At 31.3% G+C, this 72,089-nt stretch overlaps 6 protein-coding genes across 6 annotated transcripts; 3 read left to right on the top strand and 3 right to left on the bottom strand.

Annotated features, from left to right (window-relative positions):
• Nucleotides 1-11,735: 11,735 nt before the first annotated feature.
• LOC125814533 (uncharacterized) lies at nucleotides 11,736-14,470 on the bottom strand. Its single transcript, XM_049493987.1, has 4 exons — nucleotides 13,957-14,470; nucleotides 12,879-13,316; nucleotides 12,262-12,565; nucleotides 11,736-11,888 (listed from the first exon to the last, which is right to left on the bottom strand). The coding sequence occupies exons 1-4, from the start codon at nucleotides 14,353-14,355 to the stop codon at nucleotides 11,752-11,754; spliced, it is 1,278 nt and encodes a 425-aa protein (XP_049349944.1). The 5' UTR covers nucleotides 14,356-14,470; the 3' UTR covers nucleotides 11,736-11,751.
• Nucleotides 14,471-18,780: 4,310 nt separating this feature from the next.
• Nucleotides 18,781-23,532, top strand: LOC125814604 (uncharacterized). The gene is made up of 9 exons (XM_049494068.1): nucleotides 18,781-18,858; nucleotides 19,404-19,548; nucleotides 19,665-19,751; nucleotides 20,028-20,155; nucleotides 21,537-21,633; nucleotides 21,730-21,807; nucleotides 21,900-22,125; nucleotides 22,700-22,920; nucleotides 23,123-23,532. The coding sequence occupies exons 2-9, from the start codon at nucleotides 19,447-19,449 to the stop codon at nucleotides 23,144-23,146; spliced, it is 963 nt and encodes a 320-aa protein (XP_049350025.1). The 5' UTR covers nucleotides 18,781-18,858; nucleotides 19,404-19,446; the 3' UTR covers nucleotides 23,147-23,532.
• Nucleotides 23,533-32,191: 8,659 nt separating this feature from the next.
• LOC125814606 (cellulose synthase-like protein G2) lies at nucleotides 32,192-41,299 on the top strand. The gene is made up of 6 exons (XM_049494071.1): nucleotides 32,192-32,836; nucleotides 37,277-37,426; nucleotides 38,434-38,559; nucleotides 39,345-39,785; nucleotides 39,969-40,316; nucleotides 40,711-41,299. The coding sequence occupies exons 1-6, from the start codon at nucleotides 32,264-32,266 to the stop codon at nucleotides 41,257-41,259; spliced, it is 2,187 nt and encodes a 728-aa protein (XP_049350028.1). The 5' UTR covers nucleotides 32,192-32,263; the 3' UTR covers nucleotides 41,260-41,299.
• Nucleotides 41,300-47,151: 5,852 nt separating this feature from the next.
• On the bottom strand, nucleotides 47,152-48,951 carry LOC125814609 (glucan endo-1,3-beta-glucosidase 13). The gene is made up of 2 exons (XM_049494073.1): nucleotides 47,514-48,951; nucleotides 47,152-47,384 (listed from the first exon to the last, which is right to left on the bottom strand). The coding sequence occupies exons 1-2, from the start codon at nucleotides 48,919-48,921 to the stop codon at nucleotides 47,350-47,352; spliced, it is 1,443 nt and encodes a 480-aa protein (XP_049350030.1). The 5' UTR covers nucleotides 48,922-48,951; the 3' UTR covers nucleotides 47,152-47,349.
• Nucleotides 48,952-60,158: 11,207 nt separating this feature from the next.
• LOC125814634 (uncharacterized) lies at nucleotides 60,159-60,765 on the top strand. Its single transcript, XM_049494105.1, has 2 exons — nucleotides 60,159-60,594; nucleotides 60,677-60,765. Exons 1-2 carry the CDS (start codon nucleotides 60,159-60,161, stop codon nucleotides 60,763-60,765), a joined length of 525 nt encoding a protein of 174 aa, XP_049350062.1.
• Nucleotides 60,766-65,593: 4,828 nt separating this feature from the next.
• On the bottom strand, nucleotides 65,594-67,587 carry LOC125814538 (polyubiquitin-like). Its single transcript, XM_049493993.1, has 2 exons — nucleotides 67,467-67,587; nucleotides 65,594-66,508 (listed from the first exon to the last, which is right to left on the bottom strand). Exons 1-2 carry the CDS (start codon nucleotides 67,521-67,523, stop codon nucleotides 65,594-65,596), a joined length of 972 nt encoding a protein of 323 aa, XP_049349950.1. The 5' UTR covers nucleotides 67,524-67,587.
• Nucleotides 67,588-72,089: the final 4,502 nt, after the last annotated feature.

Genomic DNA, 72,089 nt, shown 5'->3' with positions numbered 1-72,089 from the left:
GTGGAACATGAAAAATATGCAATAAATAAGGAAACAAATGATAACTAAACATGGTAATCCACTAAACAAATAATGAAATAACCAGATAAAGTAAACCCCACATAAATCAAATGAAACACATAAAGGTTAGAACCTAATATCCCCAGCAAAGTCGTCATTCTGTCGCGCTCCATTTTTCGCAAAATGGGTTTTGGTGCACGACCTAACAACTCTTTTTGGCTTTTGGATTGGATTGAAGAGTCGCCACCTAACGAATTAAGGCGCGTCAGGGCACCTATCTAACCTAATTAAATCTAACTTCAGGTTAACGAACCAGAGATCAGGGTAAGGGTTCAAGTTACCTCGAAGGGAAGGTGTTAGGCATCCCTCGAGGTCCACAAATGTGGGTCCCGGTCGTATCTCATGCAATTTATGTAGGGGTTACAAGTAGCAATTAAGGTCATCTCATTTATTTATTTAATCAATTAAGCATGTCAAACTAAGTGATAACATAATACTAAATAATTAAGGCCACTTTAGTTATTTTAATTAATTAGTTAAGCATGCAGAACTAAGTGATGTAACAAACAATAAATAAACATTTAAACAATTAATAAAGAGAGGAGCGAGGAGACAGAAGTTGCACAATTAGATAGGCGAATCAATTTTTTATTTTTTTTTATTAAACTACCCCAAATAATTATAATTATTATAAACATATAAAAGGGAGAAGGGAAGGGAGACTCTGAAGGACATTACGGATCAACACTCGACTTTATTTCGATGGGCTTCTCGTAGGAATAGACAAAACCAAGGTTTGTCATTAAGACCGAGTCGATGTCATCATCTCCGTAGGGCCTAAACTACCCACCACCACATGTTTTTCTCTTCTAAAAAGGTGCCTAGCGTCCCCGCTTAAGGTCCAAGAGGCATTGGACGGCTAACAGGAAGGTTTTAGACCAAAATAAAGATTTCTAATAGGCCCACCTAGACACCAAGTCAAACAATTTGGACGAACATTTAGCACATAGAGTCTTATATTGGCCTCTCAATTTTAATATTCACGCTGACAAACACAAGTCATGTGAAAGGATTAATGCTAAGTTTGTGAGCATACAAACGGGCATTAACAAAATAATTATTTAGTAAAGTAGGAGCAGAAAATTGTTACCAGTGCAGAAAAGACCCCTTTTTTAGACTGAATTTTAAAGATGGCAAAAAAATATTACAGAATGCAGATTTTAGGGTTCAACTGATTTTTTAAGGGGGGTAGAAACTAATGACATAACAGATTTTTAATTAATTTGATTTTAAAATAGTAGATAAGTGACCAGACATGCCGGAGCATTTAAAACAGTAGCAGATTTAATCAGGGCATAGGATTTGAATCGAATTTTAACATGCTTGATCTATTTGACTGGCAAGAAAATAATTTGTTACAGGAATCATTTAACAATGAGCAGAAAGTATACAAAATATTTATTTCAATTATTTAACATGCTGAAACTGATTATAACAGGCTAATTTAATTAATTTGATTAATGTAATTTTTGAACAAAGAATAAAACCAGATTTACAACCTATAGGCATGATCTCTACACCCAAATGACATATTTAAAGATATGTAACTCCTATGGACATGGTATCTAAGTGATTAAAATGTCACACATTTTCCATACTTTTTATAGGCAGGATTACTAATCAATTTGCATGTTAGAAAATATTTAACCATAAGCCTTAATATATGAGAAATAAGTTAACAAGACTTTAATATGCAACACATATAGACGTGATTTATTTTGTAGATAATGTATTAGATTATTTATTAAAACGCTGATTTTTGTAACCCAAAATATGCCCTTAAATGAGTTACCAAAATTAGTTATTACATCCTAAACAAAATCTCAAAACAAACTAACACGCTAAAAGTTTATTAAGAGAACAATGAGTCAGAATTTATGCAACATTAGATCGTATATGCATGGAATCTAATTTTTTATTTCTAAACAAATATTTACTACACTTTCTCTCATAGGGAGCACTTATTACACCCATTGATGTTACATGAGACAAAATACAAGTCAATGGTTGATTTTAGACGATTCTGATATATTTGCATGCTTCAAGTAATTTACACATAGGTAGATTTATAGCAATCACGCATAATAAAATGAAATAAATAAGTAAAACAGTTAGCACATAATTCCCCTCCCCCCTTAGGCAATTGCATACATCATTTAAACATCGTAAGCACAGTAATAAGAAATTATACGATGAATCACAGAGGATTGAACAGATGGAGTATTAATAACTATAGAAAACTATACCGGAGACAGATCTGTTGAGATCTGTCTTCAAACCGGCTCGGATCTCAAACTTCGTCAGAGAAGAGAGGAGCAGATGTGGTGCTTGTTGTTGTTCGGTCCTCGCGGTGGCTCTCTAGTCGAAGTTGCTGCTGTTTGTTATTTTCACCGGCGTCGCTGGCCTCACATGGTTGTTGGTGTTGGAGAAAAGAGGAGAAGAGGGGCTCGCCGATCGGAGCGATTATTGCTGCTTCGACGGTCTACTCAGCGGCTGCTTGTTGTTGTTGTTCTCCCCGACTGCTCACTTGAAAAAGAGAAGAGCAGATAGGGGAGAACAGAAGCCGGAGGGGAGAGAGGAAGCTCTCGCCGGCGATGGATGATTTCGTCGGAGGAGCAATGTCAGAAGAGAGAGGGGCGGCGACTGCTGATTTTTGGAGGAGGAAAATGAACAATGATTTAGTGTTTTAATTCTTTTGATATAAAATAGGAAGGTTAAAGATATTCTATTTGAACCGTATGATTAGTTTAGATGAGCGGCTATGATTTAACTTAAATGATGGGCGGATGAGATTAAAAGGTGAAATCTTAAAATCAAATTAGATTGAGAATTGAAATGACCCAATTTGTAATAAAATTAGCTAGAATTGAAATGAAATGATGGCTATAATTGAAATAAAATGAAATTGAGGTGGCTAAAATTGAAAGAAACTAGAATAGAATAGGCTAACATTTAAATGATTTTGGGCAATTTAAAGAAATGCTATCCAATTTAAATACTACAAAATACTATAGTTCAAATTACTTAAATTTAAAAAAATATTTGAATTATTTCGAGTTATACTAATAATTTTAAAATATTTTAATAGTATCTACAATAATTTTTATAAAGTATGCATACTAAATATATAATATTTTAGGCAAAATAGATTAAAATTTTAAATTCAACATATTTTTAAAAATACATGTTTAATCGAATAGCATTTCCAAAATTGCTAAATGTCGGTCAAAATTGGGTGTCAACAGTAGGTATTAGTTCAAAGTCTTTGAACACGTACACAACACAGTCTGGATTCCAAAACTGAATCAATACTCTAATCACGTGTTTGTTCGGGTTAACCCTGAATAACATAGTGAGGCACCCCAACCTTTTAGCAATTGCTAGTTTTTCACTTGGAGTGAAATTTTCCCACCAGGTCTTCAATTTGCGCGGAAAACTCTCGACCATCCTAATTTTGGCCTATTGGGGACTGAATCCATCCTAAAAAAAACAAAAAAAAAAACAAGAATGAACACATAATTTCTAAACTCACTGTGTCAAAATTAAGCTTGGATCCGTTTATCATTATCACGTTACACAAAATATGTTTGTTGGTCATTGGGTTATGAAATCCGTCCACATAAAAGTGAATTTCTTAAATGTGAAATCGATACCCGGGATCAATCTACCTAAGGTGTATGCATGCATGACTTAAATTGAGAGGTGGTTTAACTCTATCTTATGTTTACTAAGATTTGGCTTACTAGACAGAAGATTCTCGAGCGGACAACTCGAGCGAGGAGGCTATGCGGTCACACGAAAAAAAGATTCGGACATCCCGCGCATATGCCAACTCTCCTATTTTTTGAGCTTCTTAATTTAAACAAGACAAAATAATTACCAAGACTTATTCATTACTTAAAATAGAGAACTAATTATACAAAATTATAAAATTCACTAATTCAAAGAAATAAATGCGTAATTATGATAAACATTATTTTTAGGCTATTTATTAAATATTTATATAAAAGACGAAAATTATATAAACCAATATGTAAAATTATATAATTATTTCTGAAAAATACTAACCAAAACTAAATAGAAAGAGATTTTAAAATATACTAACAAACTCTCCTAATTTTTTTTAAAATTTTGAAAGAAATTTGCGGGTGCACAAAACTCACATCGCGTGTACGTGTGATTGTGTGAATCTTTCAGAATTGAAGGAAGTATGAACGAAATGACAGTTCATAAAGCAGTAACAAATATACTATTTATGAAAAACAATAACAAATAAGCAGTTTATATCACATAAGCATTAAAATAAACCATTATACATGTAAAATAAGCAAATGGATAAGCATATGTGAAAAACCTTAATAATTAATCCAAGTCTGTTATGGTTAGAATATATTAAATCCCAGCGGAGTCGCCATTTTTGTTATGCAGTAATTTAACTATTTTTAGAAAAATCACTTTTTAAAATGTTCTAAGTATAAAATAATTTGAGAAAAATACTTAGAAAAGAATCGCCACTTAATTTTTTAAAGAAATTAAGAAAACTTAATTTAAAAAGATTTTAACAGATAAACATTTACAAATTTAGAGAAAATGGATATGAGATTTTCATTTACACTTCAAAAAGGTTTTTAAAGCATTTGAAGTATTCGCTAAGATGCGGTTATTCTACGACTTAGATTAAATATATTTTGAATATTTTTAGAAAAATAATTAAAAAAATAATTTACAACTCAATTAACTTTGAGAAAATAATTAAATAATGAACATTTTTTATTTTTGAAAAGGGAAACCTTATTTAAAGTATCTGAAATTAAATACAAGTGATTAGGATTTTAACTAAATTAATTAGAAATTATATGAATCATTTTAGAAAACCATTTTAAATTAATGAAAAAAAAAAGTAAAAAGGTTCGGTCTTAATATATTTAATAAAAAGTATAAGAGTTGATAAAAAAATGATTTATATTAAAATAAACTAACATAAAGAATGTGGTCCGTCTTTTGGGAATTTAATTAAATTAAACCAAATTAAATAAAAGGATTAGAGTTAAACAAATCAAATAAATAAATGCAATCAAATAAGTAAAGAGGTAATGGACTTGGGCCCATGTTAGCCTTTTCAGGCTGTTGATATTGTTGAATCATTTTGGGCTTTGGCCCAATTCTTAAATTCATGAGTTTAGCCCCCTTTTACTGTGTATATTCACTGTATACACTTGGTCTAAATCAGTGTATATCAGCATGTATATCAACCCTTTCCCTGGATTTTTTCTTCCGAAAGCTGCATATTTGCTTTCCTTTCAACTTTTGTTGGATCGACGAGGCAAACTTAAACCCGAGAATATGCAAAGAGGGAGTCCAAAACGGACTCGAATGGAGTTCAAAATGAACTCGAACAAGGAGGTTCATGCACAAAAGGAGATAAAAGTTAATGACTGATCAAGATAAGACTTTACCAACATTAAACAATTTTATTTGGATGTAACAACAATCTTCTCATTTGATAATAAATAAACACGCTCGTATTATTTATAATAGTACACATGTATTCTTAGCAAAATAAGCAACTAGTAGTTCTAAAGAAAACATGAATACTAACAATTAAAATTAATTTCATTAACATGAAGTGATAAAGTACCAATAATAAGACTAATGACCATTACTATTGTTGAAACAAACCTAAACCAACAAGATATGTCCAGGAGATAAAATTGACCAAAACAGTGAGAAAATACAAATAAAAATACTATCATTATATAAGTTATTGCGACGATAAACAACTAATATATATATATATATATATATATATATATATATAAAGACATCACTATTCTTGCATTGTATCATACCCAAACTATACCAAATTGCACATAAGCAGCAAAGAATACTAGATATGAGCATTGAAATGATACTAGTCTACCAACCAAAATGCTGACTTGACTTTAATGAAAGAAAATGGCATATTAAATAATTATGAGAGACATTTAGTGTCATTTGGATTCAAACAAACTTGACAACGTCTTAGATACATAAGCTTAAACCTACAAGCTAAAACAATATTTTATTCAACATGTTTAAAGTTACTAGAAGAGCTCAAGTGCTAAACGTGATTATAACTCTTAGTGAAGAAAACTAGGACTAGAAATCATCATTAGGATTAAACTAAAATAAATAATCAAAGAACGGAAAAGATAATACCTTCTTCAGGATAGCAAATTAGGACGACAAGCTTGACCACGAGGAGTTTTCACCATTGTTACCCGTTTCCGATGAGCTCCAGAGTGCAAAAAAAAAGCTTCGAATTTTAGGATAAAAACTGAAAGTTGCTCTCTTTTAGATGATGAATCCTTGGGGATTTTTAATGTGCTTTTTTTTTTGTCCCTCCTCTCCAAATGGCATTAATACCATGTATTTATAGCAAAAATAAACGCTTGAATTCAAATAGTCGTTTGAGCGGGAGATGAGAGATTGATTGAAAATAATGGAGGAAAAAACGAGTAAGAGAAGAACATGCCCTCCAAAAATCCGGATTCGATGTGATATCTTTGGATTAGGTTTGGGTGAGATTTTATCTAAGCCAAAGTCAACAAATCTAACCCAAAGTCTACAATCTTTGAAATTTAGAGGGAGGCACTTTCAATGGTGAAGAAATTAGGGTTCTTGGTATTGACTTTTGTGCTTTGGAGAAAGAAGGGGAGAGGGGTGTGTCTTTGGTTGGAAAAGAATAAAAAGAAAGGAACGTGGGAGAGTATGCAATTATATGAATATTTGCAGATGTGCAAGAATTAAAAGGATGACCCATTATATTTAAATTTGATCATTTAGTTTCTATTCTAATCAAATTAGATTAAAATATGACCAAGCTGAATCAAATAACTAATTCGGCCAAAATTAAAATAAGATGAATAATTATCGATTAATTATTTGAGCTTCTTAATTTAAACAAGACAAAATAATTATCAAGACTTATTCATTACTTAAAATAGAGAACTAATTATACAAAATTATAAAATTCACTAATTCAAAGAAATAAATGTGTAATTATGATAAACATTATTTTAGGCTAATTATTAAATATTTATATAAAAGACGAAAATTATATAAACCAACATGTATAATTATATAATTATTTTTGAAAAATACTAACCAAAACTAAATAGAAAGAGATTTTAAAATATATATTTTTTAGGATTTTTCAAAGACGATTATTTCAAATTGTTTGAAATTGAAGAAGCTCGATAGTTAACTCGAATTGCATAGGGTCAAAATTGGGTGTCAACAAGGACACTGATGTCCTAAAAGTATAATGAAGGGTATACTCATACCATTTGCGATAGTTTAAGGGCATATTTATTATTTTTCGCATTTAATATATTTTTATGAATTATACGAGTAATATATTGAGTTTAGTTGGATGATCACGAATTTTTGAAACCCAAATTTTACACATATTTGTCTCTGAAGGTATGATCATGAACTTCTAATGAAAACTGATGTAGTACGTATAAATGGTTATAGTCAACTCCTAAAAGAGATTGTGACTTGTTATAAACATTGTAAATACTTGTCCATTATTGAAAGTGAATGTGTCAAGATGTGATAAAATTATGGTTAAGGACATATTCACATATAACTGGATAATTATCACATCTCAAATATATGAGAGATTTGAGAGGAAAAAATGGTATCAGAGCAGTACTGTAGCGACCCTAAAAATAGATAGGTGAAATTAGAGTCTAACGTATGAATTTTTAAAGTTTAAGCATAAATTGGAGTTATGAAATTTTCCAAAAAAAAAATTGGACTTTGCCTTAGTTTTATTTGGTAGGTCCATGTAGGCAAGGGGCGTTTTCGTAAATATTAATTTTAGTTAAATTAAGAAGTGGGTATATTTTATTTTATTTCTAATAACTATATATGGTATTAAAACTTTTAAAAAGGGTATTGTTCTAATTCATCTTTCAAAAAATGGGTTCTCTCTAGAAACCATTGAAGGTCAAGGTCAAGTTGGAGCTAGGGTTGAAGATTTCGAGTTCTTTCTTCTTCAATTTTCGTGGGTTTTCAACTTAGAGGTATGGTGACCCTTGATCCTTGATCAATCTTTCTTTCAAGGAGTCCAATCAAAAGAGTTTCAAAAAAAAAATGTTTCAAAGAACAAAAATCTCAAATTCTAATCTAAGCATGGGTTCATTGGCAAAACGTTTTCTAGCCATTATATTGATGAATTAATGTTTGATTAATGTTTTTAAGATGATTTCACATGGAATTCCTTGAAGAACCCATGATTTCCCTAAACTCCTAAATTTGCTTATGAAGTGGGTCTTTTTCTATAAATTCAAAGTTGATGGAATTAGGTGTAAAGTGAATTGTATTGATATCTCTTGGGTTGTTTAATGTTTATTCATGATTAATTGTTAATAAGGGTGGTAAGCCTTATGGGTGAAATATTGGTGATTGTTTGGATTTTGGTGATTTTGGCTATGACTTTGGATTATGGTAAGAAAGCTTGAACTCTCTTTATTGAATTGATTGTTGTTGGTAGGTTGAATCCACCTTTGGTGGAAGTGTTATATCGTATTCTTGTGTGGTATTATTGTGAATTGTAGCCATGAAGGCATTGGTGAAGTTGTTGTATAATGTTGGAATATCGTATTATTGTAAATTGAGGCCATGAAGGGCATTATATGAGTGCTATTATAGTGTTGTATTATTATACACATATGAAACTATATGTAAAGTTTGTGTGAAGCTATAATGTGAAGATGTTCTAATGATATTAATGTGATATTGTATAAAGTGTTAGTATGCTAATGAGAAAGCATGTTTCTCTTGAAATGATGATATGTGGTGATGATGGACTATGATGAGTCTTTGTAAGATGATGTTGTAGCTCATATGCTAGACTTGAGTATCTTGTCTTATGTCATGAAAGCTTGATCTTATATATGAATGTTTGGTTGGGCAATGACTTAGTAATGGAGCTCTTCCTATAAATGCTAAAAGAGGAATTCTAGGCCAAGACTTGAATTGGTAGACTTAAGCATAGTGCCTTTTCATGAGTCTAGTTTTCCTAAGTAAATGTATAACCTTGAAGGATGGGCCTTAGGGTGATGTTCCCTTCTTGAGTGAAATGATAGACTTAGAGATGGATGGAGCCAGAACGGCATGAGAATCCTTATCTAAGAAAGTCAAATGAGCTATCCCTATGAACCTAGATTGGCTATGACTAAGAAATGGGGTCTTTCTTGGGAAGAGGTACTATGAGTTGGTTGAACTAGAAAAGGAACCCTCTCTAGTACATATGTGATTGAATACTCTATGGAAACCAAGGCTAAGCACCGAGTAGATGTGGTTAGGATGGTGGCCTAGTTGAGCATGAGATTAGGCACAATGAACATCCTTGGACATCTCTTAAACCATGTGCCAACATGGGTTGCTTTTAGTTCTGCCCTTGGCAAGTAGAACAACCTCCACGGAGTAGGATAGACTCAGGATTCCATACCTTGCTAGTGTGGTCTATGTCGGTTAAGGCCTATTTCCATCATATGGGATGTGCACTCTAGTATTGGATAGGTTCTACAACGTGTAGGTAGTAGTATGAGATGCTATCTACACATGACACGAGTAGGCTTAAAAGATGCTAAAGTGAGTTCTCTAAGCCTTAGGGCTATTATGTGATTATCCCCTATATGCTTGTGTGTCTCTTAAATGGTTTTATAAAGAATGTTGACTTAGTATGTTATAATGTAATGAAAAAAAAAAACTTGTCTATGGTAACTCTTAGGAACACTTAGGTGTATATGAAGGGGTTGTATGGGCGGTCACTTCATTATTCATTTAAGTGTGGCTTAGGGTGACTTGAGATAGAGACTTAGATGGTAAGGAAGGAATTACTTTGCTATCTTGTTTAAGTATTATATGCTTGTGTTAATTGAGTTGTAAGTGATGTGAATATGGTCTTATTTGTGAATGGTGACTTGAAATGTGGGTTTATGCTTGTGGTTGTAAAGGTTTGTTAAAGAAGGTCTTAAAAGCATTTTATTCCTTGTAAATGTCTATGGTGCACGTTTTCTTGCATGGTCATCATACTTAGTACTTAATTGTGCTAATTCCATATTTCTCTATTTTCTACAAGTGTAGGTTCCGGAAAGTGAGCGGGTTCTATAGTAAGCTTGGAACTTGAAGTTTTTCCAAGATCTTGTGGTATGTCCTCATATGTCGAGGACAAGACTTTTCTATTCTGGTTTTATGATAAGGTTCTTGTAATAGACTTAATAGACTTCTTTTGATTGTAAAGGGTCGTGTCCCTAGTATGTTTTCACGTTTATGTCTAAGATGGCTAAGAGATTTAGTATTCCGCTTGTGTACTTTTGAATGATGTTTTTAAAAGTGACCTTTGAGTCTTATGGGATTTTATTTAAAGAGTTTTTAATTTCGCACTATTTTACATATCTAATGTGATAAATGCTAAGGGCTTGTATGAGACCTCCAAGAGGTCGAATACGCATGTTACGACTTGGGGATGCTCTCGGGTCGTGACAAGTACAATGTATTTTCTTTCATTTTTGAAAAAAAAGGTATTAATGCAGGTTAGTTGCCCTAGTTTTGCATCATTTTTTTTTTAAAAAAGGTATGATTATCTTTGACTGTACATTTTTCACTGATCTTTTAAACATTTTGAATTATCAATTATTGTGATTTATAATACTTTTTACATAGTTTACAAATGTATAAATTTCATTTCAAAAAAATTGAAGATTTCATGCGCAAATTTCCGATCAAACTTAAACTGTTTGACTTTCGAAAAATGAAAAGTGTCACATAAATTGGAACAGAGGGAGTAATTCTTTTTATTTAGTTTCTTTGTACTGTTAATCAATCTTTGGTTCTCCTTATGTATTTCAATATGATCAATGCAATATACAAACTGCAAGTTTTTGCAAAATCCTTCTGCCTTACTAGGGTCAAGTGAGATATCTCCTTATTGCTGGAGCATTTCATTGCCCTGGTCTCTTGAGGCTATGCCTAAGGCTCTTTCTCAACGTGATCGTTCTGAATGTAAATATGATGAAGGCTCTTCTAGTGATGGAGATGGTTAACAAGTGGAATAACCACTCTTTCTTGAGAAATTGGATGAAATAACATCGTGATTCGTGGATAAGTTTTTAACTATATTTTTGAACTGTTGTGTTATAGTTGGTACTTGTTTTTACAAATTTGATATTGTTATGAGTAAGTGTGTTATTTGTTGAATGTCTTAATTGATGTTTTGGTTGGAGATTGTTGGTGTTAGTTGAAGATTGTTTGATGTTGTAGTGTTGTATTATAGTGTTGAACCTCACTAAACAAATAAAGGATTTTGCAGCAATTATTTTGTATCAATAATATAATTACAGCTATATTATATTTAGCGACAATAATAAATATGGTTATCCATCAGTTTTTTCCCTCGGAAATATAGATGATTTTAGTTTTCGCAAATGTTGTGAGGCAAGAGAGCATAAATAAATGCAAAAAAGAAAACTTATTCATGGAAATTTATCATAAGCAAGAAGAAAATTTTCATCTGTAACCATACAAGTACAACCACTTCATGGATCCACATTACAGGATCTTATATTATACAATTTCAAAGGCAACGACATAAATACTCCACAATTTTCAATTGTGCAGTAACAGCAAATGAATAATTCAGGAAACTCCGACGGTTTTACCAAGCAGCCAGAGCATCAGTGTCAGCTCTATTCCGAAAATGGTGTGAAGAGAAGTTCTGTCTAACATGAAGCCATATATCGTAACTCCTGCTCGATTGTTCTCAAAATATGTCACTGCAACACCATGCATATATCAAAATAAGTGATCATTAGTCTGTTTGAACCAATTATGTATTTATATACGAGTTCAACTTATATGCATCGATAGTGTGAAGTTTTTTTTTTTTTTTTTTTTTTGTATAGAATTATCATATCATAGTGACCTACAATCACAAGTAGTAATTGCTTTGAAGTACACCTAATTCTTTATATTGTGAGTGCATAGATTATTAATATAGTACTCCTTCCGTTTTAATTTGTTTGTCTGGTTTGATTTGATACGAAGTTTAAGAAAGTAAAATAGACTTTGAATTCTTCTGGTCTTAAACTAAAGATATGTATGTACCAAAATGTCATTTAAACGAAGGGCTAAGTGAAATGAGCATACCTAGAGCTTGTCTTTTTTGGAACGAAATTGTACTATAGGCATACGAGGGGACAAACTTCGTATTATCCAGTTCATCCTCTTCATCTCCAACATCCTCTGCATCAGATGATCCGTTATAACCATTGTTGCAATCTACTCGGTGTGCTGCTGGAGGAAACTCACTCTCAGCCCAATGATACGAGTCTATTGTCGCACACGCATGCCATTTTGCAGCGAGGCATGTCACGGATTGTGCCTTGTGAGTAATTCTGGTTGCACTCCGCAACAGTATCATCAGTCCAGCAAGAAGGCTGACAGAACACAGCTGCATATATTAAGGACCAAAATATTTAGTTCCACTAATGGACAGAGGCGAATTCATAATTTAGAGTTCAATGAGTTCAAAATAAGTGTGATCTTATTATGTGTAATGCATTTCCATATGTTTGCTCATATATTTTTCAACCAGCTTATAGATAAAATATTAGGCTTTCATCCAACGTTTGTAATAACTTACAAATTTTAGACAAAAAAAAAACTACGTATCTATATGTTGTAAGAAAAATAAGAAGATGATCAAAACTCGGAAGCAATCACAAATAAAAACACTAGTTAATGAGATTACGAGAATGCATTACCGCAAGTTCACCACTCTTATAGATACGTAGATCTGCATTTGGGCGTGTAGTCAGGAGAAGGGAGGCAAATAGACTTGCTGTGATAAATATCAATGTCCACAAGATGAATACGCGGAACCTATGGCTAATAATTCTCAAGTGCCTCCTGATCCTGAGGTGTTCTCTCAACACAGATTCAACATCAGAATCCACATGGAAGAGTACTTGAGCGAAATCCTGTAGTCGGAGAATCTGAAGGTAACAGATCAAGCGAAAAAGGACACAAACTAAGAAGAACACGACCGTCCTGTAGAACCAGGAGCTCAGCTCCAGAATGCAGGCGATAACATTGCCCAAGAATGGGATTTGGGTTCCACCTGAGCTGTACCACCAAATCTTGTATGTGCTTTCAGCAACAAAACATGGCAGGACAAAAAAGAACAGGATCTTCGTCGATCTCTGCATATTAATAAGAAAGAGAGAATATAGTTTTACGTTATGTTATTAAAATGCGCATAGTAGTAATTACTACTACAAAACAAGAATCAACATATCATGTTCACTGATTTGAACAAATATTTAATTGCCTAACCTCATAAATTCAGAATCTCCGAACATACTACAACAACAACATATCCAGTGAAATTCTACAAAGTGAAGTGTAGATTTAGTTGTCTTAGTTTATCAATCATGGAACTCTCGACTCTTGTTTGCATTGAGCACCATGAAGTCATACTAGAGAAATATCGATCCTCGGCCATCTAATCATTAAAGGAAAAACCTTTACTACTATCAAACTTTTTCCTTTTTCCATCTGACCCTATCAGGAGGATCTATATACCTACCAGCATGACTCGAACCCTCAATCTAATCGGTTGATTGTAAGAGGTTCTCAACCACCAAAGCACGCCTCACTTGTCTTTTACTATCAAACTTAATCAACTCCAAATCATTCATTTTAAACACAAAATTTACCATATGGAATTGAAAAACTCAAAAAGGAAACAGAGTCTAAGGAACAAAACATCTTTAAAAACAAAATATGAAATCGTGCACGAGACAGATGGCTGAGAGGAAGAGGGAAAAAAAAAATACATACATTAAGCTGTTGTGTGTAGCAGTTTCTAACAGTCTCACTCTCATCACAAAGTTTATCCAGGAACAAGAACCTCCGAAGTCCATATTTCTTGTTGAACCTCGAAAGACAGATGAACGATAGAGCAGCAACACTGCTCATCGACAACTGAGTGACACAGCCGTAAGTCCTACTATGATCAGCATCGCACTCGCTACAAGCCAGTAGGTAATGAGACAGCCATGGCACAACAACAGTTAGCAAACTAAACACAAACCAAGACAAACAAGCAGACGAAGGGCTCGATTGATCAACACACATCCACTTGAACCACGTCCTAAAACTCCTCAATTCATCATACATGTGTGAACCACTTCGAACTAATACCGTTTTATTTTCCAAAGTTTCATCCTCATCCGCCATATTTATACTGTTAGTGTATATAACTTAAACAATTGCCTTTGTTAGCGCCGAAATTTGTTCATGGAGAGAGAACAAAATATTGTAAAATATTAAATGACAATGAGTTGATGTTTTTATGAGGCAACTTGTGTAGAAGGGCAAGAAAAAAGGTGCAATAAATGGTTGGTTATTATATTGGAAAGTAGAGGAGGATAAATGATAATGGATGAATCAAGTTCCTATTCCTCAAATTTCAATTTTTTCTTTTACCACAAAAAGTAGTTGGAATCATCAAAAGGTTAAGGGATTCCTTCTGGATTCTTCCAATCAATGGACATTACATAGAGTTATTATTATTTTAGATGGAAGAACCCATGGAGCTTGTGATTTAAGGTGCACTTTTTACTAATCTAAGGTTCCGTGATCAAACAGCACATGTTCACCGGTTTAGTAATTTAAACTAGCATTTGGCCATAGATTTTAAAAATATTTTTGACAAGTAATTTTTGTGTGAAATTTCACCATGTGTTTGGTCATAATTGTTGGGAAAAGTATTTGATTTTTATAGAAGAAATGATTTATATTCATAAGTTTTAAGGAGAGGAAATTTCGCAAATAGCCACTAAAAATAACTTAATTAGGCTTCATAACTATAGTTTGTTAATTACAATTCGTAGCTACATGTTAGAGGGAGGAGAGAGGCGAGCGAGATTGGGAGAGGGAGGAGAGAGGCGAGCGAGATTGGGAGAGGGAGGAGAGAGACAAGCGAGAGAGGGCAGAGAGTGGAGAGAGGTGAATTGTATTTATATCTGTCAGATAATTGTATATATATCTAACTACGTACACTATACATATGTATTTGTATATCTGACGAGCGAGATTGGGAGAGTGAGGAGAGAGGCGAGCGAGACTGGGAGAGGAAGGAAAGAGGCGAGTGAGAGAGGGCAAAGAGTAGAGAGAGACAAATTGTATTTGTATATATGTCATATAATTGTATATGTATATGTATAATTTATATTTGTATGTGTATAAGAGAGGAGAAAGGCGAGAGAGAGGAAGAGAGGAGACAGACACTCGTAATTATAGCTAAAAAGAGGTTGTGAGTGGTAATTAATTGAAACTATAGCTATGTTAGCTAATTAACTAGTATATGTTTGCCTATCCGCGTATTTTCCCTTTTTAAGAACTATTAAAAATATTCATAAATTGGTATTATCATTTTATAATGAACATGTTCTGTGATAAAAACTAAACTCTTATATTATAAGTTTTAACTTGTTTATAAACAATTTCACAGATCATTGTAGGAGTTACTCAAGTTTTCTCAACTCATAGAGGAGCATTCAATTTTTATATTTACATTACTTTTAACAAGTTTTGTGGAACAATATCATTACAAACTTGAGAGTCAAATAACAACAAACACATCATAAACAAAATTAATAAATGATGGGCTAAATATAAAAATTTGGCATAACTTTTTAAAAGTTCCCAAAAAATAGAATTGGGCTCAAAAACTAGTTTTTCCTAGTTTTTTGGAATTTGAATGATTTATTACGTGCACTTTACTATCGATCGGCGACAATAGGAATATAGGTGATAGGAATAGTCAAGTAGTCTTAGAGTTGTTGGCAAAACGCTTAATAAAGTTTTATCAATCCGCAATGTGTAACCCGATAAAAAGTCAGAGTCAGTTCAAGTGATTACTCAACATGATTGCTAGCAAATTCATAACCTTAATTAGAGTGATTTCATTCATTGATTACGTAAGAAATCTACTCTTTGTTTGATTATTTGTTCATTAATTATTCTCTTTTTTATTTTTAATTTTGTTAAATCATAAATAAAACTTTTGGATTTTATCATTTGAATAAATAATCAACATTAGTTCAATTTAGTAAATAGTTTGACAAATCTTTGTGGGTACGAAATCTGAACTAAAAATCCTATATTATTTGTACGCTCATATATATATACACTTGTGTGTGCATTTGGACACGACAATGAGTTCAAAAGAACAAAACAACCATGTGGGTCATTACATGTCTAAACCCTTAAAAAGTAAGACGACACTCCACTACCTACTAACCTTCTACTCTAATACACATCCTCTACATTCTCTTATATAAGCTAATGTCATGTCCTCGAGAAAAAAAGTTATGTCATGTCATAACTAATCACTTATCTCCAATACTTTAATTTTTTTGGCTCATCTCTACCTCGCTTCATACCTACTATATCCAACCTCTTGCACCTTCTCACTTGGACATCTGCGCAACTTCTATTCACATGTACAAACAATCGCAATCGCGTTTCTCTCATATTATCTACCACAAAGGTCTCTCTCACCTTATCCAGGATATCCTCATTCCCAATCTTATAGCTCCTTATATCTACCTCAACATCCTCATTTTCACAACATGCATCTTCTGAACATGAGAGTTCTTGACTATACAATAATTTACCTCATACAACAAAATCGGTCTAACCACCACTATAGAACTTACCTTTAAGTTTTAGTGGTACCTTTTTATCAGACAAAGACTCCAGAGGCAAGCTTCCACTTCATTCATACTGCACCAATACAATATGTGATATCATCGTCGATATCCCAACTTTCCTAAATCACAAATCAAAAATACTTAAAACTATCTTTTTGGGGGATGACCTTTGTATGGACAACTTTTATGTTCAAAAGATGATGTCCTAGAAATAAAGATGATGAGGTGAATGTGTGAGCATATTCGAAGCTATAAAATTAGAAATGAAGATGCACCGAATAAAATCAGAGTGACTTTTGTGGTGGATAAAATAAGGAAAGTAAGATCGAGATAGTTTGAGCATATAGTCCTAATGAGGAGGTAAGCGGTGGTGGTTCGAGAAGAGATAGATGTAAGTCAAAAGAAGTTATTTAAAGCATCTTATTATTTGTCTTAGTTCACGTGACAAACTTTACATAAATTATTTTTAAAAATATATATATTTTTATACTAAAAATAATTTAATTATCATAATTTAATAATCACAAATATTAATAACCTTTTACAATTAAAACTTTGTGCACAATAGTACTTTCAAAATAAAATTAAGAGGTAGCATTACTTAGCATTCTTTTTGCCTGTAGTTTCCCTGTTGGCCTTGTCAACATATCCTCCATGGATATTGAAAATTTTCCCCATTGATACGCAAGCATGCATCATTCCTAATGATTCATTTTTCTTCTTACAAGAGCAACCCTAATAATTAGGGCGGACCCACCCTTATTCAAGTGGTGTCAAGTTACCTCCTTTCATTGAAAAATTATATTTCTCATATCTCAATTTATTTGATTTACTTTTCTTTTTAATCAGTCTCTAAAAGAATGACATATTTATATATTAAGTAACAATTTAAATTTAAAATGTCAATTTTCTCCTCAATGAAATAATTTATAGCCACACAAATTTTTATCATTCATTTTAGACCACAAGTTTTAAAAGTTTTCATTTCTTTCTTAAACTTCGTGCCGAATCAAATTACCTCACATAAAATGGGACAAAGGTACCCTTCGGGGTGGCCGAGTGGTTTGGGCTTGAGACTTCCATGTTGGTGGTCTCAAGTTCGAAACCCCTTGCCAGCGAAAGCAAGGGGTTTGCCTTCTGAGTCGAGCTCGTCGCACCGGGCTTGCCTAGTGCGGGTTACCTCTCCTATGTGGTTTGCGAGTTATTGCATAGGAGTAGGGATTGTGCGTACCCAAAGGGTAGCGGCTGTGGATTTTCCTTGTCATAAAAAAAAAATATGGGACAAAGGAAGTATATATGATTTTTCCATTAATAAATATATATATAAATATTGACATCTCTTGACACAAGTTAAAGATTTAGCCTAGTGGTTAAGGTGTTGCAAAAATTTCAAGCCTGATTCACACGCTACATTTTCTATACCACATTTATTTATCAATTAAGCCTCATGCATCTTTAAAAAAATGTATATTTGATGTCAAAAATATATGTATCTACTAGTATATCTAATTTGAAAATTGGTACAAAATTATTACTCCTAAGACAATATGTAATTATTTAATTTATTTCATAATAAATATTTGTGAAATTAGGTTGTTTCCAAATGAAAAAGAAGAATAAGAACAAGAAAATAGTAGAATAATGTCCAAAATCTTGAATTATATGAGCACATTGGTGAACCCCACAACTATCTCTCGCCATTTTTCGACTGCAGGTACTTTTCTTCTCCGATTGCTACCTAATTCTTGTCGTATCTGCAAAATTTTGTGCTCTTGCTATTAATATTTACTCATTTGTTGAGCTGAAATGCTGAATTTGAGATTATTTTTTCTGTACTTGAGTTGCATTTCATGGCAAACTGCTCTAAATCTTCAAGCTTTGTGTTGATTACATTGTTGTTTCTTTTCATTTTTTGGGTTTCCTTCTCCATTTTTTCTCACTTAAGTTATTCTTTTTCTGGGTTTAAGAATGTGTTGAAGACCCAAAATAAGTTGGTTATTTCTAGCTTATACGTGCGTCCACGGTATATGTATATTTTTTTGAATTGAACATACCTCATTCAATTATCACTATCATTGTCTTTTATTTTGATTTTTTCTGGGTTTGGTACTAAAAAAAATTGGAATTAGCTGCGAACTTACATAGCTATTTCCCTCGTAGCTAATGGAAATCTATAACTAAATAGGATTAGTCACATATTTTGCTGTTTAACTACAAAATTTGTCTGTTGCTAAATTCAGATTTTTAATAGTGTTCTTTTGAAAAATTAGCTCCTATGTAATTATGAGATAATGGTCAAAAATCACACACTTGAAGTATAACTTTCTTGAGGTAGGAAATGCAAATAATTAGCTCGTTTCGAAACGTGTTTTGATAAATAGTTGGTGATAGTTCAGGTAGGAAATGCAAATACGTGATAGTTCGGTAGGAAACATAAGAAAAAAGTGATACTTCAAATGTGATTTTGATTATTATCTCTATATTATTTATTTTCTTTTTTCACCCTTCAATTTAAATATAGGTGCCTCTTCAAAAGAACCTTACTTCTGTTTGATCAATTTAATATAGTGAGGAAAGGAGAGTACTAACAAGTACCACAACGATTGTCAAAATGAAGAGTAGCAATCAGACATGGGATCCATTGGTGAAGGAGTTCACTTTTGCAGCAAATTCAGCTCCGTTCAGTAATTGTCATGCTTCGACTATTGTTGAGGTTGTGATAAATTTTAGTTGTGGTTCACTGATTAGCTAGATTTACTGAGAATATAGCTGATTTGGTTTTTCATTGACTGATGGATTGAGATTGCGACTGATTTGGTTCTTATAAAGGTGAATAAGGATCATTTCTTGGTTGCTTATTTCGGGGGTACAGTAGAGGGAGCTCCCGATGTGAAAATTTGGGTACAAACTTTTAAGGTAATCACATCCTATATAACTTAGCTTGAGTTCTCTAACTTGTTGGTGGTTTTATCGTGTTTCCTTCGTATCAGATACTGTATGCTTTTTTACTTGCAAACCAATTACTGATTTTGAATTTATAGTTCATTAATATCAGCTAAGTCATTTTCAGAACATAGAATTGTCGTTCCTAAATAGCATTACAAACTTATTCATACGCCAAGCTCCATATGACTTATCTTTTTAAATCTACTATGGGAAAATGAAACTGAAAACATGAAACATTTTGAGCAGGATGGCCATTGGACTGCTCCTGTTATTGCCGATGAGCAATTTAATGTTCCAATGTGGAATCCTGTACTATTTAAGCTTCCTTCCAGTGAAATACTCTTATTCTATAAAATTGGGCAAGAGGTACAAAAGTAAGTATATTCAAGCTTCCTTTTAATCTAGTTAAATTATATTATGTAGATATCTAATCAGACAGACATCCATAAGATTGTTTTAAGCTTTTAATTTCAAACATATCGTTTTATAAATAGATCTTCTCCTTCGTTACCATTTTCAAAAAAAAAAATAGATCTTCTCCACAACTAAATTTAATAGAATGAAGTGATGTGATGTTGTTCGCTGGAAATCATTGCGAAACATTAAATTACTATAAGGAGGATATAATTTGGGAGTACTTTCACAATCATTTATAGACATGTATCTGTTAAACATTTTCAGCATCTCAGTAGAAAACTAAAAGGATGTGTCTTGCTACTTACGCTCCATCATTAAAGTGAAACTTAAAGAACTATGATAATTTTTTGATAGCATGATGCCATGAAATATTACAAGAGTGTTAACGAAACATTAAATTAGTAGACATGAATTCTCAATTGAAATTCCATATCAAGATGAAGTTATTCACATATCCAGGCTCTGTTTTGTGCATAAAGTCATAGGTGTTGCATTTCATACAAAATTGTGTTTTGTGCATAAAGTCAAATAATGACATAAGCAATTTTGTAAGTCTTAATTGTATTTCCTTACGTCTCGACTATGTATTAATCATAAATAATTGAGAAAATTTTAATATTATCTTCAAGTGTGTTGACTTCTCGTTTCATGCAATAATACCAAGCTAGATTTCATTCTCAGATGTTGATAATTCCTTGGTTATGCATAGTAATCGAGTTACATCACAACTCATTGCTGAATATATATCACTACTATCTTTACTACTTTATTGAATGCAATTATGATGTACCACGTCCATGGGATTATGTTCCAACTTGCCTCTTAACTCGGACATCACTAATTAAACACTATACTATCAATACTTCTCAACATCTCGTTGAACAGGTACACTCTGTCATTCATTAGTTTCTGATATCATTTAGTTACTTCCGTCATTTCACCCCTTAATGCACTAATATGTTGTTTTCTGAGTGATCCCACTTCATTACTTATGCAAGGTTCTCTAACTTTGGAGCGTTATCCAGTTTGTCATGTGCAATTTCTCCAAAGTTGAATAGCAAGGCCTACTTCCAATTTCATTTTCTGTCAGCCAAATTAGATGACCAAGTTAGCATTCCTAAATTCAAACAAATTATTTGACTAAACTTTTCTAAATTCTTTCTAGCATTTAAACGTAATTCTAAAATTAACGGTTAATCAAACTTACAATATTTTATAATTCTTAAATCTTGTTTTAGACGATAACTTAATCAGGACAAGAAATAATGGCTATTATGCAGTATAATCAGGACAATAACTTTGTGCTCCCGATGCTTGCTGATGGTTTTTGTACATTAGATGGAGTGGATGCTTGAAGCGGTCTTATGATGGTGGTGTTACATGGACGAAAAGAGAACAGCTTCCTCCTGGTATATTGGGGCCAATAAAAAATAAGGCATGAATTTGAACAATTCAATACTCGAAGTTCCATGCTATCGTAGATGTACCATATCTGATAAGCTAAAAATTAGTTTTCACTTATTTTCATTAGCCTATCATGCTGGAAAGTGGTTCTTTGCTTTGTGGATCATCTGTGGAGAGTTGGAACTCTTGGGGAGCATGGATGGAGGTTGTACTAAATAGTTGAATAAAACACTAAAAGTATCCATTCCTAGTGTGTTCGAAAGGTACTAAAGATTAGCATACGTTTCTTTACTACAGATGACAGCTGATTCAGGTAGGACGTGGAGAAAGTATGGTCCAATATACATCGAGAATAACCCTCTTAGTGTGATTCAACCCGTTCCTTATCAGACTGCAAATGGAACATTGCGTATTCTTCTAAGATCATTTGCTGGTATCAATAAAATCTGCATGTCGGAGTCCCATGACGGTGGTTATACTTGGAGTTATGCAAAGCCTACTGAATTGCCCAATCCTAACTCAGGTAACTATTTAAGAAAGTACAGTTCAGCTTTAAGTTGTTGAAATTATGTACCTATACTACAATGGTTACAAACTCGGTTTGTTTCTTCATAGCTTTGCTTAGCTACAAGATATTTTAACAGGTGACCAAACTTACATGTTTGCTGAAAGGCATAATATATAGATACTTTAACTTTGCTTCAACCGACGACTAAACACTCCAAATTTGAGTATGCACATGCAGACACCTCAACCGTCAGTTGAACACTTTAACTTATAAAATTGATCATCTAGACACCTCCAAAATTTGTGTGTCACGTCACCATCGGTTGTCCACAAGATATAGAGGGAACGAGTTGGAGTGTTTAATTGGTTGGAGTGTTTAGTTGCCGGTTGAGATGAAGTTGAGGTGTCTAGACGTGCACTCTCAAAGTTGGAGTTCTTACTTGCCGACTGAGGCCAAGTTTGAGTGTCTGTTTATTTATTATGCCTTTATGAAACTATATATGTGAACATTAGTAATATGACTTCACAGGAATATATGAGAAGTTATTCATTCCGACATAGTTATCGATTATGTGATATTTCATAAGCAGGGATTGATGGGGTTAAGCTGAAAGATGGACGTCTTTTGCTTGCGTACAATACCATTTCTAGGGGTGTGCTCAAGGTAGCACTCTCAGAAGATGATGGAGACTCGTGGTATGATGTTGTCACACTCGAGGAACCTGTAGGAGAGTTCTCTTATCCAGCTGTTATCCAAGCTAGCGATGGATTAGTTCACATAACTTATACATACAACAGAACACAAATTAAGGTAAGTAAACAATTTGGTGAACTTCATAAGATCTTGGCTGTGTTATTTATGATAATATGTTTTAATACCTACTAATTACTATCCATTTTTCACCTATTGACGTGTATGAAACTTATTTTAACTTGGTTATTCAGATTGCCCAAGTAATCGCACTCGTAGACTACTTAGGCATGATTCCTTTTTTCTTTTAATTGTTCTGCAGCATGTAGCCCTTCAACCCAACTAATGGAGTACATCAACATGAGAGATAAAGAAGGGGATCCTTTTATTAAGTTAGAAGTTAGTTCTCTTCAGCAGAGGATGATAACATAGACTGTGATAAGCTATGTAACCAATTGAGGTGTGTTTAAGTATCGTCCGTGCAAGAGATTGTTCTTTGTGTTTGCATCTTCATTTCCATGGAAAAGGACTGTGTTGTTCACACTTCACACTCTCCTTAGGGGGGAACTAGCTTTGAAATCATCGATAGTCATCCATGATTTTGCTTTGGACTTTGATTGAAGAGACATCTATGTTTCTTGTGCTAGTTTGCTTAGGCCAAGTTTAGGTGACTGTTAATGAAAAAAGTTTTGATCATTTCCTCCTGGAGTAGTGTAAAGATGTTTTAGTGTTTATAATCTAGTCGGTTTTTAAAAATTTTAAAACCAAACCAAACCAAATGAATAAAATAACCATCAGTTTGATTATTGTCGGTTTGGTTTAGTTTTTCTGGTTTATTCGGTTTGAAAGTAATAGTTTTTTTGAGGACGTACGTATCTCGATAGACACAAACACCTAGTACATGAACAATCTACAGAAAAATTATTGTCGGTTCAATTAAGCAATTAAATAATACTAGAGTTATCATTACATGAACAAAGTGATTCAATTAAAAGAAGGGAAAATTGTATATAATAGCAAACTATTAATTCAAATTAAATGTTATAAACATAGTTTGATTTAATCGTACCTCATAGCAAATTGTTGCTATTTCGCCTCTCTCCTGATGAATTTCGCTCGTCATTCTCATTCTCTCCCTCGCCTCTCTCGCTTTTATACAAACGCAAATGTATAGTGTTTGTGTTTGTGTTTGTATAAAGCGAGAGAAAATTGTGTGTGTGTATATATATATAAATATATTATATATTTATTTATTTTTAATTATTTATTTTTTATTTTATTTTTTTGTTCCCCTCTCCCAGATCTCGCCTGCCAATCTCTCCCTCGCCTCTCTCGCTTATACAAACATAAATGTATAAATTGTGTTTCTGTTTGTATAAAGCGAGAGAAAATTGTATATACACATGCAAATACATATATTTTCGTCCTATACACTTATAATTATACTATACAAATATTTCTCTATACAGTTCTCTTTTGTCTTTCTTTCTTTCTCTCTTTATATACAATTGATCTTTTGTATATGTATACCGAAACAGAAACATATATATACAACTGCTTTCTTTTGTATATGTATAGTGAAATATACATATTTAAGTTTGCATGTTATGGAACTCAATTATGCAAACTATAATTATAACATACAAATATGATTTTTGTGTTTGTTATATGTGAAAGTTGCTCTTAAAAGAAAGTGTTACTATTTTATGTGAAGTTGGGTAGGTAAAGACAAAGGATTGTGATGGACTTAAACTTAGGATTGTTATAGTTGGGCTTGAGAAAATGGTAGAGTTAAAGACTTGAGTTAATTCAAATTTAACAAAATATTTATATTTTATTTATGAATAATATATAAATAATTATAAAATTTATATATCTAATTTATCGGCTCGGTTTGGTTATTTTGCCGTTATTTTTTAGTAAAACCAAAACCAAACCAAATAGTATCGGTTTTCAAAATTTAAAATCAAACCATACCAAATATCGATTTGGTTCGGATTACGGTTTGGTTTGGTTTTTTAACCATAATCATGAACAACCCTATAATTGTAGCAAACCTATGGCTGAAGGTATAATTTAAGGAAATTCAGAAACACCCGCTTAGCAAGACCTTTGTTGAATATAATGTCTTCTCACTTCATCTCGTATCCTGAGGCTATATTTATTTATTAATGTGTATTCTTTCTTCAGGATAGAATTTAAGTGTATTCTCACTTCATCTAAAACTAGAACTTGATCAAGTAGAATTAAGTTTCTTTTTAAAAAATCTATCCATTTCAATTCACAAGAATTAATAAAAAAAATTCTATGAAATAAAGACTTCGCCAAGAATATAAGTAAACATGACATTTTTAGTAGGGGAATCAAATCCCTCTTTTCACAGCAAAACAAAAATAAAGTGTAATGGAGGAATCACACCCCTCACATAAAATAAATAAGTAAACACAACTATTTCAATAGGGAATCACATCCCTACTCTCATAGAATAACAAAAATAATATGTAAGGGAGGAGTGGCAACCCTTCTTTTTAATAAGACAATAGAAATAATATATAATGAAGGAATCACCCCCTCATAAAAACAAAAATGTAAATATAACATTTTCAATTGGAAAATCACACAAATATAGCATTTTCAATTGGGGAATCAGACCCCTCCTTTCCTAGCTTTAAAAAAAAATTGTACTGGACGAATCACACCTCTCATAAAAAATAATATAAAATTATAAATAAACATGGTATTTTCAATAGGGGAATAAAAGAACTTATCAACTTGCAAAAAAAAAAGAAGATAATTTGAAATAAAGAATTGTTTAACCCAACGAAATTGAAAGTAATATGATCTTGTCTTGTAATATGCAAATTCTGTAAAATCATTTTTAAAAAATCATGTTCTTCATTCCCAAAACATTGAGATCTTCAATTAATATTATTAAAAATTAGTTATCAAAATAGACATCAATACTCAATAGTCAATAATACTACTTTGCCGATTCTTATTATTTATTGGCGAATTTCAATATTGATTAGTAAAAAGATATTTATTAAATAAACTAATAAAGTTATATAATTCTAGTGAGATTTCACTAGATAGGTTGTTGTTATATATGCTTTTCCAATTCTCATTTATTTAGCATTAATAAGTATACATTGATATTTTGTTATTGATACAATCACTACAAGCATTGAAGTATTCATGGTGTATTGTGTAAAATAAGATATATAGGTAAATCAACAAATATAAATAGATTAAAAATTATAAAATATATATATAAAAAAATGCTTGGCTGAATATTAGGGGAAAAATCGTATGTTTTGTATTTAGAGTTGCTAGGGCTTTTGTTTTAAAATTTATTTTAATTTTGAATGAAGAAAAGGGTTATATGGAATATTATTCTGAGAAAATATAAACTTTTTACATAAGAGGAAAAAAGTAATAGAAGTTTGACAAATTTTGATCACTATGTCTCAAGAAAGATCAAATAATTTGCTATAATAAACTTCATAAAAAGTATTTATTAAAATTTAAGGCCTCCATTTGAATTTGACTCTAGGCAATCGATAATAACATGCATGTGTTATTATTTTAAACACGTATATATATATATATATATTGTTAGAGCCAATTATTTAATCTTTTCTTGAAACATAATATTCAAAATTTCTCAAAACTTTATTACTTCTTTATATATATATATATATATATATGAAATTTGTTAGAGCCAATTATTCTTAAAACGTAATATTCAAAATTTCTCAAAACTTTATTACTTCTTTTTCTCTTATATGAAAATTTTATATTTTCAACGAATAATACTCAATAACTTAAAGGTGCAAGGCAATAAAAAAGCTATAGAGGCGGCCCTGTTGGTAGTTAATGCCTAGTTTTTAATATCAGTGTATTCCATGTTCTGTTCTTCTTTGAAAAGTCAACATTATAATTTTATAACTTAAATTTTATATGCTTTTATTACCACTATTTTATAAAATAAAGAGAAAAACATAAATTCTCCCTTAAATTTGTGTCGAAAAGTCAGTTACACGCTCAAATTATTGTGACGATCTATTACATATCTAATCTTGTTCAAAGTGATATTAATACCCCTTTAAAACGTATCATGACAAAGAAAGTGTCTTTACCTTTCCTAAGGGTGCGTGAGAAGAAAAAATTATATGTTAAAATGATGAATTTCAACACATGACACTATTTTATTGGTCATATAATTATGTATTATAATTTTTAATATATTAATTATTTCATTTTTCTTTTTTTTAATGTTTTTATTGGTGGCCCCAATTTCTTTAAAGCTTATACATTTTTCTTTATATTGAGTTCGTCTTCTTCTTCTTCTTAAGGAATCACTGCATTTGTTGTCATTGATTGTTTGATGAAAGCACATCCAACACTCTGTCCATAAAAAAGGAACTCTTAAAAATAGAAAGGGATGGAGAGGATGGTGACTTTCATCGAAAAGTCAATAATTTTCAACTTAAAGTTCATGATTTTTCCGTTTGAACTCACCGGAGGATTCATCGAAGAAGATCACCGAAAAAGAATCATGAGAAAGATAATGATTTCTATTGAAAATTCTATGACATATATGTATAAAATTCATGATTACATTGTCTATATTTTTCAAAAGTTCACCGAAGAAAATGATTTCTTAATCTTTGTCTTCTCTATTCTCGCCGGAGAACTACCAACAACCACCACAAAGTTATTTTTATGTCTCATATCATCAATAACATATTTTATTAATCAATTACACACAAAAAATACTAATTAAAATGCTTGATTTACATACATACTTATCAAGATTCTTAAAGAATTTTACAAATCTGAAATTTTTATTTGTTCCATCGGTCGTAATGTTGTTGCCCATCGCCTATCACCGTTGCCAACATCTCAATACTTCATAATCGACTGACTCCTATTTTCTCTTCAAATTTTTATTTTTCCCTTCAATTTATGAACAATGAAGAAGAAAGAAGAAATAGATTTTAAAAAGAGATATGTATGGTGAGAGAAGGAAGATGTCCAGATTTTTATTTTTTTACAAAAGTTAAGGAAAATATCAAGAAAAAAGGTTCTAATAATTTAAAATAATACTATTATTTATGTGTGAAAACGCATGTACAACACTTTTTTACACAAAATTGATATTGTCTTCGAAAGGGAATATTAATATCACTTTGAACAAAATTAAGTGTGTAATAGTTTGCCACAATAATTTGAGCATGTACCTAACTTTTTGGCACAACTTTAGAGGAGAATTTATGCTTTTTCCCTAAAATAAAATATGGTAACACTAAAAGAAGAATATTCACCAAACAAGACAACAGTTAACCACCATATACATGTTCAAAAAAATATTTAAAAAATAAAAAAGAAAGAGAGAAGAGTTTAAATCAATTTTCATGTTATGTTTTATTATTTATTCTTTATATAATAAAGAACATGATGTACGGTTAAACCATTTTTTTTATTATGTGAAAGAAGAGCCCTGGTTGGATTCACAAACACAATATATGTACATATACATACTCACAAAGCTTTCATCCCCTGTTAAACTTCGTATAGGGACGGATTTAGAATTTTTGTTATGAATACAAACAAATTCAATCATATTTACCTGAACTATATTTTATATAGGGGTAGATAGGTAGATGTTTAGTCCGATTATATGAATTTGATTGAATTCAGTATCTTTTATTCTACCGGGTTTATAAAAAAACTCATCAATATATATAGTTAAACCTCTCTATTGAACATGTTTTACAAAAAAATTTATAATTCCTATGGTCTAATATGTGTCTATCCAAACAAAATGAAGGATTGAATTGAGATCTACGTTTGATGTATCACATGATGTATGTAAAAATTATGGTGAAATTTAAAACAAAAAGATATGTATATGTTACAAATTATATATGGAATAAATATTGCGAGAAATAGATACCTACTCTAGTCTAGTGGAAGGTGGATAGTGTAAAAAATGATGCTAGAAAATAGAGATATTTTGTGTTAATTACAAATGTTCTACAAAGTGTCTATATATGTACTATCAACTATAATTTTCTCAAAATATATTATAAAAGAACCGCGTAAGAGTTTTGCAAAGTTCTTCTAGACTATTAAAGAAGAAGATCAAGCATCGGGTCTCCTCATCTAATACATGTCTACCTAAACATGAGGGAGGATTGGATTTCAGATTCTTGTTTGAAGTATCCCAAGTCATGTATGCAATACTATGATGAAAATTTAGGATAGAAAAATCTCTATAGACAATTATATTTCAGATACATCACTGGACTTCCAGATACATCAGTAGACATTCGGATACATAGGCGAGGAATGTATCAAAGAGCGGAGGGATGTATTAGATAGGGGATAGGACATCCGGATATATAGGAGAGGGATGTATGTGAGAGGTCGGAAGGAATGTATCAAAGAGGGGATGGATGTATCTGAGATGGATAGGGATGTATCAACGAGAGTGAAGTGATGTATTCGAGAGGGATTTTTGAGATTTTTTTTTAATGTTAGAGAATATTACAGATAATGGTAAAATAAAATGTGTATTTAGATATTTTTTCCTCATTTTGATAGCTGAAATAAAATTCTAGCCCATCGACTTTTTGCCCAAAAAAACAAAAAAGATGTAATTTTTTCGTGTCAATTAGGGATGGATGACGAATAAACCCAACATACTATTAGTTGAACTTAATAACATTTGCTCAAACAATATAATTATAAATATTAAATTTAGAGGCCTAATTATTATATTTAAAATAGTTATTTTAAAACCTAGAATTTATAAAATTAAAATTTTAACTCCGTCAATAATGTCAATTGACAACTAATGCTTCCATTTCTGTGGACCTTGCAAGGTTTACCTACCAGATGGCTGGTGGCTATCGATGGAAAATGACATAATCTCTGATAAAACGTTTTTTTTTAAAAAAAAAATTATTTGGTGTCTGATATTTGTATTGAAATTTCATTATTTTGAATTTGTACTGCACAACACCTCATTTGGAAAGAAACGATTTCTATCAAGAATTTTTTTCATACTCAGGTCTCGAACATGAACTTCTAGTTATAGGAGTTGCAGCCTCATCTACTGTTCGACATCCGTTGATTGTCTAATCACAAAATATTTTTCTTATCTAGTGGTGTCTGATACTTATATTGGAGCTCGATTAATTTAAATTTGTACCGAGCCTCATTTAAAGAGAAATTCTCTCTATCAAGAATATTTTCATACTCAATACTAGTAGTCGAATATGAAATTTAACTTGCCCCACGTCCTTGATGGTCTGACAAAATGTTTTCACTCCTATTTAAACAAAAAAAAAAACGTGTAAGAAATTATTTACTCACACAGTATTTTTGTGATTATTATTTTTTATTTCATAATTGTTTAATAAAGTTTTGAAGAATAATTACTTACTATACTTTATCTGTTTCATTTTGTATGATATTACTATTTTTTCCTTTTTTATATATTTTTAAAAGTTATTTCATTTTAAAATTCTTTTTCGTTTTAATGATATAAGTTTATACTAGTTATATTTGTAATGTCATGATAAATTTAAAATCATAAATTCTATAAAACAAATCTTAAATTCTATTTCTAATTAAAAACATTTCACATTAAAGGAATAAACCTTCTTCAACGCAAAAAAGACGAGCATCATGTACACATAATCCTATTTTCTCATCAACCAAGGTTATGATGGGATAAATAAAAAAAATTCACTCTTAGTTAGAATTTTTAAGTTCGAGTTTTATATTTATTTTTTTTCAAATAAGCTTAAGTTTTTTTTCCTTACACAATGCAAATTTAAATTAATCAATGCTCCAACACAAATATCATATATCGCAGAGACAACCAAATTAAGAATTCGGAGTCAAAAGAGTCATTTTTTAAGAAAAATAATAATACTAAAATGGACAATTTGTTTGAAAAAAATAATATCAAAACAACTCCCTTTATCTGATGGCTTGACCAAACGGCCGTTTGACTTCTTTTTTTCTAGAATTGTAAAATTAGTATTCTAATAGTAATAATTAATAAAACCAATGACTTTTAATATATTTTTATTTTTTAACTAATTTTTGTTCGTTTGGTACTGCAAACAAAAGTTTTTTCAAATTAAAGTAAATTAGTCATGGAATTTTTCATACTAGTACTCCCTATATGCATTTGAAAATATTCTTTTCACTTCTTTTGAGTTTTTGTTTGGAATGGAATATAGTCATGAAGTTTATTTATTGCAATTTGCAAGTGGTTCTTCTTGGACTCTTTTTAATTATTTGTTTGACTTATATAGTACTATTTCTTATATAACTAGTCATTGTTAAATATTTGAAACTGTTGGAATATTTTAGAATTTCATTTCTGTTTAGATTGTTGATAATAATTCAACTTTTTGTGGTATAGTTAAATTCTTTTATCATATATTTGAAAATTGATACACAAAATTTTAAAAGTAAAAAATCCATAAATATACATTAGAAAAATGGAAACTGAAAACTGAAGAGATGTCAGTATTGGAAAGAGAAAAATAATACATCCTCTCAATTTTATTTATCACATTTAGATTTAACACACTTATTAAAAAATATAAGTACTACTTTAATATGATTATTTAATACAGTATTCCTATTAGTTGATATTTAAGATTAGGTATTAAAAAATAAATTAAGAAATAAGTAAGTATTACTAACGCTAAAAATATGAAATAAAATTAATTATATTTTCTTAATAAATTAAAAATGATAAATAAAAGTTATTTTTTCAAAACGGTGAACAAGTAAAAATCGAAACACTGACCAACTATTGCCCATGACATACATACGTTTGTCGTTCTCCCATCATGACTTACCATAATCGTCCTCATTTGCGGAATTAGTAAGGATCCAAACGATTTTATCTAAACTTTTTTCATAAAAAATTATATTTTTTTTATACAAAGTTAAAATTATATTCTAGATATATATATAGAAATTATTGAATTTCTTCAAAAAAAAAATTATGCGTTTACTTTATAATATTTGAACTCTATAATGAAAATTTCACTTCTACTCTTGATCGTGCTAGTGCTTCCATCCACGACCAGATTTATTCCGCAAGGTACCCTATAACTCTACAAACACACAAACCTATTGTGTTGCTAAACTAAGTTATGCAGACTCTTCACTTTTGATATTGAGTTTTAAAAAAATATGTTATTTTTAGAGAATCCAACACACATATCCAATGGAGTGACAGTGACCTTTTTGTCTCGGAACTCAAAAAAAAACAAATTCATTTTAAAGTAATGCTGTGCGCCTTTTATATATGTATGTCTGCTGTTTTTTCCCACTGCAAATCTAATTTGCCTGCCGATGCTGTTTTCCCAGTTTCTCAACTAATAATTACAGAGTGTGAAGTTTCTATTTTCTTCGAATAAGAAAAATGGAAGAATCTTCCTCTCTTCACTCTTTGAAAATAATGCATGAACGCAAATTGCTCAACCGAATATTTGTCTCTCTATACGGATTTGCCATTATAGCTTTGTTCTACCACCACTTGCTCACATTAACCGCAGTTCCCCCGCGCGGCCGTCTGTCGATTTTCATGTTGATATCCGATTTCATTCTGGCATTCATGTGGTTCACATCACAATCATTCTTCATGAACCCAGTTACTCGTCAACAGTTCCCTGGAAACCTCAAACAATGGGTGGACAATAACGATTATCTGGCAATTGATATATTCATATGTACGGCGGATCCGTTCAAGGAGCCGCCGTTGACTACTGTTAACACGGTTTTATCTGTTTTGGCTTATGATTATCCGATGGAGAAACTTTCGGTTTACGTATCGGATGACGGAGGATCGAAGCTCATTTTGTTTGCTCTAATGGAAGCGGCGGAATTTGCACAGAATTGGGTGCCTTATTGCCGGGAAAATAAGATCGAGCAGAGGTGTCCGGAGGAGTATTTCCGGCGAAACCATACTATAACTTCTCAATTTCAGATTATTGAGGTAATTAAAAGCATTATGATTAATTAATTTTACTCTTATATATATCTTTATTACTTCTCCCGTTAATGTTGTGATATTCGAAACTCAATTTAATTAATTTGCAAAGTTAAATTAAATTACAGTAATTCAATATTTTAAATAAAAAATTTATATATTAAAATATTATACAAAAAGTATTGTAAATTGCAATTTTTTGTAGTAATAATATTAGTAAAAGATTTTATGGTTTGACTCTAAAAAGGAAATTATAACAATTAAAAGTGGACGAGTATTAGATAGAGGAATATATAACCATAGATAGACATGCCTATTATTCCTTTGGTCAGAATTCCGTTAAGTGTTCGACCTTTTCACAAAATTTAATGCTGGAATGGAAATATTGATAACTTGTGATTTTAACAAATTATAAATATTTTATGAACCTATATACATATGGTCTCATTGAAGATAAAATGTAAAACTAAATTGTTATTAAATATAAAAAATATTTCTCTTTATGTGTCAATTATGTGATACATTTTGAATTTTGATATTTGAATAAGTCTATTTTTGATCGTAAATTTTTCATATATTTTTTAAATATTTGGAATTATCAATTATTATGAGTTATAGTACTTTTTACATAGTTAATAAATATATAAATTTCATTTTAATAAATTTAAAGATTTCATGAGCAAATTATCGGTCAAACTTAAGCTGCTTGAATTTCGAAAAACGAAATCTATCACATTACATTTTCTACCTTCTTCTCAATTCTATATACTTGGAATCGTTTGATTGAAAATAAATTATCTCAAAATTAATTATTTTAAAATAAATTATTCTGAAATAAGTTATTCTATCATAAAGATAGGATAACTTATTCATTACTAAGATATAAATAATATGATAGATAATTCTAAAATTATTTAATGCCTCTAACCAAACATAAAATAAAATAATCCTACAATTTATACCTAAAACTTTATATCTTATACTTTACATCAAACTATTTCATAAATCTCCTATCCTACTATAATAACACCAGTCAAACTATTGGAGGTCATCATTGAAAATAGCATTAGATTCTCTTGGATTATAATATAATGTTTTTACGTGCCAAGGAAAAGTAGGAAAACGCCCCAATCATTTTCAAATAATATTTTGCCAACCGACACTTATAGGATACAGAAAGGACACAAAAATCAATAAGAAATAAATTGTGCTTAGAATATAAACAAAATTGGAGGCATTTGGCCCTATCTTTTCATAATTTCAAATTTTTAAAGAATTTTGAAAAATAATAAAAAGATATTTTTTAATTTAAAATTACTCACAAATAGTCAAAAACAACTACTCACAAAAAGTCAAAAAGATATTTTTCATTTTGAAATTTTTTTTTTTTTTTAAAATTTCACAATAAAACATGACCAAATACGTATGGACTAACAAACCCATGTAAAAGTAATTTTCAATCACGATTGCTACATTAAATCAGAGCAATTCCTATGTCATCGTCTGAAACTTGATGTATATTTTAATCTTACACTATAGGGTCGTTTGATAGAGTGTAAAAAATATTGCTTAAAATAAAATGTGTAAGTAATGGTTGCATTAGCGATACATGTATAAGTTATACTTGTATTAATTATACATAGAGTATTTTTACACATTGTTTGATTTGATGTATTAAAAATAACATGCATTGCATAAAAAAATTATTTACGTTCAAAGATACTCTCCATTATTATGGTGAAAAAAATGTAAAAAAAGATTTTGAGGGGCAATTGAATTTTTAATCATGCTAATGCATGCATTAAAATCACTGCATTGCTAATTAATATCTAGAAATCGATGATATTAGTAATACACATTTTAATACACAATAGAGTGTATAACTAATGATAGCATTAGTTATACTTAGGTTGGAAAGGAGTACCAAACAAGGTACTAGTAATACACAAGCCTAATGCATGCATTATTTTTCCTAATACACTCTACCAAACTATCCCTACTTATATGGAAGAAACTAGATTAAAAGTAATTGTTAAAATTATTGTATCTTGTTTGATAAATAGAGACATAAATAGAGAAGCAAATTTTCTTTTAAGGGAAAAAGAACAAATATACCCTAGAACTATTATAAATGATATCTAAATATCCTTCGTTATACTTTTAGGACACTGATATCTTTGCCGTCTAAATTTTAGGGTGTATATACCCTTTGGACTAACGGAGGGACACTTGTCTCTATCCAAATGATTTTCTAAATTTAATTTAATTTTAGTATTTTACCTTTAATTAAAAAAACCCACATTAAAACACCCGACCCAATTATAACCAACAGCATAGCATATCCATCAAATTGGAACCCAAAACCAATCCTTCCAATACCACCACGACCATCGTCAGCGACACCATTCTTCCTGTTTCTGCCGCAGTATGTATAAGAGCTTCGAAAGAGCGGTCTGGTGATCCATCCTCAAAGATTTCAATTCCATCCCAGTCAATTGACCACCGTCGACAACTGTAGATGTTTATTGGATCTTCATTTTCTTCAGTTAGTTTTACACAATATTCAACTGAACCATAAGGCAAACGAAGAAATACTATCTACACCATTTTTTTTTCATAGCCATAATCGGATACCAAAATTTGAATTTTGTACGATTAGAACAAAATCACAACTCAAATGTTATTGAAGTTTTCAAACAAAAAATTAAATAGCAGAAGCCTAACGAAGACTATAAGCCAGTGGCGGATCCAAGATTTACAGTTATGGGTGCTCACTATTTAATATAAACTTGTATTAACCAAAGAGCGTAATTGTGCACTAATATTCCTCAAGAAGAGTGTTTTTTTTTATAAAAAAAAATCAATAGTCGATCAAAATTCTTTGAATTGGTTCAAGAAAAAAAAAAGGAGCAATATATCTTCACGTACGATTGTAATTACCAAAAAGGCAAACCAACGAGAAGGAGGATTTTTTTGCTTTTGAGTTGGAGAACTTAAATGAAGGCTCTAGAACATAATATTTTTCCCTTCCCTTTTCATTTTCCCTAATTAGACTGGCGAGAAAGAAAGAGTAAATAAACATGGAAAATCATGATTAAGTTGCATAATAGACATGGGCAGTGACCACTCCAAGATTCTAAGATCGTGATTGCTTCTTTAACTATCAATCACAAAATATAAATGCGCAAATTTAACACTGATCATAAAAATGATATTTAAATTCGATAGCGGAAAAAAATTAATAAAAAACTAAAGTAAAAATATATTGAAAAAGGGAGAAGGAATTTTGCAACTTTTGTATAAAATTTAATTTAAGAAAAGTCAGTGGGACAATGTGAAAGGAAAAATAGATCAAGGACAAAAGTAAATAAATAAAGGAAAGTGTAATTGGAAATTAAAAGGTAGAAAGAGAAGAGTTGAAAAGGTAGAAATAATGTGTTTAGAGGGATTCGAACTCGGGCTGAGAAGCAAAATGTAAACCTTGAGCACCCACTTTCAACCAACACGCCAACAGAATCATTTGTTGCATGTGTGCTCATCTTTAATTTTATACGATTTTGTTTTAATTTCTATATATAGTTCAATACGAGGTTAATGGGTGCTCGAGCACCCGAAAACCTCCATGTGGGTCCGCCCCTGCATAAGCATAGCTAGACCATTGAGAATTCGGAATGAGGTTCTACTTCGATCTCTTCTTATCTTTAATTTGGCTCTTCCTCTTGAGCCTCCTCGTACGCTTCTTCTTCCACGTAGCTTTCATCCCGAATAGGTGAATATTGAATAGTAAATTGAGAATATTCCGGCGTGCTAACAAGCTATAAACTCATATCATCTTAACAAGATTTGGACTTTGGAATGTTAGTGTGAGGAAGAATGATGAAGTGTCTTTTGGGTGATTTGGGGTTATAATTGGGTTAGGATATTTTAGGTTGGGTCATGGGTGGGTCAAATGGTGGAAGTTGGGTGATTTTTTTTTTTAATTGTGAATAAAATTAAATTAAATATGGCTGTATTGTTTAGATGGTGTCACGTGTCCATCCGTTAGATTCAAGGATATACACAACCCAAAAGAATGACTGTAAGGGTATATACAACCTTAAAGTAATTGACATATCATTTTTTATTGTTCGAGGGTATATTTATCCCTTTTCCCTTCTTTTAAATGAAAAATGCAAGAATTATTATGTTCTTAATAAAAGCTTTGAACATTAATGTAGAAATAATTATTATGCAATTCATTATTAGAAAATAAGAAATTAGTGACGGATAAAATTTAATAACTTAACAACAAAAATTTCATGCTAATGTCATTTAACTACATATTATATTGTACACGAATTCAACTGAGTTGGATCAAGTAACTTATGAATATCAAAAAGTTAAGTAATATGCATTATTATAATGTAGTTCCTAACTTTTAATTTATGTCATGATGTGATTATGTAGAATTTGTACTTGGACATGAAGATGAGGATAGAGAATGTTGCTGAGAGAGGTGAGGTTGTTGATGAGTGTATTAGTGACCCACAACAACGTCAAGCTTTTAGCAAATGGACCAAAGGATTCACTCCCAAAGATCATCCTGCTATAATCCAGGTTGCTTTGGCTTTTCGGTATTTGATATCATAAGTGGTTTATTGTGTTTAGGTGATTCCACCTTCTTGTTATTATTATGATTCCTTGCATATATATATTTCGAATTACTTGCTATTAGTTGTCATGTTTTTCCCACTATCATTCTCCTTCCCTCCCCTCCCCTCCCCCTCTTCGTATAATTATTGTTTTGATTTGCTTGAATCGATGGTCTTTCAGAAATAGATTCACTACCTCAAAGGGATAATGATAAGGCTTGCGTACACTTTATCTTCTCCAAATCTCATTTTATATTACGAGACTTCACTGAATATGTCTTTGTGTGAGATTATGTGGCACTATATATTGTTGTTGATGCATATTTGATATCATATGTGGTTAACTGTGTTTAAGTGATCCCACACTGTTGTTATTATTACAGTTCCTTGCATATATATTTCGTACTACCTTGCTATTAGTTGTCATGTTTTTCCCATTATCATTCTCGTCATCCCCTCCCCTCCTCATATAATTATTGTTTTGATTTGCTTGAATCGATGGTTCTTTAGAAATATCTTTTCTATCTCAAAGAGATAATATTAAGGCTTGCGTACACTTTATGTTCTTCAAACCCCACTTTATATTATGCGATTTCACTGAATATGTTGTTGTATCAGATTATGTGGCACTATATATTGTTGTTGATGCACATAAAATTGAACTTTTTAGTTTCAAATCATGTGGCACCCAACCATGCACCAACACAAGGTGCAATTTGTGCTTAGGAAGCTAATGATCAATTTGGCACATAGTTTACAAGCTAACATAACAATAATGTGTAACACAATTTTCGTAAATGTCACAATTCTTCATAAAAGTCACATTCTTTCATTTTCTATTCATACCTTTTAAAATCCAACATAATGTACGTCCAGAGGGGTGGACCTTACTATTAAATGAGGTGGACCCAGTCCTTTTTAAGTAGGGACAAGAAAAATCTTGTTTATGACTTTTGCTACTCTTTTAAACAGGTATTATTGGAAAGTGACAAAGATAAAGACATCAAAGGTTACTCAATTCCAAATCTCATTTATGTATCTAGAGAGAAAAGCACAACCTCACTTCATCATTTCAAGGCTGGGGCACTCAATGCTTTGGTAAGAAACAAAGGAAAAGCCCATTTTTATTTGTAGCATTGTGATAATTGATACTCGTTTGTTCTTGAGTTGTTGAGATATTTTTCAGGAGGTTTTTAATTACTTTATATTTTCTAGGAGAATAGTTTGGAAATAATCAAACGGGTAAAAATGAAAAGTAGCCTTTAATTTATGTATTTAAATATTTTTCTTAAGGAGTGTATCATACCCCCAACCAGGGGAGAAGCTAGCTTGAGACCAAGGGTTCATCTAAACTAGCTTCTTTGACGAAAATTACACTATTTCTATATGGTTAAAATTATTTTCACTACAACAAAAATACCTTTTAGTGGCAATAAATATATAGATTAACAAAGAGTGCTAAAACTTTTACCAGCATTAGTTAATTGACATTAGATCCAATGTCGCTAAAGGCTTTAAGGACATATACAAAGAGTACTAATTGCCGCTAAAAGTACATATTTAGTGACAATTAAGTTATTGCCGTTAATTAATTGCCACTAAAAATCATTTTTGATTTAGTGTTTTCATGTATATGTAGTAGATGTCGAGCCCCCTTTCGACTGGTTCAAGTGCTTATTTCTTCAGATTTTGAATTTCTTAATGAAAATTCTGACTTCGCTACTGCCCCAACAATTTACTTAATATGAACAAGATGGAATACTCACTTAAAGAAAACATGCATTGTTAGTCACCACCGTCTCAAATTAGTTGTCATATTTCGCGTCACCTTATAATAAATTGATGTACTATGATCTTGATTTTGCTTTTCTTCAATCATTCAGCTCAGAGTCTCAGAAGCAATGACAAATGCACCAATAATTCTGACTCTTGATTGTGACATGTACTCAAATGATCCTCAAACGCCTCAGCGCGTCCTTTGTTACTTTTGTGATCCTTCAATTAGGTCTAAATTAGGGTATGTTCAGTTCCCTCAACGATATCATGGACTCAACGACGATGATTTATATGGTGGTGATAATGTACGTACATTCCGAATTTCACCTTCAGGCTTGGATGGTCTTGGTGGCCCTGATAACTGTGGAACTGGCTGTTTTTTCAATCGTCGTGCTCTTTTTGGTAGCCCATCATCAGTTACATCACTAGAACACTCTGGAGATAGCCATACTCGAAGTATGGCTATCTCCAGTGTGTCAGTCGTTGAGATAGCTAGTCATGTTGCTAGCTGCAACTACGAGTACAACAACACCGAGTGGGGTACCAAGGTAAACTTTCTAAATAACAAACAAAATGCATTGTGTATGTTCTCATCATTTTGTTTGAGTTGATTTCTGAGATGGTCACTCAACTTACGACAGAATAAAAACTATTTTAGTTCAAAAATTCAAATGTTAGGGACTATTGTGGACCTTTTCTAATGAAAATTGAACGTACGTTTGAATTTTCAGGTGGGGATCAAGTATGGAACACTTGTAGAAGACATATACACAGGTTATATGATGCATTGTGAAGGGTGGGATTCAATATTTTGCGATACTGAAAGGCCTGCATTTTTAGGTGAAGTACCGATTAATTTAGAAGATGTACTAAGCCAGGTTAAAAGATGGGCTTTTGGACACCTTGAAGTTTTGTCCTGTAAATACAGTCCATTGACATTTGGAACCAAAGCTCTGGGAATTTTGAGGGCAAATTGCTACATACATTATGTTTTCTGGCCAATTTGGTGCATACCGGTCACTCTATATGCCTCCGTTCCACAACTAAGTCTCCTCAACAATATTTCCATCTTTCCCAAGGTACAAAATTTGAATTCTCGTAGCCTGTTTGGTCAAACCTTCGAAATCTGCTTATTTCAGAAAGTGCTTGTTTGTAAGAAGTGCTTTTGGAAAAATACTTTTAGAGCGTAACAGTTTGTGTCTGACTAATCAGTTTGAAAAGACACTTTTGTTAGAAATAAAACAGTAAGTTGTGTTTGACCAAGGTTCCAAAAGTACTTTTGAGAAAAAAACTACATCAAGTTTCTCAAAAACTACTTTTGCTACTACTCGAAAGTATTCATTTTTCCCCTTAAAGCATGGACAAACACTGTAACTTTCTAAAATAAGCACTTTTAACTTTGCAGAAGCTTGACCAAACACGCTAGCCTAGTTTCCTCAATATGCTCATTTCATTCATTGGAACTTGTGACAGGTTTCTGATCCATGGTTCTTCTTGTATGTCTTCCTATTCTTTGGAGCCTATGCACATGATTTTGTACAGTTCATATTGTTCAAAGGTACAACGAAAAGGTGGTGGAACGACCAAAGAATGTGGTACGTGAAGGCATTGTCACCTTTTCTTTTCGCCTCAATAGAGTACCTAACAAAAAAGTTAGGCATCACGACAAAAGGATTCAACGTTACAAGCAAAGTAGTAGGGCAGGATGAAAGAAAAATGTATGATCAAAGCGTCTTCACATTTGGAATTCCTTCACCTATGTTTGTGCCATTAGCAACAGTATCGATCATCAATCTGATAGCATTTGTCAAAGGAATCATGACAGTAATCTTTAGGATGGAAAGTTTAGACGAATTATTCATCCAACTATTCATTGCCGGATTTGCAGTTGTCAATTGCTTGCCGATTTACGAGGCAATGTTACTTAGATCTGATCATGGTAGAATGCCTAAGAAAATAGTCATTACTTCCTCTGTTCTTGCTGGGGTGCTCTGCATTGCATTTTCCTTAATTGTAAGTTGAAATTCCCTTTGTTGTAAAAATAATGTCAACAAATTTAGTTTTCTTTAAAATTATAATAATCAAAAAGCCCACCATGTTGGTGGGGTCCCGTGGGGGTTAGGCAATGTTGATAATAAAAAGAAGATGAGTACACTAAGGAGGATATAAACCTTAACCTCGAAAACATGATGAAGAATATATAATAAGACTCATTCTTGTGTACACATGATAAAAAAAGAGGTTGTCTAACTTGGAGGACACCTCAATTATTATTCTTGTAAATTGATTCAAATAATGACTTAATTTGGTAAAAAATTTGAATTACTTTAACTACGATCACCCATGTTTAAGTTTAACTGTCCTTTCTCAAACGTTGTGCAAAATGCATACCATGGCTGAGGTAAAATTACTTTGGGAAATTGAGTATTTGATAGGATATACTTACATACCTGTTGAATAATATACTTGCAAAATATGTGAGTGTGTGTTTGTAAAGATACGGCATTTATGTCTAGATCAATCCCAAAAGCTAGTTCACGTGATGACCAAGCTTATCACAAAGCTGACAAGTAACACGAGGAAGATTCATGTGGGTGTTTTGACCAGGCAGTTGAGCACCGGACTTGTTAGCAGCAGGTCTATCTATAGGCTTCGAGTTATTTCCTAGACGCGAAGCATGATTGGGTTGAGACCGATTGTTGTGAGGCGATGGTTTGGCAACAAAATTTGTTGTAAAGGAAGATGAGCGAATGAGATTCTACTCAAAATCAAGGAGCTTCTTATGAAGCTCTTCAAATGTCACTGGAGTTTCTTAGGCACGTAGAGCATGAAGGAAGAGCTCATCCGTTGAAATTTGAATTGAATTTTCTTGAATTACTGCTGAATTGTTTGAATTTCTGCAGCTGTGAAGTAATAGAGAGGTTACCCTTTTTGCATGTTGCTTAAAAACTCTCCAAGACTCATTGTACGAGGACGTGATGGTTTCGCATAGCTTGCTGCCAGATTTTGCCAAAGAGCACATGAAGATTTAGCATTAATGACAAAGGGAACAATATCAAAAGATAGAAAGGCAACAATGACACTTCAAACGAAATGGTCTTGTCGTTAATAAAAAGGTGTGGTCGTTGAATTTGGTGGTTGTTCGATAAAGTGGAGAAAATCATATGCAATGAGGATGGTTTCCCACGGGTATTTCCATGACTGATAATTTGTATTGTTGAGTTTTAGAGGTGTCTAAGCAACACCGTTGATATTAATGGTGAGAATTGTGGGAGAATTTGGTACAACTACAGAAGAATGTGTGGCAAAGGTGTTCTCAACGGAGGAATTGGTTGAGACCGTTGTTATTGGTAGCGGAAGAACAAAATGCAAAGAAAAAATGTGGGATACCATATAAATTTTAATTTACTGTTGGAGAGAAGTGTTCATTTTGTTAATATGTATGTGTATTTATATAAGAGAGTAAACAACAAATATGGAAAGAATCAACTAATAAAGTATTATGATCTTTTCCTAATCATAATAGAAACTAAATCACTAATGAGATACTAAGAAATTGAAGATCAATCAAGATATATCCTAATATCAGTTAAGAGATATCATTAATAGACGAAGTTGCTTGTTATGATAGTGGAGATGATTGGTAGTAGGATTGCATGCTTTAATGGTTGTGAAGGTTGTTGAGATGACAACAAATTGTGGCAATAATAGATATAATTATACTGTTGGAGGTGATATGTGTGATAGCGACAGTAGTAGTAATAGTGATAGCTGTTAGTGGTGATTGTGATGGTAACGGTGATTGGGGGTTGGCAATAGGAATGATGTTTGACAATAGTAGTGATGGTGAAAAAAATTATCTATACAAACACCTTTTAATGATATTAAAACTTGTTCAAGATCTTAATCATTAAAACTTATTCAAATCAAATAAATATTAAAATTTAATATAAATAAATATATTTTAATAATCTAAAATTTAATTTATTCAAATTCACACCTCCACTAAATACAAATAAATAATGCCTAAATTGATTAGCGTAGGAAATCTCCTATTACAAGAGAAATATTTTAAAAAGACTACAATGTTTTTGTTAAATTAAAAACATTCAGTAGATTGCACGCAACAACTCTTGTTTCCTAAAAAAAAATCAAAACAATTGGAAAAAAAAATTCATTGATAGTTTGTCCAAATATGCTTTTATGGTTAATAGTTTAGCTTAAAGATGTCCCTATTATATTTAATTAGGTAAAAAATGTATTTGTTTTTCCTAATAAACATATCATTATTTTTAACACATATATTTCTAAAATATTTTCTTGTTTTTTTCCAAGTCCTTTTAAATAATAAAAAAGTGGGAAGTATTTTTTTTCTTCTTCTTAATCTCATCTTATCAATTAAAATAAAATAATGTATATAGTATTTTAATTGGTAATATATAGGCCTCACATTAAGAAATAAAAATATTTTTTAATTTTATTAAGAATTTTTGTTATTGTTAATCTAAATGAAATATTAATGATAAACTATTGTGTTATAACCTATATTATCGATAAATACATGTGGTTATTTTATTTTAATTGATAAAATACATTAACAAAAAGATTATTTTATACTTTTTTATTAGTTAAAGATTTTTAAAAATTAATAATAAAAAAATATTATTTAAGAATAACCTTTTTTATTATTAGAAGAAGAATGTGTTTAAAAAAACATAGTATCCAGTTTGTCCAGTGGAGCTTTCATCTACTGACATCTGTCCCATAATGATCTAAAGGTCAAAAATAATGTGATCAAAATAACCTCTTAAACCATGGTTAAGTTTACTAAAACTTTTTTGGCTTACTATCAATTTCTCAAGATAGTAAATGAATCTGAGAATGCCGCTGAAAATTTTCTGCTAATTACACAGATCCGAAAATTTTGGTGCAGGATTTTCTTTTGCTGGGAAAAAGATTTTCTATGTATATTGCCTAATATCAACAATTGCAGTACAAATTTGTTGCTCAATAATAATGTTGTTCAGTTTTTTCATTTTTGCTATTTGAAAAAAAACAGGGAACATGATAATTATGAACATATTTATTACATAATTTGTTTTCTTGCTTAACTAAAAAAACAGGAATGATATCGTTATGAACATGGGAAGAAAATTACACCGTTTATACATGATTAAAATTACTTTTATGTATGTTTAGTAAATGTTGAACCCCTTTAACCTTTTTGTTTGTTTACTTTTTATATTTCAAACACAAAGAAGAAGAAGAAGAAGTTGGATATATGAAGAAATCTGGGGAGAGTTACTAAATAATATGAAAAAAATGCAACATTTAATTTGAAAGAGGCTGGATTTAGGGGTGGAAATTGATTACATTTGTAGATTTACACAATGAAATTTAAAATTATTTTAATTTTTATCGCCGGATAGAGAAAACGGAGCAGTGATTGAGTAAGATTCTCTTCTATATACATGTTGTCAACATGGGAAATAAATAAATTTTAACAATACTTTCGCTGAACCATGATTTAACCATGATTTAAGAGGTTAATTTGATTAACTATTTACTTACCTTTAGATTATTAAGGGCATGTTTGGAAGGACACCCTAGTAATTGGATTTGGTGTAATTACACTGTCTTGTCCTGTTTGGAAGGACATGTAATTACTTGGTAAGTAGGTAATTGGTGTAATTGGCAGGGGTAATTACACTCTACAATTCACAGGCAGAGGCTGTGAATTGCTGGTAATTACATGGTGTAATTACCACCTGATTACTTTTTCATTTTTTTTTATTTCTATTTTTATTTTTTTGTTTTAATTTTTTTACTTCTATTATTTTAATTTCTTTTTATTTTTATTTTTATTATTCTAAAAATTTGCAAAAGTCTATTTTATATTTTATATTAGAGGAAATACATAGTTACCCCATGGAACTTATATCTTATTTTTAAGTAGACACCTTAAGTTTGCGGGGTCCTATTACCCCACGAAACCATCCAAAAACACAATAAATACATCATTTTTTCACCATCAGTGCTCTCAATCCAAGAGCGTGTGCCACACCTCCAACCCATTTAACAAAGGCCGGATTTTATCCTAACCCATTCATTTTTTAACTTATAACCCAAATCCTAAGAAACTTCCAACCCATTTCACTTTCACCTACCCTCGTCTCTCTCTTCGACTGATCAAAACCCTAAGAAACTTCATGAGGCGAAGCTAGTTGGTAACATTGCTGGTTGAAATTTGTTGAATAGTGGTGTCGGAACGAAGAAGTGAAGGCTCATAGGTTAGTTATTTGAAAATTCTTTGAAAAAGAGTTTATTTTACATTGTAAGTGAATTTTGTAGTGATTTATATATTTTGAAAATGGGTTTTATTGAAAAGTCAAAAATTCGAAGGTTGTTGATGGATTAATGTAGTACTCATTTTGTGAAAGTGAATCAAAGTTAGAGAGATATTGCAGTCCTTACTCGCCGTGGCACTGTAGCAAGCATCAATGACTGTCAATGGTGTTGAATTAATTTTGGGGAAGATGGGTCTTTATTTTAAAATAAAGACTTCAATTTACAATGCCACATGGCTGCTTTATATTGGTTTGGGGTTGTTTTTTAAAATACTCACGCGCCCCGAAAACGTGAAAACACAGCAGATGTGTAAGCGGGTCAAAATGCTATATTTAGTCTGGTCGAAAATAGTTAAATGGGGTAATAGGACTTCCGCAAACTTTAAGTGTCTACTTCAAAATAAGGTCTAAGTTCAATGGGGACTTTATGTATTTATATTTCATATTTTATTCTTGTTCTCAACCTTACTTTACGTGATTCTATGTAATTTTCTTGTATTATCTATTTCTTTATGCCATGTTTATTTTCTCATTAGCATAATTTTATTAGTATTCTAATTTTAAAATTAAAATAGAATTTATTGTTAAGTAAGGTTATAGACTTACGTTTTCTTTATTATGAAGAAATAAAAAATAAATCATATTTATTGCTATGTTGAAATTTGTTATAAGAGTATTATGTTAAATTTTTTGTTTTGAATTTATTACTTATGTTATATTTTCAGTTTCATTTGTTTTAGTAATATTGAATTTACATTGCACGTCATTTTTTAATTAGACTTGATAGATTATATTTTTATCAAACATTTAATAATTTATGATATTTTATTTATATATTACTATTCTTTTTATCAAACATGCATTTCACAATGTTCGTAAAAACTTCATACTTTTAGTTGTTACGATCAATTCAATTGAAATATATTAATTTGAAAAAATATAAATCAATTATTTTTTCATAATATTAGTTACAGTAAATATGTTTATTACTTAATATATTTTCAAAAAAGAATATATATCTTAAATATTTAATTTAATGTCATTTATAAAATTTCTTATTGTCTAGTATAAATTTTAAATGATTAATTTTTATTTTTAAAATTTATTATAATTTTATGATTGCAATTGTGCATCCAAACCGAGCATGTGTAATTACACTGTGGCATCCAAACAAGACATATGTAATTACAGTGTAATTACACTGTGGCAACTAAATAGGTCAGTGTAATTATTAGACTATGTAATTACTAAGTTGGTAATTACTACTCTAATAATTACACCAATTTCAATTACCTTATGACTTTCCAAACAGACCAATCAGTAGATTAAAGACCCACTGGACAAACTGAATACTCATTATACTGGAGGGGAGCCTAGTCCCAACAATTCCAAATAGATACATATTAATTTAATCTTATTAACATATATCAAATAATATACTAAAATTTAAATAAGTTAATTTTTTTTACCTAATACTTTTTATATTTTTGTTTGAAAGCTACCTACTCAAGTGGATCCAAGATGAAAAGGTAATCAACTTTTGCCGACATCTAATAAAATGAAACGTCTAAAATAATTCACCTCCATTTAATTAAAAAAAAAGTAGGTATAATTACAAAGAAAACTTCAAAAATAATCATAACCACCTATGAATTATATACTAAAATAATACTAAAATAATAAAATACTACTAAAGGAAAAAGAATGTGGACATCAAACAACTAAAACCATTTGCATGCTAAACTTCTTAACCAATTTCCTCAATTTAATATCCTGTTGGAAACTTGCAACTGCCATATTCTGCAATAAGAAAACAAAATTAATATTTAGTAAATTACAAAAACAAAATAAAAAAAATTAACTTCTAAAACAAAAATGAAAATATTACGAAGCCACCTATTTTATTGAGCCGCGCTTGTGAATACTTACTTGGATGTTGAGTGACGACGTAAGCAGCTCCTTTGAAATCGCACGTGCCAGTCCCACGTGCTTTCTTTTGATAATAACTATTGAACGCATAAGAAGCATGTGCCGCAAGTGTATCAGGATTATGACACGTGGCACCCTGCTGAATCGGACGGCAATCAGCTCCTCCTTCTCCACAAGCATAGTCCAACGCCGCTTGGAGCTGCTCCGCCCCAGTTTTCTCATTCGCCACACACCACGTGTTCACCATCTTACTCTCCTCCACACCGCCGCCAACAACCGGCGCCGGAGTCGGAGTAGACGACGGAGACGGTACCGGAGTCTTCACCACCTGGGTTTTACTTCCATTATTAGGCCCGGCCTCTAAACCTTCTTGTGTAAGCGTAATATCGTAAACCTTTTCTTTAGTAGGATAGAAAAGCCCGTAGTTTCGTTCTGAGACGGGCCCGGGCTTTTGATTCTCATTGAACAAAGCGAATAAATAGACGTTAAGAGGTTCATTGGGCTTTAAAGGGGTCCCACTTCCAGTAAGCACTCTTTTTACCAGATTACCGTTGTAAGCAGCAGCATTGTCAGCACTTGCACCAGTCTCGTTTTCATCGCCTTTTGAAGGCCATCCAGTTTCAGTAATCTCCATTTTCACATCATCGAAATTCAAAGCTTTCATTGCAGCATAAACAGCATCAATCTGAGCTTCGAAAAGGCTTTTATAAACAAGTCCATTGTTTGGATCAGTTACACCTTTATTATCCCTAAACAAAGCATAATCCAAAGAAATCGTATCCGTATTCGCTACATAAGCAAAAAATGGATAAATATTAACAGCTAAGAAAGAACCCGATTGTTTGAGGAAACTCAACATCGGTTTAATAACCGGTTCGATTAGATCCGTTTTGAATGAACCAGAAGATGAAGGATAAGAATTTTGCAGAGCACTCAGAGCAACAGGGGATGAAACTTTGATAGACGAAGCGACGCCGTATTTAACAAGAGATGCGTAAACATTTTTCATGGCGGGTACTAGAAATTTGGTTGTATTTTTTGGATCTACAAAAACTTCATTTCCAACAGCTATGGATTCTATATTTGTTTTTGGATAATAACGAAGAATATTCGATTGAACCCATGAATCAGTAAAAGACTGCTTCGAGGCTGCATCAGAGAGCTGCTCGTTAGGAAGTGCAACAGTAACTGATATATTGGATCCAGAAAGAGCTGTAAGAACAGCAGAATCAGTATCGTAAAGCTTTACACGATTAATGCCTTGGGATTTGAGGAGTTGAACAACTTCTGATGGAGTCGGAAGATTATTAGCAATACGGCCATAATTGATACCGATTGAACCAGAATTTGCAATAGATAGCAAAGAGAGAAGAACGAAGAGGGAAGTTAATGTAGTAAAAGAGGCCATTGCTGTGGATGTAAGGAGAAAAGAGAGCAATGAGAAAGAAAGTGGATATTTGTGTACTTGGTGATTATGGTTGAGTTTTTATAGAGAAAAAGAAGCGAAAGATTTGGCAGTAAGGAAGAAAGAGTCGTGCATGTTGTTAATGGGGGGTAGAGGGGATGTTAGTGGTTAAAAATAAAGGGAGTGGGTTTGAAAAAATTAACAAAACGTGGTGAAAGTGGGGTCACCTATACAACTTCATTAATTTTACATTAAATATTTAAATAAGTTATTATGTAAGAATCAAGATAATAAGGATTTTATTTTCCTTATGAGGTTAGATATTATTTTTATTAAGTTATGATTTTTTTTTTAATTGTTCTTCCGATAAAACGATAGATCTCATCTATTATTTCTAATAATAAAAACTTGTGGAATTGATGGATGAGGCTATGTATTTTTACTAAATTATTTTATTAATAATATTTTTAAAATTTTAATATAATTAGTACTTTACCTCTGTTCAATAATAATTGTCCACTATTGACTTTGCACATTTCTTAAGAAATTATAAATAGAAGGATAATTTTACTATATCACCATTTGAATATAATAAATACAATATCTTAAAAAATTTAATAGAGAAATGATTATAATTAATGATAAGGATAAATTAAGAACTAAGTGTAAAATTATCTATTAATTTCATAAAGTGGACAAGTATTATTCAGCATCCTAAAATAGTATAGTGGACAATTATTGTTGAATCAAAAGAGTATTATTTTACATAATTATTTTATATAATAGATTCGTTTGGTATGAGAATGAAGTTATCCTATGCGTCGAGATATTTCATCATATTTATGGGATAACTTGTTTTATTATTATAGTACAAATAGTGAGATGAATAATTATGTAACTGATTATTATCCCTAACAAATATAGTATAAAATAATCTTTATATTATCTCTCGAGATTATTATATCTTATCACGTACCAAATGATCTCTAAAATAGTATGAAAAAAATATTTTAATACATTCTTCATATCTTTAATTTTATATTATAAGATAAAAAAAATATTAAGTTCAAACTCTGTATCAATTACAACAAATTATCTCGTATTTTAATATAGATTATTTTTGTTCAAGAAAATATTCTTATCAATTAAACTGTTATCCATCATGTACTTGCAATTTATATTGTATGCACTACCATATAGAAAATATTTATATAACTACTCAATTATTGGGTAGTTATATTTTTAAAAAAATATATGAGCATTATTATATTAATTGATCCTTTGACAAAAAAATGGCAAGTAATACATTATTACAAGTTAAAATTTACTACTATTATAAAAGAATCTCGACAATTATTAGGTGATAATAGAAAAATCACTTGATAAATATTAATTGATACTAATATATTATAATACTTTTACTTAGAATAAATAATTATTTCTTTTATTCCTTCTCCTTTCCCAAATTTGCCGTACAATTTCAAACCTCAATCCAATCCTTAGTGAAAATAATTCTACTGTGAATTGTACACATTTTAGGTAAAATTACAAGATATATCTTGAGTATGCATTTTTCTCCTTAATGAGATAATTTAATATCATTTAATTAATAACACTTAAAATAAATTTGTGAACAAATATTGAACCTGTGCATAATACGGAATCTTCTTAACTAATATATATATATATATATATATATATATAATCAGTTGGTGACAAATTATAATCTTCTCATTTTTTACTTCTGAGAAACGCTCAAAGTTCGGAGCATTTCTCGCATTTGGTACTCCGCTTTGTCGACATATAGCCACATATTGTATTTTCCAAAACAAATTAATTCAGAATTTTTACTTAGTGATTTGAAAAATAAAAGGTAATACAATCTTTGAGAATTGAACTTTGGTTTTTAATTTGGGGTGTATTTTAATTGTACGCACATACACACACACACACATATATATATATATAAAGGTTACGGGTTCAAGTCTTAAAAACTGCCTCTGGCAGAAATACAAGATAAGATTGCATATAATAGACCCTTATGTTCGAACCCTTCTCCTGACCCTACACATAGCTAGAGTTTTAGTGCACATAGCTGCCCTTATATAAAACACTAAACATCTATCCTACATATATACAACAATTTTCATCGAGAGAATTTAGATGAACACCTGCCGCCCCCTAAATCCGCCCCATTAATGTGTAGCCAATGTAGGAACAACATATCATGCTGAGATATTCAATAGCTAATGAATTAGGAACTACAAAGTTCAATCAATGCGGCACTATTAATTAAGGAGCTAAGTTATAGTACTCCGTATTTTACTAATGTAAATAATACGTACTAAATTACCATTTTTATCAAGTTACTAATTAATATATACCAAAATATTTACTTACAATTACTATATAGATAACTTAGCAATTAATAATGGTAGGCATAATATCATAATGTTATATTGTTCAGTTACTAATTGTTATTTTTATAACTATTCGTTATTTATTGTACTTTCTTATTACTTTTCATGAAATCCATTTTCTTAAGCTGATAAGTAGAAATAAAATCTACGTACAAGTTCGATCAATTAATCAAAGTCTGAACGTCTTGATTGAATGTGGCTCCACTCTTGGCCTGAAATGATTTTATGTCGACAAAAGAAAATAGATACACGTATTTAATTCGATCCTATTTTCGGTGGCCTACTTTGACAATTTCTTTGGTTGGTTTGCCAAATATTCAATGCTGCTTCATTAATTCCACAAAAAATGGACCTAGAATTATTAGTCTACTTTCTCCTGATCATATTATATGGTGTTTTTAATTTAAGTTATACAATTTTTATATAATTGAGAAATTATATTAAATTAATATTATTTAATTAAAGATTACTTAGTGAAGATATTTTTATTTTTTATGAAAGAGTAATTTCTTAATTAAAAGTATGTCTAAACTAAAAATATCATATAATACATATCAAAGAAAATACCTTTTAAAACGTCGTTATATAGTGTAAGAAAGAGTCTTTTGGGAATGTGGTGAATTAGGTTAGGAGCGCGCAAGACATGCACATTAAAATACCTATACGCATTGAGTGTTGACAAATAAAAATTAGTTTCAATTGTTACAATTAAAAGTTAAAATATCAATAACAACAATATATTTTTTGTATTCTTTAATTTGATGTTAATCTGATATTAAATTACGGTAAGAACTTATTGCATGAGTATTTGTAACAAACTAATACACCATATTTAGTAGCTGTCAGAATTTCAACTAAAGAGGTGTTAAAATACAAAGAAGTAAAAGCCAAGAAGTGTCTACGTACATAAAAGAGGTGTTAAAATACAAAGAAGTAAAAGCCAAAGAGTGTCTACGTACAGAGTATAATTTTCTTAATGAATGAATGTCGCCTAAAGTATATACGACTCCGCCACTGACCATATCATATTTAAGAGATTTGATGAAGTAAATATCTATATTTGTTTAATAATAATTAAGTAAAAGAACTCTATATTTAAATACATAACATGTATAAATTGATTTAATACAAACAAATACTAGGTATGAATTAATTTATACCTTAAAAAAATTGGTGTAATGTATGATGACCAACTCGCAGAAAATGCGGAGAAGCAACCAACGATGCGATTAACTCTTTTCCCATTACTAACGAGCCTTGTGATGGAGTGTTAAGTACTTAATCATTTTTAATTAGAGATTTTGATTTAGTCGCCTTAGAGTATAGAGTCACTTTTGTGAAAATAACGTTTTATTTTCAATATGAGACTTTCTGACACGAATTCAAATTTAATTGAACTCCAATATAAATATCAAACACCAGACTCTTTTCCCATTTACCTCTATATGTCAAATAGGGGGTAATGATCATTATGAAATTGAAAAGAAGAGCAAATTATATTTGTTTTAAAAGTGGTGTATTTTCACCCCAATATGAACGTTGGACTTTTCCAGCTGTAGTTGTTTATAATGGTTAATGATAAGATAAAATATAAAGAATCTAAGGAAGTAGGCAGTAGGCAGTAGGTGACAACTTCCCAACCCCACACCCTTGTACCGTGTGTTAAGTAACGGCTCCCAACAATTTCATGACACACTCATTCTTTGTTTGTCGTTATAAAACTCTCAAATCTTGACATTGACACAACGGCTTCCGACTTCATACTATTTCCAAGACCTTGCTTAATTTGAATACATATATAAATATCAATATGTACATTAATGGTAATTATTGCAAATAATGACTAATGTTGTTGATAATTGTAAATGATGGTTAATGGTGATCATGACGATTGATTTTGGTGATTGACGATAGTGATGATTGTGATTGAGCTGATGATGGTGGTGGTGGATCAGTGGCAAATACTTGAGGGTGGTTGTGGATCAGTGGCAGCGTCAAATATACTCGAGGAGTGTCAACCGACACCCCTTCATCGAAAAATTACACTGTGTAGCTAGGTATATATATACTACTTGATACCCTTTGACTTTTACCTGATTTTATCTTTTTATTTTGACATCCTTTAGTGAAAATTTTGATTTCGCGTGATAGTGATTGATGGTGAGGATAGTTATGGATGAAATGGTGGTTATGTGTCGTGGATGAAAATAGATAGAGTAGGAGTAAAATGTCATCTTTGTAGAATTTTTAAATAAGCATCTTAGTGATACGAAGACTTTAATTTGTTATGGATCTTAATCATTCAGACTTATCCATTAAGTGGTTGTAAAATAAGAAAAGACAAATGCACTTAATGATTAAGATTTAAATGATTAACATCCAGACCTTGAAAATAAACATACTTAAACGAGTGAGATCTGAATAATTAAGATTAACACCTTCGTTAAATGCAAACAAATGATGCCTTAGTCTTTTTTATCAAGTCACTAATAACAACATATTGGATCCGAACTAGGGGTGAAAAAATCAAACTTAATCCGTCCAACCCGTTCAAATTTGAACCCATTCATTTATTAGCTCAATGCATTTCATCTTAATCCATTCCAATCTACTACAAATTGGGTTGATATGTAGTCCAACTTGGCATATGAGAAATCTTGTCAATTTTTTGTTTTGTTTATGATATGTTTTATACAACCATAATAAAGAGAAATAAAATCATTTTACTAGGTACTAAAATATTCTAAAGAACAATATATAAACCAATTAAAACTTAATAAAAATTGTGCAAATTGAATTATGACCTGCATTTTAGCGCGTTTCAGCCTCAGTAGCTTTTGAGCGGGTTATTCCCGCTCATTTATTAATTCAACGGAATTTATTTCAACACACCCATTTAACACCTCTAGTTTGAAAACATAAATATACATAATATAGAGACAAAATAATAAATAAAGTTATATTCGAGAAAACTTGTCTAGATTGTGTGGCACAATAAGGGGTGGACATGTGTCAATAAGGTTTAATGGATATGCGAAGTCTCGATCGGAAGATTGATCTTATGGAGAAGCATCCTCGAGAAAATTTTTTTAGAAAATATGTTGTTTATACTACTTGTTTTGTCAACTAAAAATAATGCAAATAAAATGATGGGTATATTAAGAGTTGTTAACATAAATAACTAAGGCTTAGGGATACGTTGCTTTCGAATTTTTATTTTATCTGATTATTGTTGTTAAGCATATTAAGATATCTATTGAATTGTTAAATCACAAGGTTGGTAATATGTTCATAATCTTTCAAATCATATAACTATCTATCCAAATTGGCTTCACACATACGTCATTGAGCAGGAATGTAGTAAACCACTCCGGGTGCATTTATATACTATTCTGTATTTGACTCAGGCATAACATAAACTAGGTATGTTTTGGTCATAGTATATATATACTGTGATGGTATCATAAAAGTTTTCCTAAGTTATGCGATGGTACATGAATAATACTACCATAGTATATTCATATATTATTATGATATTGAAATTGTATAATTGAAGAACAATCATTGTTTCACCAAGTCAATCCTCAATCCTTAATGAGAAACTTCTAAAATCCTCAATAATGCCATAACATATATTCAAGAAAAATTGCACGAATATTAAATGATACCATCATAGTATATATATATTGTGATGATATCAAACAAATAAATGCGAATTGGACTTAGACTAGGAAGGAGGCACGCAAGGTAATTTGTTTGGATCGAAAAGACATAAAAAGAGTTAACTAAAAGTAGGCTATGGACGGATAATTAGTTTGTTTTTTTCATGTCCAATAAGTATAATTTTCCCTTTATTTATTGATTTATTTTATTTGATCCGCTCGAATTCAATCTAATTTATCCATTTTGACACCTTACCTAGGTATAATAAACTTGACTTTGAGGATTACAAATTCCGCGTGAACCTTTAAGAGTAGTTGGGAGAAGTTGAGAAAAAAATGAGAAACGTTAGAAGGTTGATGACCTATTCATTCTTCCTTTTCTTGTTGGCATTTTATAGAAAATTGTTTGGCCAAATTGATTTTTTTTCAAAAAAATATGATTTGAAGTGATGACTTCATTTGAAGTGGTTGACCTTCTACATTCCTCATACATAGGGAATGAATTTTGTAGATAGGATAGTAAGTGGGGTGATGCGGATGCAAGGTGGGGCAGGTTTAAGCTTATGTAAAGTGGTGCGGGTTTAAAATTATCTAAGACGAGATGGGGCAGCAGAGCGGATTGAAGTAATTCTGCGGGATGGACCGGGACCAATATTTGTGAATTTAACTAAGTTTTCTTCGCTAGCCATTTTGATATTCTGCATAATATTAATCAAAGCAAAAACCTAATTGCAACCATTTACATTCCAACGTCTTGTATTTTTCTTTCACTCTATAAATATTGATCACATCAAATTTGAAAATTTTCCCTTTTTTTATTATTAAAATTAGTTAATAGCTAAAACGGGAAACCAATATGGATTGCTAGGAAATTATGAATCTTATTGCTCAAGATAACCCCTTATACTCTTTAACATTTTATCGGACGGCAAGGAGCTACTACTACAGTTGGGGACCCCCCAAATTTGCCATAGCTATAGAGAGGCAAACCAAGTGGCAGATGCTCTAGCTAAGAAGGGGGTGTAAAATGAAGCAAGCCTACTATGTTTTGTGCTGGGAGGTTTCACCATTTTTTGTCTCAGAAAATATAAAGAAACAAAGTAGGAACTCTTTTTGTTAGGCATACCAAGCCTTAATATATATCAGTTAATAGTAATATTCGTACTAGTAACCCCATCCCCCCTCCCACCTACTTCCTCTGTCCCTAATAACTTATCCACTTTTGAATTGACACACTTATTATGAAAATAATTAATGATATGGTGAGTTTACCATTTTACCTCTATTAATTATGAAGTGGATGAAAAGTTCAATATTTTTCAAAGTAATTAATCATTTAATTGAGGGTATAATAGATAAAAAAAATTGTCCTTTCTTGATTTGTCAAAATGGACAAGTAATTAGGGACAACTATAAAAGGAAAAGTGGACAAATAATTAGGGACAGAGGGAGTATTAACTAATTTAATATTTCATCTTTTGACCAAAAAAAAAAAAAATTCAACATTTTGATTGGACATGAGAGGAGTCAATAAGAACTCATCTTAAGAAGGATTGTACATTTTAACTTTCGTAAGTCTGTATTTTTATTTGGGCTCAAATTAGTCATTTGTGACTTTATAGCAAGTTTGCTAACTATTAACAAATCTATAAAATTAACATGAGACACATGTACAGCGCATGTGTCAAGAGATTAGTTTATATGATCAAAGTGAAACTCAAAAGAAAAGTACAAGAAAGGGGCTATACCTTACCTTACTAATTTTTTTCTAGGCATAAAAAGCCTCGACTAATTAACATGCATGTAAAAATTAAGAAGAAGAAAAAAACTAAATATTCTATGATGCACACTCTATATTAAATAAGAATGAATAAAACTATTAAACCTCAAAGTAAAATGTGAATGGAATAAGTAATCTCATAATGTTTACTTTTTTGCCTTTTAAAACTAAATTTAGTTCTTCATTAATAGACAAAAACTTATAGGTATGACTACGAATGTACTCGGATAAGATCAACCTACATTTATTATGGAAAAAAAATACAAAACCTCAAAGTAAAATGTTAATAGATTAAGTAATATCATAATACTATACTTTTTTGTAGATGATTTTTTGACCAAAATAAGCCATTGTTTAAATCAATTCACCAAAATAGTATGTTTTTAAATTTTTTTATGAAACTAGTATAAACGTAGTCCACAGTAACATTTTATGCTTTATTTTATTTTAAAAAATTTAATGAGAAAAAGACGGACTGCTAACGACGTTAAATAATAATACGTAATTGGGAATCACGTTTTAACTCTAATACGTTATTGGGAATAACGTTTTAAGCATATATCTTTTAATCCTATACTAGAATAAAAAACCCCCAATTTAGTTGTACTAATTACAAAAGAAAAAAAGAGGAGATTCACGGAAGACCCAAAAAAACCGTCTTCTTTCTCCTAACCCACCTTCAGGTTGCAATTATGGCGATAAACAAAAACCCATCTTCTTGCTCTTACAGAATCGACGCTTAATCTTTACTCGATTTGAAACCCTTTTGTTCTATACAGGAGATTTGAGAGTTTTGTTCGACTACTGAAGATTAGACACACTACAAGAGATTGGAGGTGAAACTTTCGAAAATTTGAAGGACGTCTGCAGATTTGCTTTAAAAAGGGTCAAAAACCTTTGAAAAAGAAGAATTTTTTTGTGATTGAGGTAATTTTTTCATACACTGATATAGTTTATCTTATAGTTGATGAATTTGTTGTTTACCTTTTTGTTAAAAAATGACATTTTAGTTTCTGTTTTTTCCCTTTTTATGAGAATAAGAAATTATATGTACTTGAAACTATTTGAGTGATGATATTCAATTTTCTCAACAGTTGCGACTCTTATAGAAAAGCTTATATTTTAATTGATATGATTGAAAATGTTCGTGGTGAAGCATTTGAGGAAAGTTTCTAAGTTACGTTACACTTGAGTTTGATTTTCTTTGTTAGTTGGTTCATTATTTTAAAAATAATTACTTATGTATAGGTATTTCTTTTATGGCTGCTAATAATGCATACCAATTGGATCCCGGTCCAATTGATCCGTGTGTATTAACTGAACAGCTCACTCATAGGTCACGAGATATACGGATAGGAAATGATAATATGATTTTGAACACAAGGAAATGCGATGGGAAGTTTTGGGACCTAGTAAATGAACATCCTATCCATCCACGAGTTCTAGATGTGATTAAATTATCCGGAATATATGGTGTTTATAGATCTCATAGGCCTGTTATAGATCGTAGTTTAATCACTGCACTAGTTGAAAGATGGTGTCCTGAGACTCATACATTCCACTTTAGGACGGGTGAGGCTACGATCACCTTACAAGACGTGGATATATTGTATGGCTTACCCGTGAAAGGTAATCCAGTAGTTGGGTATGAGCCACAGAGGTCCGTAGTTGATTGGCAAAATATTTGTCAAAGATTATTAGGTTTTACTCCACATCCTCAAGACTTTAAACATAGTAGTCTCAAGGTCTCTGCGCTTAATGCACACTTGCGACTTCAGCCGCGGTTGCCTGACTGGGCAACACAGGATATGGTCAACGAGAAGGCTAGGTGTTATATGTTTTGGATGATTGCTGGTTTAATGTTGGCAGACACATCTGGCGGTCTTTTAAAGCTTATGTACTTGCCTATGTTGGAAGATATCACTGCAGTAGGGTCTTACAGTTGGGGTAGTGCAACCCTAGCATACTTGTATCGCTTTCTCTGTAAAGCCTCCCAAAGTACCCAAAATGAGATTGCTGGATTCCTACCACTACTTCAGGTATACCCAATAATTACACTTAGTATTTATTGAAATTTTATCTAGTTTATAATTATCTATTATGTTTAGATTTGGGCATGGGAGAGAGTTACCATCCTTAGGCCTTAGATTGTAGCACAAAGAGACACGAGAAATATTTTCCCTATTGGTTTACCTGGGGGTCCACATGCTGCTAGATGGTTTGCACATTTTAGTTGGACCGACACTACCAAACATGTGTTAAGAGTTTTCAGGGATGCGCTTGATTCCATGATAGAAGATCAAGTAAGATGTTGTATTAGTTTTCTCTTAGCTTTCATATATATTGTAATTGTGAACACTTCTTTTTGTTATAGTTTATTTGGGAGCCATATTCTTCTGACATAATTGAGAGTCTTCCCGAATATTGCCGCTTTGGAAGAGATATATGGCGTGCTAGAGTTCCAATTTTTTGTTGGGATGTTGTGGAAGTTCATTTACCCGATCGAGTTATGAGGCAATTTGGATTGGTACAGGCGATACCATTTCCATTTCCATTTGACGCTACGCATTTTCACCATGATCATCGAAGAAGACCAAACACAAATTGGGAGTTAGAGCATGCACAATGGTTGCATTTTTGGAACCATATTGACCAATATGTATGTAATGCACCAATCCTTCATGGATCACTTCGGTATGATGATCCTTACCTTATTTGGTTTAGACGTATTACTCGTTTTATCATTGGTAATCCTATTTCGAGTCCTCAATAACAACAAGGTTATGTGCCTAATGCGACGGCATACGAAACAATGGTAAGTTTGATAACTTAATTTTTCTTTACTTTAACTTGTCCAGTTAGCATATTGAATTAGTAGAATCTGGTTCATTAGCATTCTATCAAAGTTTGTACATCATATTTGTGGATTTGTGGATATGATTTGTCCAGTTAGCCTATATATCAAAGTTTTCCTCATCTGTTCTACTTGTACTTCATATTTGTGATTTGTGGATATGATTTCATTCTCTCCATGGTGTCCTAATTTATTGGTCTGCCACATTTTTTATGAAAATTGACTCAACATGTTAAAAATCTGATTCCCTCATTAATTTTGCGTGGTTTACAAACTTGGTCAACTTGGCTAGCATGTTTCTTAATCTTTTCAGTACCTGATTCCCTCATAGAATTAATTATTTTGGCCAGGCACGTCATATTCATTTGATGGTTAATAAAGCAATATCACTAGGTGATAACCCATCAATGGAGGAATTTTACGGGTTTCGTGCAATGGTGCGGGATGAAGGATCTAATTGTTTGGCATATGTGCAAGAGGTAGATAAGATTCATGTGCAAGCCAACTATAGAAGAGATGAGCAAATGTCTGACCATTTGCATCCCCTTATACGTCGGCGAGGAAAAGGTGGTGTTGCGGGTAGGAAGGTACGTGTTGTTGAGAGAGGTCGAGCGCCTATTGAAATGGGTGAAGATGATCAAGCCACACAAGATTTCCAAGCAGCCTCGGATTATGAACCAACAAACACTGAGATTGTGCCATACATGACACCACAGACTCCACAAATTTCAAGGGATCCAAGTCTTACATCACTTGAAAATGTATTTGGTAGTAATCAACCTCAACATTTTGACAACGCCCCAAACTTTTCCTCATCGCCTGTAGAAGGTAATGAGTTGAATGATTCTAACAATGAAGTAGATGGTGATGAGTTGGAGGATGCAAATCAAGGTGCAAGCCAAGGTGGTGAACCATCAGTGAAGAATAAGCGTAAAATTTTTCCTAAGCTTTGTGGGACTAGTACTTTAAAATCTTCACCTTATTCTTTGACATAAGTGTTTCTTTTTAGTTGAATAATTGAAAAATTGTTCTTACTTTTCAGGGAGTCATCATCTTAATCAGCACGGCCAAAAGAAAAAAACAAAAAATAACAAAGTTTCTGTGTTAACAAAGAAAAAAGGCAAAGGATGAATCATGTGGTTTCAAGTAAGCTTATAATTCTTAGTCTTTCAATTGTTGCATCCGTATCGGATTCTTCATAAACTCATTCTAAATGGATTGACCTTTGGAGGTCATGTAAGTGAATGGACTTTAAATGGATTTTATGTTGAACAATTGACCTGCTATATGTTATGTTTATGTTTATGTTTATATCTATTGGCCTTTTGTATCCAGCACGTTAGGACAATTTTCTCCATAAATGGGACTGAAACATATAGTTAATTCAATATTGAAGTTACACCAGTTAAAGCTCTAATCAACATGGTAAAAAAAATTGTTATTTTTCTTTTGAGATGCATTACGTTAATCTCCTAATGGTAATGGCTGAAAGGTTTTCCTTTCATTAGCTTCAATATTTAACAGTTTGAAATTCCTATTGCAGATTGGATATAGGAAGAAAAAGAAGATAACTTGGAGCTCATTTTTCATTCTTCTTATATGGATATTTACAGATTGCTCATTTTCGTTCTTCTTATGTAAAAATTAACTCTAGTTTTTGAAATTCCAGCAAAGAACTTCATTTTGGTGGTTAATCTTTTTTCACTTCATTTTAATGGTGTTAAGTATTGTAGTAATATAGTAGAATGATAGATATAAAAATTTAATTATTATTTGAAATACGTTACAGTAGCTAACTCAAAGAAAATTATCATAACTAGACATTGACCCACAATTGGAATTAACACAATTACACTAATAAAAAACTATCCACTTAAACTTAATTACGATTTGGACATCGACGCCTATCATGTCCGGTTTGTCTACATAATCCACAAGCTCGCTCATATACTGCAGCACCACGATCCATATCATTAGGTATTCTAGTTGTCCTTGACCGATTGAGATGACGATAGAATTCATTACTTTCCATTCTAAAATTAGGAGATGGCCAATACGCCTCATGGCCAATTGGTGAGAAGGACCCAGAATATGTTGCAACATAATTCTCTACAGTGAAATGTTCACTAACAAAGTTTCTAGCTAGCCCTCCCATTCTATCAGTGACCTTCATGACATGTGAACATGGAAAATGCAAATTAACCCATTTTCCACAATCACATTTTCTTTCATTAAGTGAAACACAATAAGGATTACCACCATTACCATCAACCTGTATAGATCTAACCTCATATACCCCTGTGGGTATATTCCAATAAAAAACAAAGTGCCTTTTTGAACTTTCATAGTTCTTTTCCCACTTCATTTTGAATCTTTCGGTCCACAATTCATCTTGTTCTAAAAGTTGTTGCGCTTTTTGAGACCTACGAGTGTATCATTCAACAGTTTGCTCTAATGAAAGTCTAACCATAGCAGTGACTGGCAAGCCTCGTGCTTTTTTCAACACTCCATTGAACGACTCTGAAAGATTTGTTGTCAACACTCCCCATCTTTTTCCACCATCATGACTAACAGTCCATTTGTCCAAGGGGATTTCCATGAGATATTCATATGCTTCTTCATTTTCTTCTCTAATTTGTCAAATCAAGGATTCAAATTTTCTTACTTGATGGGCTGAAGCAGCCCTCCACATCAGCCTACTAAGATCCTTGTTTGGAAATCGAGATTGAAAGTTGCTCTTAAGATGCCTTATACAATATCGATGGAAGACTCGAGGCTCTTGAAATTGGCGTAACTCTTGCAAACTAGTCAAAATTCTTTTTGCCCTATCAGATATAACACAAATATCTTCTCTATCTTTTATCACATGTGCACTCAAATTCCTAAAAAACCATTTCCATGCCTCTTTCGATTCTTTGTCTACAAAGGCAAACACTAGAGGAAGAATGTTATCACTTCCATCAATTCCAACAGCAATCAATAATTTGATCTCATATTTTCCATACATATGAGTTCCATCTACTGAAATAACAGGACGACATGTTCGAAATCCATCAATGCATGACTTGAAAGCCCAAAACACAAATTTAAAAGTTTTTACCTCTAATGAATTATAGTCTCTTCGTGTTTTCATTCCACAACTGTTTCATGGTTAAAGTGTTGAAAAGCTACAAAAAAATTGGGTAGGTCATTAAATGATTTCTTAAAGTCACCATACACCAATTCAAACGCGCGTTGACGTCCAAGCCACGCTTTGTTATTTGATGACCAAATTTTTCGTGAACCTTGGAAATGACATCTACCACCAAAACCTTAGGATTTTTCTGAATTTGATTTAGAATCAAAGATGCAATTAAATTGGTATTTAGGTTGGCATGACCTCTAGAAAGCCCCTCAGTCTCACATCTATGATTTTCAATATATTTTCCTATTTTCCAAAGGTTATCTCCAACCTTTCGTCCTCGGAGAAACAACAAGCAACCCAATAAAGTATGAAACTTGCATCTTACAACCCATAAACTTTTGTTTGATGTCACCACCTTGAACTCTTTATTTTTTTTTCAAACTCCAAATTGTCACAGCTCGTTTTAATTTTTCTTTACTACTAAAAAACATGCCTTTTTTCAAATCTTTTGTGGCATCTTCAGACCAGACCGAACAATACTCCATCTCAAATTCACATGTAGACATGAAAACGTCTTCCTCATTATCCAATGTTCTAAAATAGGGTACATCATGATTTTGCACTTCAGACACATCTCGTTCAAATTGATTAGGAGGATTTATACCAATGTCATTTTGAGAAAAATCTCTAGCATCATTGATATCTTCATCAGATTCACTTTCACCATCATCTTTTGAAGGTTCATCTTCCTCCGAACTTTCTTCACTAATTTTAGCATTTACATCACTATATGGATCAACGTTGGTCTCATTTTCTCTGTGGAAAAAGAAATTTAATTAAATTCTAGAAAAATTATGAGACATAGAAGCTTGTTTTAAAATCAGTAATTTATACTCTAAAAGGTTATTTCTTAAAAAAAAAATTAAGGTAATTAATCACAAAAAATATCACTATCTATCTATGTATGTATATTTATAATGTGTAAAATTATGTTATCAACTAATTATATTAAAATTCGGTAAAAACATAAATTTGTTGTTTTACCTGTCCTCATATTCCCTCGGGCTATTGTCAACATGTCTTTGGCTACTTGAACCTTCACCAAATGATCGTTGGTCACACATTAACAATTGTTGGAATTGTGGTTGAGCAATCGGTTCTGCATAATGAGGTTGACTAACCGTGGCAAATCCATGATTTTGAGCCAATAAATTCATGTGATAACCATGTTGACCACTAATTTGAAATATATCATTTTGATTTGTTGATTTGGTCTTTACATACATTTCCAAAACATTTATGTCAATCTTATCCGCAAAGTTTTGAGGTATAAAAAAAAAATTGTAGCAAAGATTGATCATCCTCAATTTTAAACTCAATGAACCTTGTATGGTTACCTTGAATCGAACAAGGATATTTTCCCGAAATATCCATTTGAATATTTTCACTAGTTGTACCCATTTTCTCATGCAATAATTCAACCAATTCAACATACTTCATTGAAGTACACATGCTAATAATCATTCTAGCACATTCAGTATACCTGAATCCGTTCATTTCAATAATTATTTCGCCACCCCAATACAAAGCAACCATCACATTATGTTCAAAATTCGCCATTTTTATTCCTACACATAAAAATAAGTCATCTTTTTAATTAATAAATCAGAAAAAAATTTTGAAAGCTATGGTAAAATAATAACATAATATGATATATTGACTTGACTTATTTAATTCATACCTTTGTGAATATTGTTTCAAAATTGGGCTACACAAACAAAAGCTTGATTGAATATTGTTGGAATGTGTTCTATTACAACAAGGTTTATTTTATAACCATATGTGTGGTCAGTTTAAAAAATGAAAAAGTTGACTTTAACATAGTGTCGTAATTGATAGTCACGATTTAATGTAAAAACGTGATCTATAGTAACGTTTTATGATCTGTAAGATTCCAACGTAGTAGGATTTGATTCTTAATTTGCAGAATTCGATGACCCGTGATTAAATCTACATAAATCGTGAATGCCAGTAACGTTTTATAATCTGTAAAATTTGCAAGATTCGATTCTTTAATTGCAGAGCCCGTGACTCTCACTTTAGTTGTAAAACGTGATCTACAGTAACAAAATATAAAATGTTACTTTGAGTAACGTTGTAGCTCTAAAACATGATTCAAGATAACGAAGTATAAAACGTTATTGACAATAACGTTTTATTTCTGTTTGCTCCGTGAACTTTTGCCTTTTTCCCATTAAATTTTTTAAAATAAAATAAAGTATAAAACGTTACTGTGAACCACGTTTATACTAGTTTTGTAAAAGAAATTTAAAACATACTATTTTGGTGAATTGATTTAAACAATGGCTTATTTTGGTCAAAACTTCCTTTTTTGCCTTTTAAATTTAACTCTTGATTAATGGACAAAAGCTTGTTTTTGTGAATACGAATGTAGTATCTAATAATGTTATATTATGCCTTACATACCTCACTAATTCTATTTAGGCGTAAAAAATATCTACTAATTAACATGCATGTAAAAACTAAGAAGAAGCAAGGTCAAATACCATGATCTATCAAAGCTAACAAAATTAAATTTGAAATAAAAAACGGTATCAAACTTCTCCTTTATCTTCCTTGAGAAGTCAGAAAGACTGTTTTCAAAAGACCATCCATTCAACTAAAACGTATCAAAGCATATTTGGAAAACAAAACAAGTTCACCACCTTCCAAAAAACAAATTAAGAGGTAGTTTTAGTTCGTTCCTGATCAACGTTATCAAATGAGAACCAGAGGTAGTACTTGAATCCACAATGCTGTTGGTAACTCATAATATCAGATAATTGTCGTAGAAACAGGACTACGACAATCAAAAATGATATTCGAGTGCATTCTGATATTGTAGCTTGCTAAATCCCGGGAATCAGCAAGACTTTTTCCCTCAAACACAAGTTTTTGCAGATGAATTGGTATGTTTAGCTTCTGTAGAAGCATGTCCTTCACATTCTTGACCAACTCGTGTCTGTGAACGTCTAGTGTAATACTTCCACTACTCGTCTTGATTAAGATCTGTATTGTTCTACTCTTCACCTTTAAGACAGACTCTTCGTTGATATCACACTGATATAATATCTTCGAATCTTCCAATTGCTGTTTCCCAAGAATCAAATCCATAGAACTTATCGAGTAGCCAACTCTGCTTTCTATAATTGTCTTAATGTCGCGAACAGTTAAGGTAACCTTGACTTCTATTTTAACAATTTCCTCTGTTGGCATTACCACGGAAATAAGCAACTTGTCTCTCGGAATGGAAACCATATGAAGTGTTGATCCACCATTGATTTTGTAAAAAGCTAAGGTTTTGTCATCTTCAAGAAACTTTCCGTCATGAATAAGAGAAAATTGCTTTGAGTTTACTCCTTCTTTGACCCCAATCCTACATTTGACATCCTGGATAGTATCGAATGTCCTTGAATAAACCGTAATTGTAACATTAGCATGGGGTCTCTTCACCAAAAATACCTTAGGGATTGAATTGTCGATATAAGCATGAAGGGTGGAGTTTTCGATAATGCCACAATCCATTAGAGTCTGTTCATCATCTGTTAGGCGAACATCTTTTGAAAATAGTTGTTGAAGACATTCCGGTATGCCCTCGTGATCATGTATTAAAGATTTCACGTGTCCGATACTATCTGATTCCTTAACTGTTATAGTGACTGTTTTAGTGACCTTCACATCTATAGTCATCTGCAAGACGATAAACAAAACAAGAAGTGTATTATTTAAACTGTGCTAAGTTAACAACATAAGCACCAGCAAACGAAAACATTCTAAAGCACAGACGACAAGGTCGAAGAACGCAAAATTTTAAGGTAAAAATCATGTCGTCAACAATACAATTGTATCTTCCCTAAGGAAGTTCAAAATCCTCTGCCACTAAACTGTACAACATTTGCCGTGCCTAGGCCCCCTTCTTCTCTTTCCTAATGAAAGAGTCCACAACCCGCCTTAGTAAGTCTCAAAGCATTCCTGTTTTAATAGATCAATCAAAAGGGATACTAGGAGCCCTATACACCCACACATCTAACTAGCTCGCATGGTTCACTGGTTCCACTGACTAGACAAAAAGAGTGATTCAATCAATACATATATAGGTGCACTTGAAGTGGGGTTTATGGTGTCCGGTGTCCCTATTAGGTTGGCCCTTCCCAATAAGGCCCCAACGTAAGGGCTTTAGCGTCCTCTTGATATCCATCCATATGTTAGGCTCCATCTTGGCCTTCCCTGACTAAGATCAGTTCTAAATCAAATGAACCATATCTTTCATCTTAGTTTGTTTCTATCAGCATAACGAAAGACAGTCATTCAACGCACTAAAAGAGTATCATCCACCGTACTCCTCATAGTCCCTAAAAGGAACTTGAAACAAATTATACAGGTGATTGAAAATAGCCTCTAAATTTCTGCTAAGATTTCTTGAACTATAAGAAAAATAAAAAAAATACAAGGAAAAGTAGAAGCATAAAGATAAGAGCAAAAACTCAAATATGATAAGAAAATAGGATAACTAAACCTAAATCTCTTCAGAGGCAGAAACAGAGGAGTTCTTAAACCTAAATCTCTGGTTAGAGTTTCATACAGACTCTATTTGCTCAGATACAAACGCGAAATAACATTTTATCTCGAATTGTTACAAGGAGCAAACCTCTTTTTCTTTTTCATCTTCAACAACAATTCTCTTGTGCTTCATGCATGACTCCATCTTTTGCAAAGATTGAAATCTCCTACAGATAACACACAAACAATAGAGAAAATAAGAAGAATCAAGTATCACTTTAACTTTCTAGTACAATCATCATCATATATCATATAAAATATCATATCATATATATATCATTAATCATTAAAGTTAAAAGTTGAAAATAATAGTAATTTTTTTTCTCTCATTAAATTAACAATTTTGCTATATAAACCAAATTTATCTAATTAATTGTATCTTGATGGTCATTAATTCTTCGTTGGAAAACAGAAATCAAATGTGAAAAGGCACGCCCACTAATTATGGCAGAGAAGTCACAACAATCTCCTCTTTAATTTCATTTTGATAATGTTGCTGATATATTCAATTTTTTTGGCTTTCAAGCTTTTTACATTTTAAAAGGTAAAACAATATCATCCTTTAATAATTAATTAGTAAACTTGTTCGTGTTTTGCACGGTTATGAAAAACGATAAAATGTCAATATATATTTATTTAGATATATAATTGATTTCATAGAAAAAAATATTTAATTAGTAGTTAGATGACCTCCGACAAAGTCATAAGTTACTCTTTTGAACCAAAAGAAAATACAAACTTACGACAATAAAAAAAATATAAAATACAAAACAAAGAGGAGTCATAAAGAGAACTAAAAAAAAAGTGCAACATTATTCTTACAATCTTAATAATTAAAAAAGAAAAAGAAAAAAAGGAAATCAATATACAATCTTTTGAGCTGTTATCGACATCCATTCCACAAGTCGATCACCATTCAATAGCCTTCATTTTATTCTTCAAGTCAAATGAAAGAATGAATAAAATAAGTACCAAAAACTTAACAATTTAAAAGGCTAATGTGATCATTTCTCCAAAGTCGTACAATGCTTCTTATTATAGGACTATAATAAGAATAACAAATTATGTCATGAATATATATGACTATTAATTAATTATTTTAAAGGTTATGATGATAAAAATTATGAGAGTAATGAAAACAATAACCATTAAGTAGAGGCGAACCCAAGATTTGAAGAGTCTGGGTGCACCAATATATAATGTTATCTTAATTTAAGCATTAGTGAAATTCTTAATGACGAGTTAATGTCGTATTTGATTAGTTACTAATAGTTATTGAATGGTCATGAGTTTAAATCTCCCTATTTAGCAATTTTGATATTATAAAAGAGATAAAAATGGGTTTGTTGGCCGAAATCGACCCTTACTTCTACCAACAGATCAGATGCAGTTCTATGTCTTCTAAAGGCACACTCTTTTTATATTTCTATCTCTGCTAGTTTCTCAATATATATATATATATATATATGATTTTTTCCTCGAAGTTAACGGGTGCACATGCACCCCCAATTATACACGTAGGTCCGCCTCTGTCATTAAGTTTTGCATAAAATTTATGAAAGAATGAATAATTGATTTATTTATTATTCTACAATAAAAAATTTAAAAAGTTGTAAAAAAATAAGAAGAAAATAAATAGAATAATTAGCCATAGATTACAGTAAAGATGAAAAACTCAAGAGACTCGAGACATTATTGTGTAGATTTTACACTCTTAGAGAAGTGCACTCAATTATCATATTTTGAGTGTGAATTCACACATTTATTTTTAAATATTTTTTAAAAGATAAACACAATTATTATATATAATTTCGAGAGAAAAGCATATTTTACGTGAATCCGGTGACACACCTGCATATGTCCATGTTCCTTGCATGATCATTCAACTTATAGAAATATCCTACTAAAGTCACTTTTATTTTTTGTCAGGATAACAAAGTTGCTCAGCCTATGGGATATCCTACCCAAAGGTTTCCTCATAGTGCCATGAGGATGCACATGCACCTGAGATTATGTACTTTTATATATATATATATATATATATATATATAAAGAATAATTTAAAAAAAGATGACATGTTTAATTTTTCACTTTCATAATTGAAATTAGTGTTTTAAAAAATTCTATTGGGGCTCTTTCTGGGACGGGCCTCTAGCAAAATGTCCTGAGACTCAAGTGTGGAGCTTAGTTCTATAAAACTTACATTCCAAGCGCCCAACTATATGCCCTAAGCACGCCCAATGCTCGGGACTCGCCTAATAAATCTTGCACAAGTTATGTATTAAAATCTTTAGTTAACATTGTTGACCCTCATAATTCTTGAATAAATGAATGAAACTTAATAATTTTTTCATCTATAGAGATAAGAAGATTGAGAGTAACCCAAATAACAAGTTGTAGTATCACATCTTTACTATTTCGTGATACTGTGAAGGTGATTATATGTTACGTAACATTTTTTTTTACAATACCTAGCGAAATTTTATTTTTTCACTTATGATTGGTCTTCATGGTTTTGTCATATGTCTCAAAATTATCATATTTTATTTAGCTATTTGAAAGTAATTTTATTTATATTGATGAAGGAGTGATATTTTTATTATAATACTAGTAAGTTTTATTTATTATTTTCTTTTAGGGAGGGGGAGGGGGGAGGGGGGTTAAATTGTATAGTGTGATAGAAACATTTTTTTAGAAATAATTATTATTTTATTATTAGAAAATTAAGATGTTCGATTATTTATACTTGTATAATCATGTTAAAAGTTTTATTTTCTATGAGTTTCTTTAATCATGTTTATAATTATTTCAAACTATCGACATATTTTATAATTTTGTGTTATTATATTATTGTACTATATTGTAAATTAAAAATTTAAAGATCCATAGGTCTTACCCCATGTCTCAAGGCTTACGCCTCGCCCTATACTAAGTAAAACACCTTGCCTCACGCCCTGCCTTTTAAAACACTGATTGAAACTCATTTATGCACACCGATTGAAATTGTGATTTTATTTGGAAACTTTGTGAGTTCGAATTTAGATAAGTAATTATGTTTTATCCTTCAAAATACTGGCGCTCCGTATCTTTGAATCTTGGATTTACCTATATATGATCCTATCAACATCATTTTTGTTCTCTTTAGGACAATTTTGACTTAAAGATATAGATATTTAGCATGTTATATTATATGAAAATCTTTCTTTTATAATAATAAAACATATTTAACCCATGATTTTTTTTTTGAACGCCTTGTCTAGACCTTGAACCTCTTTTATAGCACTCATTTACTCTTGATAGTAAAATAAAATAGTCATCAATTCAAAAATCATTCCCTCTGTTTCATATTAGATGAACACTTTTTATTTTATACGGCAATTAAGAAATTATTAATTGATTGATCAATTTTACTATTTTACCCTTTGTTCATATTAATTAGCCTCTTGAAAAAAGAAATTCTTAGATCTTAAAAATTTGTTTAAACTTTCAATGGTCATACTCCCTTTGTTCCTATTTACTTGTCCATTTTTAACTTGACAAATTCATTAAGAAAATAATAATTGACATAGTGAATTTATCATTTTACCCCTATTAATTGATAGAATTTCAAAATTAATTTACTCATTAAACAGGTTCTACATTTTTCAAAAAATAATAACTCTCTAAATAAACTGAGGATATAATAGGTAAAAATCTATATTTTTTTTCTTGATTTGTCAAAAATGAATGAACCGATGGAATATTAAGTGTATCTATTGGGGGTAAAATAAGAATAATTTAATTAATTTTATGATTTAGTAAGTGATCAAATAATATATAAAAAATATTTTTGATAAAATCTAATATGAGACGGAGGAAGTACATGCTTTCAATTATCAATTTGAAAAATACTACTAATCTTATACTAATGATTATTATTCTCTGCCTACGGCAAACAATAGATTAACATAGTATCACGTGAAGTTGTTGATTCATATATGTAGTTCAATGCATAACACTGATATGTAGTCAAAAGTGATATTTTTTAAAAAAAAAAAAATAATTTCATACCCCACTACTTAAAATATCAATTTTACACAAATATTTGATTAATCAACAACATTGCAATAGAATTAAGATATTTAGTTATACCATAAAATTAAATTTTGTGAATTATTGTAAAATTAACAGGTGAATTTACTCTTCAACTGACTTATAAGATATCTGGAAGAGGAATATCAACAATTCGTCGTGGTCAATAATATTGTAAAATAAATTTAATAATGTCATAAATATTACTCCTTCTGTCCAATAATACTTGTTCACTATTGACTTTGCATATTTCTTAAGAAATTATAAATAGAAAAGGATATTACTATAATTCATGATAAGGGTAAATTAAAAACTAAGTGTAAAATTATCCATTAATTTTATAAAGTGGACAATTATTATTAGACATCGCAAATAATATAATGGATAATTATTACTCCCTCTATTTCAAATTAATTGAATTGTTGAGGTGTTTCACACCCTTTAAAAAAAGAAGATTAAAACATAAATTAAGCATAACTTTCCATTTTTACCCTTATTAATTATTATCAAATTCATGATTAAAATAACTAAATATTAATTAGCAACTAATTCAATACTAACTAATGAAGGATAAAATTGAAAGAAATTATAAAAACAGTCTTAAAAATTGAACAATTAAATTAATTTGAAAAATGAAAAA

The sequence above is a fragment of the Solanum verrucosum genome, unplaced genomic scaffold, assembly GCF_900185275.1.
Source record: "Solanum verrucosum unplaced genomic scaffold, falcon-dt-bn FXZP01000268.1, whole genome shotgun sequence".
NCBI classification, from domain to species: Eukaryota; Viridiplantae; Streptophyta; class Magnoliopsida; order Solanales; family Solanaceae; genus Solanum; species Solanum verrucosum.
The sequence above is the reverse complement of the archived record's forward strand: the minus strand, read 5'-3'. Positions and strand labels throughout refer to the sequence as shown.

Bases quoted from the DNA above. Each gene is read 5' to 3' on its own strand.
- LOC125814533 (XM_049493987.1), bottom strand. From the start codon at position 14,355: ATGGCGGATGAGGATGAAACTTTGGAAAATAAAACGGTATTAGTTCGA. The intron at 13,317-13,956 runs GTATGTATTTTT...ATTAATATGCAG, and splicing joins GCTACACACAACAGCTTAAT to AGATCGACGAAGATCCTGTT. The intron at 11,889-12,261 runs GTATGCTCATTT...ATGGTGTTGCAG, and splicing joins CCAAAAAAGACAAGCTCTAG to TGACATATTTTGAGAACAAT.
- LOC125814604 (XM_049494068.1), top strand. From the start codon at position 19,447: ATGAAGAGTAGCAATCAGACATGGGATCCATTGGTGAAGGAGTTCACT. The intron at 21,808-21,899 runs GTTGTACTAAAT...TCTTTACTACAG, and splicing joins CTTGGGGAGCATGGATGGAG to ATGACAGCTGATTCAGGTAG. The intron at 22,921-23,122 runs GTAAGTAAACAA...ATTGTTCTGCAG, and splicing joins ACAACAGAACACAAATTAAG to CATGTAGCCCTTCAACCCAA.
- LOC125814606 (XM_049494071.1), top strand. From the start codon at position 32,264: ATGGAAGAATCTTCCTCTCTTCACTCTTTGAAAATAATGCATGAACGC. The intron at 39,786-39,968 runs GTAAACTTTCTA...TTGAATTTTCAG, and splicing joins ACACCGAGTGGGGTACCAAG to GTGGGGATCAAGTATGGAAC. The intron at 40,317-40,710 runs GTACAAAATTTG...AACTTGTGACAG, and splicing joins ATATTTCCATCTTTCCCAAG to GTTTCTGATCCATGGTTCTT.
- LOC125814609 (XM_049494073.1), bottom strand. From the start codon at position 48,921: ATGGCCTCTTTTACTACATTAACTTCCCTCTTCGTTCTTCTCTCTTTG. The intron at 47,385-47,513 runs GTAAGTATTCAC...TTCTTATTGCAG, and splicing joins CGTCGTCACTCAACATCCAA to AATATGGCAGTTGCAAGTTT.
- LOC125814634 (XM_049494105.1), top strand. From the start codon at position 60,159: ATGTCTGACCATTTGCATCCCCTTATACGTCGGCGAGGAAAAGGTGGT. The intron at 60,595-60,676 runs GTACTTTAAAAT...CTTACTTTTCAG, and splicing joins TCCTAAGCTTTGTGGGACTA to GGAGTCATCATCTTAATCAG.
- LOC125814538 (XM_049493993.1), bottom strand. From the start codon at position 67,523: ATGGAGTCATGCATGAAGCACAAGAGAATTGTTGTTGAAGATGAAAAA. The intron at 66,509-67,466 runs GTTTGCTCCTTG...ATCGTCTTGCAG, and splicing joins AAGATGAAAAAGAAAAAGAG to ATGACTATAGATGTGAAGGT.